Source organism: Genypterus blacodes, unplaced genomic scaffold, assembly GCF_046128005.1.
Source record: "Genypterus blacodes isolate CSIRO-AG114 ecotype Tasmania unplaced genomic scaffold, CSIRO-AGI_Gbla_v1 ptg000260l_1, whole genome shotgun sequence".
Taxonomy (NCBI): domain Eukaryota; kingdom Metazoa; phylum Chordata; class Actinopteri; order Ophidiiformes; family Ophidiidae; genus Genypterus; species Genypterus blacodes.
Window position 1 is genome coordinate 276982 of NW_027467053.1, and position 60948 is coordinate 337929.

The 60948-nt window shown below is 44.7% G+C and overlaps 3 protein-coding genes and 4 pseudogenes across 3 annotated transcripts; all 7 read right to left on the minus strand.

The window, feature by feature from the left end:
- Positions 1-5869: 5869 nt before the first annotated feature.
- Positions 5870-7966, minus strand: LOC143017027 (ankyrin repeat domain-containing protein 46-like; annotated as a pseudogene).
- A 1458-nt stretch (positions 7967-9424) lies between these two features.
- Positions 9425-11912, minus strand: LOC143017020 (transmembrane protein 185-like). The gene is made up of 3 exons (XM_076171630.1): positions 11652-11912; positions 10872-11048; positions 9425-9580 (listed from the first exon to the last, which is right to left on the minus strand). Exons 1-3 carry the CDS (start codon positions 11687-11689, stop codon positions 9430-9432), a joined length of 366 nt encoding a protein of 121 aa, XP_076027745.1. The 5' UTR covers positions 11690-11912; the 3' UTR covers positions 9425-9429.
- Positions 11913-30293: 18381 nt separating this feature from the next.
- On the minus strand, positions 30294-32075 carry LOC143017042 (ankyrin repeat domain-containing protein 46-like; annotated as a pseudogene).
- Positions 32076-35567: 3492 nt separating this feature from the next.
- Positions 35568-37535, minus strand: LOC143017039 (ankyrin repeat domain-containing protein 46-like; annotated as a pseudogene).
- Positions 37536-38976: 1441 nt separating this feature from the next.
- On the minus strand, positions 38977-41441 carry LOC143017018 (transmembrane protein 185-like). The gene is made up of 3 exons (XM_076171629.1): positions 41156-41441; positions 40376-40552; positions 38977-39132 (listed from the first exon to the last, which is right to left on the minus strand). Exons 1-3 carry the CDS (start codon positions 41191-41193, stop codon positions 38982-38984), a joined length of 366 nt encoding a protein of 121 aa, XP_076027744.1. The 5' UTR covers positions 41194-41441; the 3' UTR covers positions 38977-38981.
- A 3678-nt stretch (positions 41442-45119) lies between these two features.
- On the minus strand, positions 45120-46973 carry LOC143017011 (ankyrin repeat domain-containing protein 46-like; annotated as a pseudogene).
- Positions 46974-58563: 11590 nt separating this feature from the next.
- On the minus strand, positions 58564-60490 carry LOC143017030 (ankyrin repeat domain-containing protein 46). Its single transcript, XM_076171640.1, has 3 exons — positions 60172-60490; positions 59723-59881; positions 58564-59062 (listed from the first exon to the last, which is right to left on the minus strand). The coding sequence occupies exons 1-3, from the start codon at positions 60480-60482 to the stop codon at positions 58846-58848; spliced, it is 687 nt and encodes a 228-aa protein (XP_076027755.1). The 5' UTR covers positions 60483-60490; the 3' UTR covers positions 58564-58845.
- Positions 60491-60948: the final 458 nt, after the last annotated feature.

Sequence of the window (60948 nt, forward strand, 5' to 3'; positions counted from 1 at the left end):
GCTTGTACCTGTACTTGCTCATTGACAATAACGTTGAATGTAATCTAATCTAATCTAAAAAAAATAAAGTAATGAATGGTATTAACATGTAGATTAAGTTTACTTTCTGTTATGTTGTTATCGCTGTAACAGCAGGTGGCACCGTGAAAGAGGATGTGGGTGTGAAACAAATCCTATGAGTGTGTCTGCAAAGAATAAACAATTCTGTTGAACGGTTGTGCAACGAGTCATGCCAAGCACAGCGGGAGAGAGGGATTCTTGGCGAGGCCTCATTCCGGATAAAGGCTGCAGGCCCTCCAGCATTTTCTGTCTGCGATGCGAGCCCTCAACTCGCCACAGTATATCTCCTGGCTGCGACTTGCACACCGAGGTAAACTTGTAATGGAACAACTTTTGCCGTTATTTGCACTGTTCACATGGCTCTATTTTACTCGTGTGTCTGCCGAATTCGCGCGGGTGATGTTAGCAGATGGCTTTATCTTCCCGGTGTTTAAGATCTGCCCGCACGGCGCAGAAACCACGCTGGTCCACCGGTCACCGGGTGATGTCCAGACGCTGATGGCTCGACTTCATGACGGGATCTGGGAGCCAGAACACGGGTACAAAGACAAGGTCGCTCCAGGCTCTGCTGTCGTCCTCAACGTCACTACTTTTAACGATAACGGGGTGTACGAGTTGAGGTGCGGGGCTGGCTACATCCTCAGCTTCCACCAGCTGGAGGTCGTGGCGCCTGTGGAAGTGACAGCGTCTGTTGGGCAAAGCGTCAAACTCCCATGTTACCTCGATACTGTGGGTCAAACTTCTGCGGGGTTTATACGATGGAAAAGGAACGACGAGCTTGTGTTTGAGCTTGATCTCAAGTCTGGGGGGCGCGGGTACGGGGCTGGGTTTAACAGGAGCGTGTCTGTGGATGGTGCCGCAGACGGGGACTTGTCTCTGGAGGTGTTTCGGACTAAGCAGGAGGATCAAGGCGTGTTCTTCTGCTATCGTGGGGCGGCGAAGGAGGAACACAGGGTCGGTGCCGTGCGGCTGACGGTCACCGCGAACCCCGAACCGACCAACTGCACCGTTTCGGTCCCGGTAAGTGCCGTCCGCACCGGAACACAACACTTATGCAGTGGGCAGAGGCGTGCGGTTAGGGGAGGCAGAGCCAAACTAATAATAATATAATCAAATAATTATTACTATTTGTTTGGAGGCAGTAGCTCAGTGGCAAGGCATCGAACCCTCAATTGCTCCCCCCTCTGCGAAGGATGGTAGTGTAATGCAATTTAAGTCGCTTTGGATAAAAGCTTCTGCCAAATGATCGTAATATAATGTTTGGGACTCCTAAGTATCAAACGTGCAGTGTTTATACTGCTAACCTGATTTTCTTCTTTTCTTGTCCTCGGTAGCCAACACAGTGCAGCACTGAACAGACACCGAAGAGGGCCATCATCATCATCGTCATCCTCGCCATCATCACCCTCACCCTCACAGCAGTATTAGTTTATCTGTTGTGGCGTCGCAGAGGCGCATCTGGAGCCGAGAGCGAAGGATCTCCTACTACAACCCCCCTCAACAGCATTGAGCAGGGCTCCTCTCGACCTCCTGACCCCCTTTCCAATGGCCACATATATTGAGCCACCTGATGATTGTGTGGGTTTCTCATGCTTTAATCTGATGTCAGGGCGATAAAGAGCCCACATGTTCATTAAGTAAACCAGCAGGGAGCTTTTATACACATTAGCCTTAACATGAGTGTATTTTCTTCTATTTTATAAATATAAATCCATACAAAACAAGAATTTCTCTTTATGGTACTTTCTCTTGTTGCTCTCTGGGCCAGATGATTGCTTGTGTGTTGTTGTATTCAAATCTCATTTATGTCTCTTTGGATACAAAATAAATGCACATTTCTCTATAACTGTGTTGGTCTTTACTTTTTCTCCCCCTTTACCACCGTTTACTCTTCCATCCATCCATCCATCTACACCTCTATGATGTTGAGGGTCACAGGCTCTGCAGGGAGAGGAGATGTAGATCCTAACGTTATACAACACAGAACGAGTGAGGCTCTATTCTAACACAGCCAAAGCAAAGCAGACGGAAGATTAGAATCATACACAGGTGTGATTTTATTTATTTTCCACTTGAAATGAGGATTTACTGCAAATGAGTTACACACAAAATCAACAGGGAATCTACAGTTACAAGGTTTACAGTTGCATTTTAATAGAATGAATATACAACAAAGTAAGTAAGAAGCATTAACCTGCTGCCATAATCCTGCACTTCAATTTCAGCGCCTACATGTGACGTATACAAAGTAAACACAAAGCGGCATGCTTGTGGCAGGAACGTCTCATGAAATGTAACCGCTGTAGTCTGCATGTAGCCGGCGACACTCCGACATTCCTGCACCTCTTCAGCGAATCCCTGTCCAGTTATCGCAGCGCTATAGTTTCCGGTGTGAGATGTTTGTTAGAATAAAAGCGGAGGGGCTGCAGCATCTCAATAAGACGTGTGTGAAGAAAAGAATACTAAACCAGTTAAGTGGTTTGATTCTTCTACGAGGCGGTGACCCTGCTGAACTCCACTCCATTGCCCCACTCAACTCCACTCAACTCCATCCTCCCTCTAGCATCATCTTGCACTCAACTGCAATTTGCACAACTTTCTGTTTGCACTGATCATTTCCATTTCACCTCCGTACTGCACTAAGACTCCTTGCACTATTTATTTACATATTTATTAATTTGTAATTATGGTATATATATTATATAGAATGTATATAGTTTATTCTGTATATAGTCTGTATTCTGTATATATATTTGCACTCAGACTCCTTACACTATTTATTTACATATTTATTAATTTATATTTATAGTTAGTATATATAGTATATATAATGTATATAGTTTATTCTGTATATATTTTGTATATATTCTGTATTATGTATATATAATACTACACTTTTGCACTTTCTGGTTGGATGCTACTGCATTTCATTGGCTTGTACCTGTACTTGCTCATTGACAATAACGTTGAATGTAATCTAATCTAATCTAAAAAAAATAAAGTAATGAATGGTATTAACATGTAGATTAAGTTTACTTTCTGTTATGTTGTTATCGCTGTAACAGCAGGTGGCACCGTGAAAGAGGATGTGGGTGTGAAACAAATCCTATGAGTGTGTCTGCAAAGAATAAACAATTCTGTGGAACGGTTGTGCAACGAGTCATGCCAAGCACAGCGGGAGAGAGGGATTCTTGGCGAGGCCTCATTCCGGATAAAGGCTGCAGGCCCTCCAGCATTTTCTGTCTGCGATGCGAGCCCTCAACTCGCCACAGTATATCTCCTGGCTGCGACTTGCACACCGAGGTAAACTTGTAATGGAACAACTTTTGCCGTTATTTGCACTGTTCACATGGCTCTATTTTACTCGTGTGTCTGCCGAATTCGCGCGGGTGATGTTAGCAGATGGCTTTATCTTCCCGGTGTTTAAGATCTGCCCGCACGGCGCAGAAACCACGCTGGTCCACCGGTCACCGGGTGATGTCCAGACGCTGATGGCTCGACTTCATGACGGGATCTGGGAGCCAGAACACGGGTACAAAGACAAGGTCGCTCCAGGCTCTGCTGTCGTCCTCAACGTCACTACTTTTAACGATAACGGGGTGTACGAGTTGAGGTGCGGGGCTGGCTACATCCTCAGCTTCCACCAGCTGGAGGTCGTGGCGCCTGTGGAAGTGACAGCGTCTGTTGGGCAAAGCGTCAAACTCCCATGTTACCTCGATACTGTGGGTCAAACTTCTGCGGGGTTTATACGATGGAAAAGGAACGACGAGCTTGTGTTTGAGCTTGATCTCAAGTCTGGGGGGCGCGGGTACGGGGCTGGGTTTAACAGGAGCGTGTCTGTGGATGGTGCCGCAGACGGGGACTTGTCTCTGGAGGTGTTTCGGACTAAGCAGGAGGATCAAGGCGTGTTCTTCTGCTATCGTGGGGCGGCGAAGGAGGAACACAGGGTCGCTGCCGTGCGGCTGACGGTCACCGCGAACCCCGAACCGACCAACTGCACCGTTTCGGTCCCGGTAAGTGCCGTCCGCACCGGAACACAACACTTATGCAGTGGGCAGAGGCGTGCGGTTAGGGGAGGCAGAGCCAAACTAATAATAATATAATCAAATAATTATTACTATTTGTTTGGAGGCAGTAGCTCAGTGGCAAGGCATCGAACCCTCAATTGCTCCCCCCTCTGCGAAGGATGGTAGTGTAATGCAATTTAAGTCGCTTTGGATAAAAGCTTCTGCCAAATGATCGTAATATAATGTTTGGGACTCCTAAGTATCAAACGTGCAGTGTTTATACTGCTAACCTGATTTTCTTCTTTTCTTGTCCTCGGTAGCCAACACAGTGCAGCACTGAACAGACACCGAAGAGGGCCATCATCATCATCGTCATCCTCACCATCATCACCCTCACCCTCACAGCAGTACTAGTTTATCTGTTGTGGCGTCGCAGAGGCGCATCTGGATCCGAGAGCGAAGGATCTCCTACTACAACCCCCCTCAACAGCATTGAGCAGGGCTCCTCTCGACCTCCTGACCCCCTTTCCAACGGCCACATATATTGAGCCACCTGATGATTGTGTGGGTTTCTCATGCTTTAATCTGATGTCAGGGCGATAAAGAGCCCACATGTTCATTAAGTAAACCAGCAGGGAGCTTTTATACACATTAGCCTTAACATGAGTGTATTTTCTTCTATTTTATAAATATAAATCCATACAAAACAAGAATTTCTCTTTATGGTACTTTCTCTTGTTGCTCTCTGGGCCAGATGATTGCTTGTGTGTTGTTGTATTCAAATCTCATTTATGTCTCTTTGGATACAAAATAAATGCACATTTCTCTATAACTGTGTTGGTCTTTACTTTTTCTCCCCCTTTACCACCGTTTACTCTTCCATCCATCCATCCATCTACACCTCTATGATGTTGAGGGTCACAGGCTCTGCAGGGAGAGGAGATGTAGATCCTAACGTTATACAACACAGAACGAGTGAGGCTCTATTCTAACACAGGCAAAGCAAAGCAGACGGAAGATTAGAATCATACACAGGTGTGATTTTATTTATTTTCCACTTGAAATGAGGATTTACTGCAAATGAGTTACACACAAAATCAACAGGGAATCTACAGTTACAAGGTTTACAGTTGCATTTTAATAGAATGAATATACAACAAAGTAAGTAAGAAGCATTAACCTGCTGCCATAATCCTGCACTTCAATTTCAGCGCCTACATGTGACGTATACAAAGTAAACACAAAGCGGCATGCTTGTGGCAGGAACGTCTCATGAGATGTAACCGCTGTACTCTGCATGTAGCCGGCGACACTCCGACATTCCTGCACCTCTTCAGTGAATCCCTGTCCAGTTATCGCAGCGCTATAGTTTCCGGTGTGAGATGTTTGTTAGAATAAAAGCGGAGGGGCTGCAGCATCTCAATAAGACGTGTGTGAAGAAAAGAATACTAAACCAGTTAAGTAGTTTGATAAATAATACAGTTAATAGAGTTCAGACAGGGAAAAAAACAAAGATATAAAACATATTGGCAATTTACAACTTGTAACAGAACACATGAGAAAGGAATGAAAGGTGGTGTACAGGGACAGAGACGTGTGAGCGTCTGAGCCAGCGTCACTCTGTGGTTTACATGCTGCTCTCTCAGTCTACCTGCTGTGTTGCATGTGGAGGTGGTGGTGAAATAAAAGATGTACAGTGCCATGATCCAGGTCTGTTCATCGCAGAGAGCATAGTTTGATCTGTGCCCATTCTAAATGCATAAACCTCAGGTAGGTAGGTTAGAGAGACTACATTTCTCTTCCTAATTGCAGTGTAATTGAAATGTTTGGAGTGTAAATGTTCTGGGTCTTTCCTGGCTTCTGACCTTCAGGGCAGGATTATACATAAATAAAAGTTCTTTTTAATTGAAAGTTTTCCACTCAAGAAATTGCGAACTTTTCATCGACTAGACCTGGAAAAGTTCCAGACGGCAAATAATGAAAAATGTGATTTTGTCGGTCAGAGTTTGCTCGTTTGTTCCTCTGCACGGCTCCTCTGCTGCTCTGCTCTGGCCTCCCCGCCCTCCCTCAGTGCACCAACTCCAGCTGGCTGGTGGAGAAAGGCAGGACTCCGCTCACGTAGTAGGCGATGCCCAGGGAGAGGAGGGCGATGACCACCAGCAGCAGCAGGACCCGCCAGAAGCCCAGGTCCTCCACAAACTCCTGCCAGGTGGTCCTGAAGCTGGACAGGACACCCTCGCTGCTCTGCAGGTTGGGGTTTAGCAAAGAGTGGCTCTCCATCGCACTGAGACACAGGCACACAATTAAAGGGGCAATCAGTCAAATATCTACCTGACAAGATAACATGAAATGCTTCTCTGTGTCTCTGAATATATGTGTGTGTGTGTGTGTGTGTGTGTGTGTGTGTGTGTGTGTGCATTCCATTTTTAACAGACACCAGCAAATCCTCTGTAACCATGGTACATTGTACAGAATTGATGAACAGACTGAATGCAGGTGAAGAACTGATGAAATTCCAAGAGTTACAGGGAATGTGAAAGGAAATTGTGACAGTGATGACAGAAAAGGTCAAATATGAAAGGTATAGTATTAGTAAAATAGTAAAGAGTGTTGGATATATCAACACAAAAGACTCTTATTCAGCTGGTTTGGGTGGAGAATCAGCCATGTGGATAAATGTTACTAACGATGTTAAACACAAGAAGCTCTCAGAGGAAAAAAGGTTGGAGACAACTGACAAAGGGGAAAGTCGTAACCAGAGCTGCATTGTTGTACCAGACTGCACACACACACACAAACAAACACTAGAAGCTAGACACTCAGCTATAAGATGCTGCACAGCTCAACTGACCACACTGGGTCGAGTCAAAGCAAAGATTAAAAGCAGAAGTGACACACTGATGCAGTTAAGAAACCCTCATCTTTCAACACACACACATACACACACACACACACACACACAGACAGACAGACACACACACACACACACACACACACACACACACACACACACACACACACACACACACACACACACACACACACACACACACACACACACACACAGCACTGTGGTCATGTGTGCATATATGATAAATGAATCCATTATAATTCATCAGGTTGCTGTGGGGGTCAGGTTAAAGCTCTTGCCTTTCGCTCTAGGCCATCTGCATGGTCTCCAGTTTGGAGTGGGGTCCCCTGTTGAAGCCTTTCACTTCCTGCTCCTCCAGCCCCTCCAGCAGGCGGATGGCATCCTTGATGACGCCGCGTCTCTTTGCCAGCACCAAGGGAGTTGATGCGTTATGATTGCTGTAATGCAGGAAGAGCAGAAGCACCAACAGTTACAGTTAATGCTGGAGAGTCAGAAGTTTAAGATGGGAGCCCCCTCAGCTGCTCTTCTTTCTTCAGACCTTTGTAGCACACCCTGGTACAAATTCAACTCCAACCACAAAATACAACTCCTGTCAGGCATGTGAACCAGTATTCTGGAGTTGAACGAAGACAGGAGTGAGCAATCTTGGTATTTGAGATGAACTGAGCAAATCTCACCCTAGATTCTGTAACGCACATTGAATCATCTGAACAAGTCTCTCTCTTACCAGATATCAATTTTCAGCCCGTTGGACACCAGGAACTGTATAGTATCCACATCTACACAGATGCAGCGCTGTGTTCCCTTGGTAGTCGGTCGCCAACAGATCCGCCCCAAACTTGTGCAGGAGTCGGCATATGTCCACGTTCCCGCGGGCGGCGGCTAGGTGCAGGTGCCGGTTGTCGCGGATGTTGGGGTCACATCCCGTCTCCAGGAGCCTCTTGGCAAAGGGCAGGTCTCCATCAATGCACGACTGCAGCAAAGGCACGCTGGTCTGCGACGAGTCGTTGATGAAGACATAGGACATGTCTGAGTGGGTATCAGAAAATTCCAGCGTACCTGCATTGCGGAGAAAAAGCAGGAGATGTTTCGTTTAATAAAGTATAATAAATACATCTAAATAAAGTTGGATCATTTAAAGGCCCTGTGTTGGAGCAGTGAGGACATGTTTACAGTTTGTCCTACAGAAAGAAAGGGAACAAGAACAAGGAGAAGGAAGATTTTCATACTAAACATGTCACACATAATAACAAATGTGACAGCAGTCAGTGAACGCAGCAGGCTGAGAGAAGGGTTGATGTCACAAGGACATGGACAGTGGTCAACTACGCCCTCTAGTGTCGAATGTCGGAGCCTCTACCAGGGAAGGAATCCGTATTCGTTTAGACTTTTTCAGCAATTTGCAATGCAACCCCATTGCTGAGGTTGTTTGCGATGTAGCAACTACAGCAATGCAATCGACCCCAAACAAACAAACAAACAATTGAAAGCTTCAGGAAAGTTACTTTAGTTTTGTTGCATTCTAGTTTAATCTGTAGTACTTTACTCTTCCTTCCTCCATCCATCCACACCTCTATGATGTCGAGGGTCACAGGCTCTGCAGGGAGAGGAGATGTAGATCCTAATCTACGTTATACAACACAGAACGAGTGAGGCTCTATTCTAACACACTTCCAAGGACTTCCCAGCATGCCTTGAGGTGGTGTTTTTCAGTTTTGTGTGGTGTGTTTCAGTGTTACTAAACATTCTGTTCAAGTGTAAGTAGTATAGTAGTAATGAAGGGTATTCACATTTAGATTTAGTTTACTTTCTGTTGTGTTGTTTATTTGTTGTAATAGTTGGTGGCACTTTGAGGGAGAATGTGTGTGCTGTGAATCAGCTTATGCCTGCTGTATGGCAGGAGTTAAGATAGTGCCCACTAACGGGCGGCCAACCTATGTAGGAAGATATACCAAAGATGAAAGCTAAATCAGCGAGGCGTGTCGCCAGACAATTCTCAGTTATCAGAAACCCATGTACCACCCCATAATCAAACAGGGCACGGTGCTGGCAGCTACTAACCTACAGCCTAGAAATCTTTGTTCATTCGGCTCCAATTTTGAAGCTCTCTACCGAACATGCCACAGACAACGCTGCTACTTGCATTACTCTTATGTCTCTACGCTATCCTGTTAAAACTGTATTTACCCTATGACATCATTGCAATTCCAATCTACTTGTAGTCTACTTCTGGCTCTACGTTTAAAGTTTAACAACAAGTGATAATACAACCTTCCTTCTTTCTCACCATCTCTCTCCTCTTTCCCCTCTTTATATATAAAAAAATATCTCCAATATATCCTACAAATGTTTGCGCAATGTCATGTACAATGTTTGCCTCAATAAAAACAAATTGCAACAACATGTTGCATGTGTGCATATACGGTAAATGAATCCATTATAATTCATCAGGTTGCTATGGGGGTCAGGTTAAAGCTCTTACCTTTCACTCTAGGCCATCTGCATGGTCTCCAGTTTGGAGTGGGGTCCCCTGTTGAAGCCTTTCACTTCCTGCTCCTCCAGCCCCTCCAGCAGGCGGATGGCATCCTTGTTGACGCCGCGTCTCTTTGCCAGCACCAAGGGAGTCGATCCGTTGTGATTGCTGTGATGCAGGAAGAGCAGAAGCACCAGCAGTTACAGTTAATGCTGGAGAGAACTGCACTGTGGACAAGTAAGAGCAAAAACAATCGGCTCTGCTTTTACCTGAGCGCTTCAACTTGGAGCGGTGAAGTTGACTTCAAGTTGAACATCAGTGTATAAATGAGGATCAGTAATAACTAGGGCTGCACCCAACGATTATTTTAACAATTACTCTACAGATTATTTTTTCGATTAGTCGATTGATCTATAGATTATATTTATTACACATATCACAATTATTTTCCCCAAAATAAATGTCTAATTACTATTTCAATATTTTCTTCAATCATCTTCTCTTGAAAACAAGCAAATGTCAAAGGATTGCAATGCATTATTCCACAACTAGCCACCTTTTGACTGATAATCTCCGTTTTACAAACCAACACATTGCTTATTCAATTCAAGTAAGAGTGATCGAGCGCAATCTGCATTCAACAACAAAAATACATGAGATGCACACGTCAGTTTGCGCTGCAATCAGACAGATAAACAGTTATTTTATTACTTTGAAAGGAATTCTGTAATGTAGTTTTGGTTTTATGTTCAGAAAAAGGCTGCTTTAAAGACCAAAACGTAATGTTAATGTCAAATCTAAATTTTGCCATTCAAACATGTTTATTTGTAACTGTTATGCTCAACTGTTTCCATGGAAACATTTCAATGCATATTTACACTTTGCATTTTCATCAAATTTACATCACATAATACAAAGTACACACTAGTGCAGAATAGAACAGCGCAGACCGCGCTTGCAATGTGTAGACAAATACAAGCTCAGAGCAAACAACACTTAGAAGTTGTAGCTGGGGTCTGGGACATTGTGAAAAGTGATTTGAATGAAACTTCTGCAAAACTCTCTGCTCAAAGCAACACCACCTCCTGCCTATAAACATTTGTGTCATGGTCTGATCCAACACATAGTGCACTGTAGATATATACTGTATACATGACTATTACCATACAACATGCTGAACCCATCACCACAAGCCTCAAATGACTGCACATGAGAATTTCATGGTAAAGGGAGTAATAACATTTATGAAAGTGTACTTCAGACCAAATGTGACATAATAGCGTCATAAGTATTTCCATTGACTTCATACTTTTTCTCCATCTGATTAATGAAGTGTTTTTGTGTACATGTTTCAGGTCATATACATTCGTTGTTTACGCCACCCACCCCTACAGTGACCCATATCTTTGACGATCTTTTGTGTGTGTGTGTGTGTGTGTGTGTGTGTGTGTGTGTGTACCTGTACTGAGGGTTGTGCGCCCAGACCCCAGTGCCCACCGAGGCCCCGATGATGACCAGGAGCTTCCACAGCCATATTGGGGCAAACACGGCCCAGTAGCTCCACTGGATGACCCCATCCAGCCTCAAGGACAGCAGCACAGAGAACAGCAGCAGACACGAGTAGATCAGGAACTTACTGCGAACGGAGGAGAATGTTTACTCACAATTGCGTCTTGAAAGTGACAATGGAAACAAACATATGAAGACACACAAGAGTTGGATGACGCCTGTCGGTAAACTATGTGTGTGTGTGTGTGTGCTAACGGACACAAGGTAGTCAAATTGGTCAACTGTTTGTACATTAAGCAACTTTACAAAGTGATTATTAAAGAAGAGGGGCATTTGTTAAGAAGTCAGAACTAAACTGACTACTGCTTCGACGGCTAACTCCGTTTTCAACCTGCCTGCCGATCGGCGCTAACATTAGCGTCTATACCATGGCTGCCCGTAAATATTACCAGCTAAATGTACAAATACCCCACACCGACTACGGAAATGTATCGCTTTATGTTGATGTTAACTCGACTACCGCCAACGTAAACACGACTGGGGCTAGCAAACACCTATGCTAAATCTGCTAGCATCTTTAGCTAGCTTCACCAGCTGACTAGCATTGACGTTCTTGACTTCAAAATGGTTGTTTTCGATAATCTGAGGAACGTAGCACCGCGTAAAACATACTGACTAAACTGAACCCCACACATTTAACACAAAACAAACGTATCCGCGCAAAGCTTACCTGGGGTTGAAGTCCTGAAAGAGGCCTCTCAGATTCATGGCGTAAACCCAGGCTCGTTAGCTGGTTAGCTCTTTAGCGTCTGCATTAGCTCGTCTGCTGAGTCATGTTAGCTACACATCGCGGCTCTATGGCGCTTTTGGGGTCTCTGTGCTCGGTTTACTGCCCCGATAACCCCGTTTGTTTTGGCAGTATGGTCGAGGCAAACCGTACGAGTGATGCTTGGAGCTTGGGGCGGACACTTCCTCATGGATCACACGGGGATGATTGAACAACCAGTCGGGTTGTTATTGGCCTAGTCTGACCTCACTCAGCGGGGACACAAGGGGGAGAAGAACGGAGAGATCAAATGGAAAAGGGAGAGAAAAAGCGAAGAAATTTTGTTTTTCTAACCTTATCCTCCATCACAAAAATTTAACATGTTGGTGTATATCATAGCATATTTGTAAAAAGCCTATTCCATTATTTCTATATACCTTGGCATGACATAGATGTTGATCACACGGTCCCACGTTTGATTCTCACCCTAGCCAGTAATCCGCCGTGATTAGTTTACCTGTTTCAATCTCTGTCTTTATTACCTACCTTAACATTTCTTTAAATATTTAGACACATCTCAATTCAACTCATTCAATACAAATGAAAGTATATACAATCGGCGAGAAAAATACAAGAGCATACCTTTATTAAAAATTAATTTGTGTGTATAATGCAATTGATTAAAGTTCGTTGGATGGAAAAGCTAGAGTATCAGCTCTGTGTAGAAGAAGGGTTAATTTGGTGCCGTGTGTTGGGACTATGGGGGTGGAGTACTTTCAAGCATGCCTTGGGGCGATGTGTTTAAGCTTGCTGTGGTGTGTTTGTGTTACTTAATATTCTGTTGCAAACTTGTCACATAGGGTGCAGAAGAAGAGCCGCTATAAATCTTACGTTCTTCTTTGGCCTAATATATTTTATATGTGTGTGTACACATGCTGATATGAGATATGAAACATATCCAGTTAATAATGTGCAAGCAGCCAAATAAATGGTGAATTGAATTCATATATTGAATTCATATATTGAGATTACTCTATAAATCTGACTTTGAAAGAGTCATTGGCCTCACCAGCCACGAACCACACCGCATGTCACTGTAGCTCTGGTGTGCACATCATGGTCGATGATGTGCACACCTTAAATCTGATGTCAGGGAGCTAAAGAGCCCACATGTTCATTATGTAAACCAGCAGGAAGCTTTTATACACATTAGCCTTAACATGACTGTATTTTCTTCTATTAAAAAAAAATTATGTATACACAACAAGAATTTCTCTTTTTGGCACTTTCTTGTTGCCCGCTGGAACAGATGTTTGCTTGTGTGTTGTTAAATCTCATATTTGAATGCGATATGTCTCTTTGGATAAGAGTGTCTGCTAAATGACTAAAAGTAAATGTAAACATAGCCTTACATCTGCAACTACCAACACTGATACGTGTCTTCAAACACTGTACTTCAAATACACAATAAATGCACTTTTCTATTATATAACTGTTACTTTTTTCATCCTTTACCATCGTTTACTCTTCCTTCCTTCCATCCATCTACCCTATTCTAACACAGGCAAAGCAAAGCAGACGGAAGATTGGAATCATACACAGGTGTGATTTTGTTTATTTTCCACTTGAAATAAGGATTTACTTCAAATGAGTTACACACAAAATCAACAGGGAATCTACAGTTACAAGGTTTACAGTTGCATTTTAATAGAATGAATATACAACAAAGTAAGTAAGAAGCATTAACCTGCTGCCATAATCCTGCACTTCAATTTCAGCGCCTACATGTGACGTATACAAAGTAAACACAAAGCGGCATGCTTGTGGCAGGAACGTCTCATGAGATGTAACCGCTGTACTCTGCATGTAGCCGGCGACACTCTGACATTCCTGCACCTCTTCAGTGAATCCCTGTCCAGTAATCGCAGCGCTATAGTTTCCAGTGTGAGATGTTTGTTAGAATAAAAGCGGAGGGGCTGCAGCATCTCAATAAGACGTGTGTGAAGAAAGAATACTTAACCAGTTAAGTAGTTTGATAAATAATACAGTTAATAGAGATCAGGCAGGGAAAAAACACAAAGATATAAAACATATTGGCAATTTACAACTTGTAACAGAACACATGAGAAAGGAATGAAAGGTGGTGTACAGGGACAGAGACGTGTGAGCGTCTGAGCCAGCGTCACTCTGTGGTTTATTCTATTCTATTCTATCCTATTCTGTATTCTGTATATATAATAGTACACTTTTGCACTTTCTGGTTGGATGCTACTTCATTTCATTGGCTTGTACCTGTACTTGCTCATTGACAATAAAGTTGAATCTAATCTAATCTAAAAAAATAAAGTAATGAATGGTATAAACATGTAGATATAGTTTACTTTCTGTTATGTTGTTATCGCTGTAATAGCTGGCGGCACCGTGAAAGAGAATGCAGGTGTGAAACAAATCATATAGATTATAGATATAGGAGTCGGACTCCGATACTCAGATGCTGACTGGGCTGGAGATCAGGGTGATCGTCGGTCAACAACAGGCAACATCTTTCTTCTGAGTGGAGGAGCTGGCTCAGCAAGAAACAAGCAACAGTCGCACTCAACAGCAGAAGCGGAGTACATCGCACTCAGTCAATCAGCTCAAGAAGGAATCTGAGACAACTACTGAGTGATCTAGGAGTGGAGTCTATGTCCATAGTGATCATGGAAGACAACCAAGGAGCCATCCAAATCGCGAAGAACCCTGTGAATCACTCCAGTGAAAAAGAGTGTGAAAATGTGAAAAAGAGTTCCTGAAAAACAATGTAAAACTATTGTTTTTTTGAAAATTAAGGGGACTTGTAAATCCTATTGTAAAAGTAAGTGGGAGTGTTGTTATACAGTATTTTTACCAATAGATGGCGGTGCTGTTCTACGGTTAGGGGAGGCAGAGCCAAACTAATGATAATATAATATAATCAAATAATATTACTATTTGTTCACTTTGTACAACACATTAGGTCTGGCTGATGCAGGTGGTTGTACTTTCATTTGTATTGACTTTGGCCTAATATGTATCTTATACTGTATGTGTGTGTGTACACATGCTGATATGAGATATGAAACATATCTAGTTAATAATTTGGAAGCAGCCAAATAAATGGTGAATTGAAACTCCTATATTGAATTCATGTATTGAGATTAATCTATGAATCTGACTTTGAAAGAGTCATTGGCCTCACCAGCCACGAACCACACCGCATGTCACTGTAGATCTGCTGTTAGTGTTGTAGTTCTAGTTTGGAGCGCAGCATGAATCTCGTCATCGCTGTGCGGGACTCCTAAGTATCAAACTTGCAGTTCTTTAACTGTTTCCTGATTTTCTTCTTTGCTTGTCCTCTGTATCCAACACAGTGCAGCACTGAACAGACACCGACGTGGGCCATCATCGTCTATGGCTATGTACATATACATATCAGAACAAGGAAGAGCGTTATATTTGTAGAGGCTCTTCCTTCCATGCTAGGAAGGGGGGGTACTTCCTAGCATGCCTTGGGGCGGTGTGTTTAAGTTTTGTGTGATGTGTTACTAAATATTCTGTTCAAGTGTTAGTAGTATAGTACTAATTAATGTTATTCACATTTAGATTTAGTTTACTTTCTGTTATGTTGTTCTTGTTGTAGTAGTTGGTGGCACCGCGGGTGCGAATCATTTGATACCTCTGGTACAGACCAACTGATTGGAAGACTGGACAGACAGAGCATTTAAACCGGATCTAAAACACCGGATTTCCTGCCAGAATTTATCCTCTCTTTGATGAGGAATTCAACCCAACCACGGTCACATGCAGCGACGCTCTACTCCCTTCTTCTTGCCTCCTAAATAAATGTGCGCGCAGCGATCCATTCTCACACAGGTTATTTTCCTGCGGTCGGATCCCTGCCTGTACCGATAATGTCATCCAGTACTCCGCTTTTTGTATTACTCCTATGCTCTTACATTAAGTACGCGTCTGCTGAGTTCGCGCAGGTGATGTTAGGAGATGGCTTTACTTTCCCGGGATTGAAAATCTGCCCGCACGGCACAGAAACCACGCTGGTTCGCCGGTCACGCTGATGGCTCGACTTCATGACAGGATCTGGGAGCCAGAACACGGGTACAAAGACAAGGTCGCTCCAGGCTCTGCTGTCGCCCTCAAGTTCACGACTTTTAACGATAACGGGGTGTACAAGTTGAGGTGCGGAACTGGCTACATCCTCAGCTTCCACCAGCTGGAGGTCGTGGCGCCTGTGGAAGTGACAGCGTTTGTTGAGCAAAGCGTCGGCTCTAAGGGCCGATGCTTCAGTTTTGCATGACACATCATGCGTGTCATCAGCGTATGGCCTATCTCTCGTAGGCCACAGCCCATCAGCCCACACGCTGTGGCCTAACTCCCGTAAGCCACAGCCTATGTTTTGATTTTCGGCCGTCCCACTTCTCCACAACCTATACCGAACTTCCCTTCAAAATGTGGGATACGGCCTAACTCTCGAAGGCCACATCCCATGCGTTTCGATTTTAGGCCCTCCCACTTCTCCACAACCTATACCGAACTACCCTTCAAAATGTGGGATACGGCCTAACTCTCGTAGGCCACATCCCATCCTGTTCGATTTTAGGCCCTCCCACTTCTCCACATCCTATATAAACCTGTGTGCCGCACGCTCACTGTACCTGTACAGGTCTTTGTCTGATGTTCTGTCGCTGCTGACAATGGCATTTAGAAATGTGCTTCTTGTATTGCTCCTATGCTCTTACATTGAGTACGCGTCTGCTGAGTTCGCGCAGGTGATGTTAGGAGATGGTTTTACCTTCCCGGGATTGAAAATCTGCCCGCACGGCACAGAAACCACGCTGGTTCGCCGGTCACGCTGATGGCTCGACTTCATGACAGGATCTGGGAGCCAGAACACGGGTACAAAGACAAGGTCGCTCCAGGCTCTGCTGTCGCCCTCAAGTTCACGACTTTTAACGATAACGGGGTGTACGAGTTGAGGTGCGGAACTGGCTACATCCTCAGCTTCCACCAGCTGGAGGTCGTGGCGCCTGTGGAAGTGACAGCGTTTGTTGAGCAAAGCGTCGGCTCTAAGGGCCGATGCTTCAGTTTTGCATGACACATCATGCGTGTCATCAGCGTGTGGCCTATCTCTCGTAGGCCACAGCCCATCAGCCCACACGCTGTGGCCTAACTCCCGTAAGCCACAGCCTATGTTTTGATTTTCGGCCGTCCCACTTCTCCACAACCTATACCGAACTTCCCTTCAAAATGTGGGATACGGCCTAACTCTCAAAGGCCACATCCCATGCGTTTCGATTTTAGGCCCTCCCACTTCTCCACAACCTATACCGAACTACCCTTCAAAATGTGGGGTACGGCCTAACTCTCGTAGGCCACATCCCATCCTGTTCGATTTTAGGCCCTCCCACTTCTCCACATCCTATATAAACCTGTGTGCCGCACGCTCACTGTACCTGTACAGGTCTTTGTCTGCTGTTCTGTCGCTGCTGACAATGGCATTTAGAAATGTGCTTCTTGTATTGCTCCTATGCTCTTACATTGAGTACGCGTCTGCTGACTCGCACAGGTGATGTTAGGAGATGGTTTTACCTTCCCGGGATTGAAGATCTGCCCGCACGGCGCAGAAACCACGCTGGTTCACCGCTCACCGGGTGATGTCCAGACGCCGATGGCTCGACTTCATGACGGGATCTGGGAGCCAGAACACGGGTACAAAGACAAGGTCGCTCCAGGCTCTGCTGTCGCCCTCAACTTCACGACTTTTAACGATAACGGGGTGTACGAGTTGAGGTGCGGGGCTGGCCACATCCTCAGCTTCCACCAGCTGGAGGTCGTGGCGCCCGTGGAAGTGACAGCGTCTGTTGGGCAAAGCGTCAAACTTCCATGTTACCGTGATACTGTGGGTCAAACTTCTGCGGGGTTTATACGATGGAAAAGGAACGACGAGCTTGTGTTTGAGCTTGATCTCAAGTCTGGGGGGCGCGGGTACGGGGCTGGGTTTAACAGGAGCGTGTCTGTGGATGGTGCCGCACACGGGGACTTGTCTCTGGAGGTGTTTCGGACTAAGCAGGAGGATCAAGGCGTGTTCTTCTGCTATCGTGGGGAGGCGAAGGAGGAACACAGGGTCGCTGCCGTGCGGCTGACGGTTACCGCGAACCCCAAACCGACCAACTTAACCGTTTCGGTCCCGGTAAGTGCCGTCCGCACCGGAACACAACACTTATGCAGTGGGCAGAGGCATGCGGTAACCGGAGGGTTGTCGGTTCGAGTCACTGCCGAGGTGCCCCTGAGCAAGGCACCGAACCCTCAACTGTTCCCCCCTCTGCAGGGATGGTAGTGTAATGCAATTTAAGTCGCTTTGGATAAAAGCTTCTGCCAAATGATCGTAATATAATGTTTGGGACTCCTTAGTATCAAATGTGCAGTGTTTATACTGATAACCTGATTTCTTCTTTTCTTGTCCTCGGTAGCCAACACAGTGCAGCACTGAACAGACACCGACGTGGGCCATCATCATCATCGTCATCCTCGCCATCATCACCCTCACCCTCACAGCAGTATTAGTTTATCTGTGGTGGCGTCGCAGAGGCGCACCTGGAGCCGAGAGCGAAGGATCTCCTACTACAACCCCCCTCAACAGCATTGAGCAGGGCTCCTCTAGACCTCCTGACCCCCTTTCAAACGGCCACATATATTGAGCCACCTGATGATTGTGTGGGTTTCTCATGCTTTAATCTGATGTCAGGGCGATAAAGAGCCCACATGTTCATTAAGTAAACCAGCAGGGAGCTTTTATACACATGAGCCTTAACATGAGTGTATTTTCTTCTATTTTATAAATATAAATCTATACAAAACAAGAATTTCTCTTTATGGCACTTTCTCTTGTTGCTCTCTGGGCCAGATGATTGCTTGTGTGTTGTTGTATTCAAATCTCATTTATGTCTCTTTGGATACAAAATAAATGCACATTTCTCTATAACTGTGTTGGTCTTTACTTCTTCTCCCCCTTTACCACCGTTTACTCTTCCTTCCATCCATCCATCTACAACTCTATGATGTTGAGGGTCACAGGCTCTGCAGGGAGAGGAGATGTAGATCCTAACGTTATACAACACAGAACGAGTGAGGCTCTATTCTAACACAGGCAATGCAAAGCAGACGGAAGATTAGAATCATACACAGGTGTGATTTTATTTATTTTCCACTTGAAATGAGGATTTACTTCAAATGAGTTACACACAAAATCAACAGGGAATCTACAGTTACAAGGTTTACAGTTGCATTTTAATAGAATGAATATACAACAAAGTAAGTAAGAAGCATTAACCTGCTGCCATAATCCTGCACTTCAATTTCAGCGCCTACATGTGACGTATACAAAGTAAACACAAAGCAGCATGCTTGTGGCAGGAACGTCTCATGAAATGTAACCGCTGTACTCTGCATGTAGCCGGCGACACTCCGACATTCCTGCACCTCTTCAGTGAATCCCTGTCCAGTTATCACAGCGCTATAGTTTCCGGTGTGAGATGTTTGTTAGAATAAAAGCGGAGGGGCTGCAGCATCTCAATAAGACGTGTGTGAAGAAAGAATACTAAACCAGTTAAGTAGTTTGATTCTTCTACGAGGCGTTGACCCTGCTGAACTCCACTCCATTGCCCCACTCAACTCCACTCAACTCCATCCTCCCTCTAGCATCATCTAGCACTCAACTGCAATTTGCACAACTTTCTGTTTGCACTGATCATTTCCATTTCACTTCCGTACTGCACTAAGACTCCTTGCACTATTTATTTACATATTTAGTAATTTATAATTATGGTTAGTATATATAGTATATAGAATGTATATAGTTCATTCTGTATATAGTCATTAGCTTGTACCTGTACTTGCTCATTGACAATAAAGTTGAATCTAATCTAATCTAATCTTAAAAAATGAAGTAATGAATGGTATTAACATGTAGATTTAGTTTACTTTCTGTTATGTTGTTATCGCTGTAATAGCTGGTGGCACCGTGAAAGAGGATGTGAGTGTGAAACAAATCATATGAATAACTGTGTAAGACAGGAAATTGAAGTCTACACTGCAGTAGCGACAGGTTCCACCATGATTCATTTGACTGTATGGCTGGGGAAGTACAAGGTGGGGAATTGAGAGATCTATGTGCTCATACACTGCTGGCTACGCAAGGCACCGAACCTTCAATTGCTCCCCCCTCTGCGAAGGGTGTTAATGTAATGTAAGTCGCTTTGGATAAATGCGTCTGCTAAAATGCCATGTAATGTAATGTAATGTAAACCCCTCCCCCCACCTTTGGCATGACTGTATTTTCTTCTACTTTAAAAGTATAAATATACACTCAATAAATATTTCTCCTATTGACACTTTCTCTTGTTGGGCGCTGGACCAGATGTTTACTTGTGTGTTGCTGTATTCAAATCTCAATTATGTCTCTTTGAATGAAAGTGTCTGTTAAATGTTACTTTCCATTCGCATCCGCCAACACTCAACGCTGTACTTTGGAAACACAATGAATGCACATTTCTCTATAACTGTGTTGGTCTTTACTTCTTCTCACCCTTCACCATCGTTTACTCTTCCTTCCTTCCATCCTTCTACACCTCTATGATGTTGAGGGTCACAGGCTCTGCAGGGAGAGGAGATGTAGATCCTAACGTTATACAACACAGGACGAGTGAGGCTCTATTCTAACACAGGCAAAGCAAAGCAGACAGAAGATTAGAATCATACACAGGTGTGATTTTATTTATTTTCTACTTGAACTTGGGAGTTTGCCACGTAGCAACTACAGCAATGCAATCAACCCCAGCCCAACAAACCATCAATTCAAAGCTTCAGGAAAGCTACTTTAATTTTGTTGCATTCTAGTTTAATCTGTTGTACTTTACTCTTCAAACTTCTGCGGGGTTTATACGATGGAAAAGGAACGACGAGCTTGCGTTTGAGCTTGATCTCAAGTCTGGGGGGCGCGGGTACGGGGCTGGGTTTAACAGGAGCGTGTCTGTGGATGGTGCCGCACACGGGGACTTGTCTCTGGAGGTGTTTCGGACTAAGCAGGAGGATCAAGGCGTGTTCTTCTGCTATCGTGGGGAGGCGAGGGAGGAACACAGGGTTCCGTGCGGCTGACGGTCACCGCGAACCCCGAACCGACCAACTGCACCGTTTCGGTCCCTGTAAGTCCCGTCCGCACCGGAACACAACACTTATGCAGTGGGCAGGGGCGTGCGGTTAGGGGAGGCAGAGCCAAATTAATAATTATATAATCAAGAATATTAATCAATAAAATTAATAATTATATAATCAAATAATATTACTATTTCAAAGAGGCCTTTGTTTGGGACTCCTAAGTATCAAACGTGCAGTGTTCATACAGATAACCTGATTTTCTTCTTTTCTTGTTCTCGGTAGCCAACACAGTGCAGCACTGAACAGACACCGACGTGGGCCATCATCATCATCGTCATCCTCACCATCATCACCCTCACAGCAGTATTAGTTTCTCTGTGGTGGCGTCGCAGAGGCGCACCTGGAGCCGAGAGCGAAGGATCTCCTACGACAACCTGCCTCAACGGCATTGAGCAGGGCTCCTCCTCCTCCCCCTTCTCCTCCTCCTCTCCTGACCCCCTTTCAAACGGCCACATATATTGAGCGACCTGATGACTGTGTTGGTGTCTCATGCTTTAATCTGATGTCAGGGAGATAAAGAGCCCACATGCTCATTATGTAAACCAGTAGGGAGCTTTTATACACATGAGCCTTAACATGAGTGTATTTTCTTCTGTTTTCTACATATATCACAGGATATCTCTATATGCCAGAGCTTTGATTTGCACTTTTATGGAATAAATCTGATGTGGAGGTGACATTAACTCTTGTTGCCCTCTGGACCAGATGTTTGCTTGTGTGTTGTTGTATTCAAATCTCATATTTGTATGAGATATGTCCCTTTGGATAAGTGTGTCTGCTAAATGACTAAATGTAAACAGAACCTTACATCTGCAACTACCAACACTGATGCGTGTCTTCAAACACTGTACTTCAGATACACAATAAATGCACTTTTCTATATAATATAACTGTATCTAGTTACTTTTTCTCACCCCATCGAAGATTGGAATCATACACAGGTGTGATTTTGTTTATTACCACTTGGAATAAGGATTTACTTCAAATGAGTTACACACAAAATCAACAGGGAATCTACAGTTACAAGATTTACAGTTGCATTTTAATAGAATGAATATACAACAAAGTAAGTAAGAAGCATTAACCTGCTGCCATAATCCTGCACTTCAATTTCAGCGCCTACATGTGACGTATACAAAGTAAACACAAAGCAGCATGCTTGTGGCAGGAACGTCTCATGAGATGTAACCGCTGTACTCTGCATGTAGCCGGCGACACTCCGACATTCCTGCACCTCTTCAGTGAATCCCTGTCCAGTTATGGCAGCGCTATAGTTTCCGGTGTGAGATGTTCGTTAGAATATAAGCAGAGGGGCTGCAGCATCTCAATAAGACGTGTGTGAAGAAAGAATACTTAACCAGTTAAGTAGTTTGATAAATCATACAGTTAATAGAGATCAGACAGGGAAAAAACACAAAGATATAAAACATATTGGCAATTTACAACTTGTAACAGAACACATGAGAAAGGAATGAAAGGTGGTATACAGGGACAGAGACGTGTGAGCGTCTGAGCCAGCGTCACTCTGTGGTTTACATGCTGCTCTCTCAGTCTACCTGCTGTGTTGCATGTGGAGGTGGTGGTGAAATAAAAGATGTACAGTGCCATGATCCAGGTCTGTTCATCGCAGAGAGCATAGTTTGATCTGTGCCCATTCTAAATGCATAAACCTCAGGTAGGTGCCACCCTCCTTATATAAGGATCAAATCATTAGTCATAGGCTGCTTGCATGTTATTATCTGGGTATGTTGCCAGTATGAAAGGAGACGATGTACACATACATATTAGAACAAGGAAGAGCACAAGCAAGAGTTTAAGTTTTGTGTGGTGTGTTTCAGTGTTACTTAATATTCTGTTCCAGTGTTAGTAGTATAGTAGTGATTAATGTTATTCACATTTAGATTTAGTTTACCTTCAGTTATGTTGTTGTCATTGTTGTACTAGCTGGTGGCACCGTGATTGACAATGTGGGTGCGAAACAAGTGACTCGCTCGGTGACGTGCGGGGCATGCAAGCTGGCAAAATTGTATGCTAGAAATACAGCCACACTTGGACGCATCATGACGTCTTACGACGGGAGACGAGGAAGGTGTAGGGAGTGGCTTCTGCTCTATAAAAACCGGCACACAACTTCTCCACACACATCTTCTTCGAGGAGTGCCGATTGTGCGTCTGTCGGTACTCTCTCGGCGGCTACCTGAGACTTTCTCAGCTAGTGTAAACTATGACAACGCCTACGCTGCTACGTGCGACACTACAACATCTCTTCCTTTCTTACGCTTCTGCTCAGTTCGCGGCGCGTGTGTTATCAGGAGATGGTTTTACCTTCCCGGGCTGGAGAATCGGCCCGTGCACCGATGGTGCGGACACCACGCTGGTCCACCGGTCACCGGGTGATGTCCAGACGCCGATGGCTCGATTTCATGACGGAATTTGGGAGCCAGAGGACGGGTTTAAAGACAAGGTCGCTCCAGGCTCTGCTGTCGCCCTCAACTTCACGACTTTTAACGATAACGGGGTGTACGAGTTGTGGTGCGGGGCTGGCTACATCCTCAGCCGCTTCCAGCTGGAGGTCGTGGCGCCTGTGGAAGTGACAGCGTCTGTTGGACAAAGCGTCAAACTCCCATGTTACCACGATACTGTGGGTCAAACTTCTGCGGGGTTTATACGATGGAAAAGGAACGACGAGCTTGTGTTTGAGCTTGATCTCAAGTCTGGAGATGGTGCGGGTACGGGGCTGGGTTTAACAGGAGCGTGTCTGTGGATGGTGCCGCACACGGGGACTTGTCTCTGGAGGTGTTTCCGTCTAAGCCGGAGGATCAAGACGTGTTCTTCTGCTATCGTGTGGAGGCGAAGAGGGAATACAGGGTCGCTGCCGTGCGGCTGTCGGTCACCGCGAACCCCGAACCGACCAACTGCACCGTTTCGGTCCCTGTAAGTCCCGTCCGCACCGGAACACAACACTTATGCAGTGGGCAGAGGCGTTCGGTTAGGGGAGGCAGAGCCGAACTCATAATAATATAATCAAATAAAATGACTACTGTATTTGGAGGCAGTAGCTCAGTGGGTAGAGCATCCGCTTGGTAACCGGAGGGATGCCGGTTCGAGTCGCTGCCGAGGTGCCTCTGGGCAAGGCACCAAACTATCAATTGCTCCCCCCTCTGCGAAGGGTGGCAGTGTAATGCAAATTAAGTCGCTTTGGATAAAAGCGCCTGCCAAATGATCGGAATATAATGTTTGGGACTCCTAGGTACCAAACGTGCAGTGTTTATACTGATAACCTGATTTTCTTCTTTTCTTGTCCTCGGTAGCCAACACAGTGCAGCACTGAACAGACACCGAAGAGGGCCATCATCATCATCGTCATCCTCACCATCATCACCCTCACCCTCACAGCAGCATTAGTTTATCCGTGGTGGCGTCGCAGAGGCGCACCTGGAGCCGAGAGCGAAAGATCTCCTACTACAACCCCCCTCAACAGCATTGAGCAGGGCTCCTCTAGACCTCCTGACCCCCTTTCAAACGGCCACATATATTGAGCCACCTGATGATTGTGTGGGTTTCTCATGCTTTAATCTGATGTCAGGGAGATAAAGAGCCCACATGTTCATTAAGTAAACCAGCAGGGAGCTTTTATACACATTAGCCTTAACATGAGTGTATTTTATTCTATTTTATAAATATAAATCTATACAAAACAAGAATTTCTCTTTACGGCACTTTCTCTTGTTGCTCTCTGGGCCAGATGATTGCTTGTGTGTTGTTGTATTCAAATCTCATTTATGTCTCTTTGGATACGAAATAAATGCACATTTCTCTATAACTGTGTTGGTCTTTACTTCTTCTTCCCCTTTACCACCGTTTACTCTTCCTTCCATCCATCCATCTACACCTCTATGATGTTGAGGGTCACAGGCTCTGCAGGGAGAGGAGATGTAGATCCTAACGTTATACAACACAGAACGAGTGAGGCTCTATTCTAACACAGGCAAAGCAAAGCAGACAGGAGATTAGAATCATACACAGGTGTGATTTTATTTATTTTCTACTTGAAATTAGAAGTTTGCGACGTAGCAACTACAGCAATGCAATCAACCCCAGCCCAACAAACAAACAATTCAAAGCTACTTTAATTGTGTTGCATTCTAGTTTAATCTGTAGTACTTTACTCTTCCTCCCTCCCCCATCTACACCTCTATGATGTCGTGGGTCACAGGCTCTGCAGGGAGAGGAAATGTAGATCCTATACGTTATACAACACAGAACGAGTGAGACTCTATTCTAACACACTTCCAAGGACCTCCTAGCATGCCCGGGGACGGTGTGGTTAAGTTGTGTGTGGTGTGTTCAGTGTTACTAAATATTCTGTTCATGTGTTAGTAGTAGTAGTAATGAATGGCATTCACATTTAGATTTTGCTTACTTTCTGTTATGTTGTTGTTATTGTGGTTATAGCTGATGGCACCGTGAAAGAGAATGTGTGTGCGAAACAACTGATGCGTGCGGCTCAGCCTATTCATAACATCCCATGTCAATATTACAGTGGTGTAAATGTTCAGCACTGTAGCCACCGTGTGATGTGCATGTAACAGTACTTCCCCATCCCTCCGTTTCCTTTACTTGAGCAAAGCGCTGCCTAAGTGCTCTGTCTGTATACCTCGTAACCGCTATTTTGTCGACTTAACTACACGCTAATTTCCTGCGTTTATAACCTCAGATCTGTGTACACGCCTTCGATAGCAGAGAGGCTGGCGCTAGTATTTGCACCATTGAGTCTTCCACTCTTGTTCCAGTCTGATATTTGCTTAAAATGTCACAGATCACGCTGCACCAAACCTCCATACTGGGAAATTCACTCCGATTAAAAGTTTAAAACGGGTGAGGCAATAACTCTTTTAGATACAGTCAGTATAAGAAGAAAAGAAGAAGAAACACTTGTATTAATCCCCGGGGGGAAATTCTGCTCCTCACTCAGTTATATGCTTTACATTACTGTTGTACACAGACAGTTGAAACACACACACACACATGTAAACATCCCCATGCAGCAATTTTGTGAAGAGATGCTGAGTGAGGGGGGCAGCCCCTTGTAGGCGCCCGGGAGCAATTTGGGGGGTTAGGTGCCTTGCTCAAGGGCACCTCGGCGGTGCCCAGGAGATGCGCCGGCATCCCTCCAGCCACCAGCCCATCGTCCGTTTTTTTTTGTCGTGGTCCTCCTGAGACTTGGACCGGCGACCCTTCGGCTACCACCCAAGTGACTCTGTAGACTGAGCCACTGCCACCCTCCATATATAAGGATCAAGTCATTAGTCATAGGCTGCTTGCATGTTATTATCTGGATATGTTGCCAATATTAAAGGAGACGATGTACACATACTTATTAGAACAAGGAAGAGCACAAGCAAGAGTTTAAGTTTTGTGTTGTGTGTTTCAGTGTTACTAAATATTCTGTTCAAGTGTTAGTAGTATAGTAGTGATTAATGTTATTCACATTTAGATTTAGTTTACCTTCAGTTATGTTGTTGTCATTGTTGTACTAGCTGGTGGCACCGTGAATGACAATGTGGGTGCGAAACAACTGACTCGTGAGGTGAACTTCTATTCACATTGTGGAGTGTTGCTTTCAAGAGTGTAGTCCTATAACTTTGCATGACGCCGGACGGAGCAGTCCGGCTTAAGAAGCCACACCCTGTTCGTTCTCTCCGGTCAGCTGGTAACTGTGCCTAGGAACACTCATCCTCTATTTACATAGCCTCTCTGTCGTTTAACACCAAAAATGTTGATGGTCACGCTTCTCTGTGCGGTAGTATTATACCTCTGCTGTACTCAGGCGTCTGCTCAGTTCGCGGCGCGTGTGATATTGGGAGACGGTTGCACCTTCCCGGGTTGGAAGATCGACTCGTGCCCGGATGGTGCGGAAACCACGCTGGTCCACCGGACACTGCGTGACATCCCGATGCCGATGGCTCGACTTCATGACGGGATTTGGGAGCCAGAGAACGGGTTCAAAGACAAGGTCGCTCCAGGCTCTGCTGTCGCCCTCAAGTTCACGACTTTCAACGATAACGGGGTGTACGAGTTGTGGTGCGGGGCTGGCTACATCCTCAGCCGCTTCCAGCTGGAGGTCGTGGCGCCTGTGGAAGTGACAGCGTCTGTTGGTCAAAGCGTCAAACTCCCATGTTACCTCGATACTGTGGGTCAAACTTCTGCGGGGTTTATACGATGGAAAAGGAACGATGAGCTTGTGTTTGAGCTTGATCTCAAGTCTGGGGGGCGCGGGTACGGGGCTGGGTTTAACAGGAGCGTGTCTGTGGATGGTGCCGCACACGGGGACTTGTCTCTGGAGGTGTTTCGGACTAAGCAGGAGGATCAAGGCGTGTTCTTCTGCTATCGTGAGGAGGCGAGGGAGGAACACAGGGTCGCTGCCGTGCGGCTGACGGTCACCGCGAACCCCGAACCGACCAACTTAACCGTTTCGGTCCCGGTAAGTGCCGTCCGCACCGGAACACAACACTTATGCAGTGGGCAGAGGCGTGCGGTTAGGGGAGGCAGGGCCAAACTAATAATATTATCATCATATAATACTACTTCTTTGTTTGGAGGCAGTAGCTCAGTGGGTAGAGCTTCCGCTTGGTAACTGGAGGGTAGCCGGTTCAAGTCCCTGCCGAGGTGCCCCTGAGCAAGGCTCGGAACCCTCAATTGCTCCCCCCTCTGCGAAGGGTGGTAGTGTAATGCAATTTAAGTCGCTTTGGATAAAAGCTTCTGCCAAATGATCGGAATATAATGTTTGGGACTCCTAAGTATCAAACGTGCAGTGTTTATACTGATAACCTGATTTTCTTCTTTTCTTGTCCTCGGTAGCCAACAAAGTGCAGCACTGAACAGACAGCGACGTGGGCCATCATCATCATCGTCATCCTCACCATCATCACCCTCACCCTCACAGCAGTATTAGTTTATCTGTGGTGGCGTCGCAGAGGCGCACCTGGAGCCGAGAGCGAAGGATCTCCTACTACAACCCCCCTCAACAGCATTGAGCAGGGCTCCTCTAGACCTCCTGACCCCCTTTCAAACGGCCACATATATTGAGCCACCTGATGATTGTGTGGGTTTCTCATGCTTTAGAGTTCAAGAGTTCAAGAGTTTATTGTCATTTGCGCAGACATACACAGGTTGATACTGTACATTGAAATTCTTTGTGACGAGACGTCAGCATCAGCATATAGACACTGAAATTGACTGTTTAAAAATTTAAATTTAGTGCAAAACTGAATGTAGTGCAAAAGGTTTTTTAAGTAAAATGCAGAACTGCAGAAAGCAGACCAGACTGAATAGCAGCAGAATAAAATATATATATATAGACTAAAAATATATGTTAAACAGACTTAAAATATACAATGTACAGACTATCATCTATAAATAAATCTAAGGTGGCATGAGTGCCAATGATAGTGGAGTGCAAAGTCACTGGTTGAGAAGTCCGATGGCCTGGGGGAAGAAACTGTTTTTGAGTCTGGTAGACCAAGCCCGGATGCTCCGGTAGCGTCTACCAGATGGGAGGAGGGAAAAGAGTCCATGTGAGGAGTCCTTGATGATTTTCCGTGCTTTTCTAAGGCATCTTGTGTGATAGATTCCTTTGCAGGGGGGGGGGAGGCTGGAGGCTGCCATACCGAGCAGTTTGGCAGCTGGAGAGGATGCTCTGGATGGTACATCTGTAGAAGTTAGTGAGAGTTTTTGTGGACATGCCGAACTTCTTGAGTCTCCTCAGGAAGTACAGGCGCCTCTGGGCAGTTTTCACTGCCGAGTCAGAATGTCTACTCCCGGTGAGATTGTCGATGATGTGCACACCTTAAATCTGATGTCAGGGAGCTAAAGAGCCCACATGTTCATTATGTAAACCAGCAGGAAGCTTTCATACACATTAGCCTTAACATGACTGTATTTTCTTCTATTTAAAAAAATGTATGTATACACAACAAGAATTTCTCTTTTTGGCACTTTCTTGTTGCCCTCTGGAACAGATGTTTGCTTGTGTGTTGTTCAATTTAAATCTCATATTTGTATGCGATATGTCTCTTTGGATAAGAGTGTCTGCTAAATGACTAAATGTAAATGTAAACATAACCTTACATCTGCAACTACCAACACTGATACGTGTCTTCAAACACTGTACTTCAAATACACAATAAATGCACTTTTCCATTATATAACTGTTACTTTTTTCACCCTTTACCATCGTTTACTCTTCCTTCCTTCCATCCATCTACAACTCTATGATGTTGAGGGTCACAGGCTCTGCAGGGAGAGGAGATGTAGATTCTAACGTTATACAACACAGAACGAGTGAGGCTCTATTCTAACACAGGCAAAGCAAAGCAGACGGAAGATTAGAATCATACACAGGTGTGATTTTGTTTATTTTCCACTTGAAATAAGGATTTACTTCAAATGAGTTACACACAAAATCAACAGGGAATCTACAGTTACAAGATTTACAGTTGCATTTTAATAGAATGAATATACAACAAAGTAAGTAAGAAGCATTAACCTGCTGCCATAATCCTGCACTTCAATTTCAGCGCCTACATGTGACGTATACAAAGTAAACACAAAGCGGCATGCTTGTGGCAGGAACGTCTCATGAGATGTAACCGCTGTACTCTGCATGTAGCCGGCGACACTCCGACATTCCTGCACCTCTTCAGTGAATCCCTGTCCAGTTATCGCAGCGCTATAGTTTCCGGTGTGAGATGTTTGTTTGATAAATAATACAATTAAAAGAGATCAGAGAGGAAAAAAAAACAAAGATATAAAACATATTGGCAATTTACAACTTGTAACAGAACACATGAGAAAGGAATGAAAGGTGGTGTACAGGGACAGAGACGTGTGAGCGTCTGAGCCAGCGTCACTCTGTGGTTTACATGCTGCTCTCTCAGTCTACCTGCTGTGTTGCATGTGGAGGTGGTGGTGAAATAAAAGATGTACAGTGCCATGATCCAGGTCTGTTCATCGCAGAGAGCATAGTTTGATCTGTGCCCATTCTAAATGCATAAACCTCAGGTAGGTAGGTTAGAGAGACTACATTTCTCTTCCTAATTGCAGTGTAATTGAAATGTTTGGAGTGTAAATGTTCTGGGTCTTTCCTGGCTTCTGACCTTCAGGGCAGGATTTTACATAAATAAAAGTTCTTTTTAATTGAAAGTTTTCCACTCAAGAAATTGCAACCTTTTCATCGACTAGACCTGGAAAAGATCCAGGCTGCAAATAATGAAAAATGTGATTTTGTCAGTCAGAGTTTTCTCGTTTGTTCCTCTGCACGGCTCCTCTGCTGCTCTGCTCTGGCCTCCCCGCCCTCCCTCAGTGCACCAACTCCAGCTGGCTGGTGGAGAAAGGCAGGACTCCACTCACGTAGTAGGCGATGCCCAGGGAGAGGAGGGCGATGACCACCAGCAGCAGCAGGACCCGCCAGAAGCCCAGGTCCTCCACAAACTCCTGCCAGGTGGTCCTGAAGCTGGACAGGACACCCTCGCTGCTCTGCAGGTTGGGGTTTAGCAAAGAGAGACACGGGGACACAATTAAAGGGGCAATCAGTCAAATATCTACCTGACAAGATAACATGAAATGCTCCTCTGTATCTCTGATGTGTGTGTGAGTGAGAGTGTGTGTGTGTGTGTGTGTGTGTGTGTGTGTGTGTGTGTGTGTGTGTGTGTGTGTGTGTGTGTGTGTGTGTGTGTGTGTGTGTGTGTGTGTGCGTGTGTGCGTGCGTGTGCGTGTGTGCATGTATTTGTGTTTCTGTACATTCCATTTTTAACAGACACCAGCAAATCCTCTGTAACGTTGGTACATTGTGGCGATTAAGCACACATGCGTCAATATTTACATAAAAAAAGTCTACAACTCCATATTTAAATTGCACTTCCTGAGACAAATCATGGAAGATCTCAGAAAAAGAGTGTTTCCTCAAAAAGAAGATAAAATAAAAGCTTTTCGCCGATCCTTTGCCTTTATTCAAAGGTGAACTGTAGAGACTGTTTTATTTACCACTGACAATGGGGAAAGAAGAAACCACAGCTGCATTATTGTACCAGACTGCACGCACGCACGCACGCACGCACGCACGCACGCACGCACGCACGCACGCACGCACGCACGCACGCACGCACGCACGCACGCACGCACGCACGCACGCACGCTAGACACTCAGCTTTAAGATGCTGCTCAACTGACTACACTGGGTTGAGTCAAGGCAAAGATTAAAGGCAGAAGTGACACACTGATGCAGTTAAGAAACCCTCATCTCTCAACACACACACACACACACACACAGAATCCATTATAATTCATCAGGTTGCTGTGGGGGTCAGGTTAAAGCTCTTACCTTTCGCGCTCGGCCATCTGCATGGTCTCCAGTTTGGAGTGGGGTCCCCTGTTGAAGCCTTTCACTTCCTGCTCCTCCAGCCCCTCCAGCAGGCGGATCTTTGCCAGCGTCTCTCTGCCAGCACCAAGGGAGTCGATCCGTTATGATTGCTGTGATGCAGGAAGAGCAGAAGCACCAACAGTTACAGTTAATGCTGGAGAGTCAGAAGTTTAAGATGGGAGCTCCCTCAGCTGCTCTTCTTTCTTCAGACCTTTGTAGCACACCCTGGTACAAATTCAACTCCAACCACAAAATACAACTCCTGTCAGGCATGTGAACCAGTATTCTGGAGTTGAACAAAGACAGGAGTGAGCAATCTTGGTATTTGAGATGAACTGAGCAAATCTCACCCTAGATTCTGTAACGCACATTGAATCATCTGAACAAGTCTCTCTCTTACCAGATATCAATTTTCAGCCCGTTGGACACCAGGAACTGTATAGTATCCACATGTCCACACAGATGCAGCGCTGTGTTCCCTTGGTAGTTGGTCGCCAACAGATCCGCCCCAAACTTGTGCAGGAGTCGGCATATGTCCACGTTCCCGCCGGCGGCGGCTAGGTGCAGGCCGGTGCGGCCCCGGTTGTCGCGGATGTTGGGGTCACATCCCGTCTCCAGGAGCCTCTTGGCAAAGGGCAGGTCTCCATCAATGCACGACTGCAGCAAAGGCACGCTGGTCTGCGACGAGTCGTTGATGAAGACATAGGACATGTCCGAGTGGGTATCAGAAAATTCCAGCGTACCTGCATTGCAGAGAAAAAGCAGGAGATGTTTAGTTTAATAAAGTATAATAAATACATCTAAATAAAGTTGGATCATTTAAAGGCCCTGTGTTGGAGCAGTGAGGACATGTTGACAGTTTGTCCTACGGAAAGAAAGGGAACAAGAACAAGGAGAAGGAAGATTTTCATACTAAACATGTCACACATAATAACAAATGTGACAGCAGTCAGTGAACGCAGCAGGCTGAGAAAAGGGTTGATGTCACATGGACATGGACAGTGGTCAACTACGCCCTCTAGTGTCGAATGTCGGAGCCTCTACCAGGGAAGGAATCCGTATTCGTTTAGACTTTTTCAGCAATTTGCAATGCAACCCCATTGCTGAGGTTGTTTGCGACGTAGCAACTACAGCAATGCAATCAACCCCAAACAAACAAACAAACAATTCAAAGCTTCAGGAAAGTTACTTTAGTTTTGCATTCTAGATTAATCTGTAGTACTTTACTCTTCCTTCCTCCCTCCATCTACACCTCTATGATGTCGTGGGTCACAGGCTCTGCAGGGAGAGGAGATGTAGATCCTAACGTTATACAACACAGAACGAGTGAGGCTCTATTCTTACACACTTCCAAGGACCTCCTAGCATGCCCGGGGACGGTGTGGTTAAGTTGCGTGTGGTGTGTTCAGTGTTACTAAATATTCTGTCTATGTGTTAGTAGTAGTAGTAATGAATGGCATTCACATTTAGATTTTGCTTACTTTCTGTTATGTTGTTGTTATTGTTGTAATAGCTGATGGCACCGTGAGAGAGAATGTGTGTGCGAAAATAAGTTAAAACAGAAAGTCAAGTGGTAGTGATATCATTTCCAGACACCGTATTTCCCGGAAAGTCTTTGATGTATCCTCAGTAGAGGAAGTGGTGGTGAGGCGGTTAAAGCTGTAACACAACTAGCGGATGCCTCTAAGACCGTAGTCCTGTTGCAAGTAGGGTTGAATGTGCATCTTGGAGTTGTCGCCCGGCGGCCAATTCAGATTTCCACCGCTACTATGAAACATGACAACGCTTACGCTGCTACGAGTGGTACTTCAACATTTCTTCCTTTCTTACGCTTCTGCTCAGATCTCGGCGCGCGTGTTATCAGGAGATGGTTTTACCTTCCCGGGCTGGAGAATCGGCCCTTGCCCGGATGGTGCGGACATCACGCTGGTCCACCGGACACTGCGTGGCATCCCGACGCCGATGGCTCGATTTCATGACGGAATTTGGGAGCCAGAGGACGGATTTAAAGACAAGGTCGCTCCAGGCTCTGCTGTCGCCCTCAAGTTCACGACTTTTAACGATAACGGGGTGTACGAGTTGTGGTGCGGGGCTGGCTACATCCTCAGCCGCTTCCAGCTGGAGGTCGTAGCCCCTGTGGAAGTGACAGCGTCTGTTGGACAAAGCGTCAAACTCCCATGTTACCACGATACTTTGGGTCAAACTTCTGCGGGGTTTATACGATGGAAAAGGAACGACGAGCTTGTGTTTGAGCTTGATCTCAAGTCTGGGGGGCGCGGGTACGGGGCTGGGTTTAACAGGAGCGTGTCTGTGGATGGTGCCGCACACGGGGACTTGTCTCTGGAGGTGTCCGAGACTAAGCCGGAGGATCAAGGCGTGTTCTTCTGCTATCGTGAGGAGGCGAGGGAGGAACACAGGGTCGCTGCCGTGCGGCTGACGGTCACCGCGAACCCCGAACCGACCAACTTAACCGTTTCGGTCCCGGTAAGTGCCGTCCGCACCGGAACACAACACTTATGCAGTGGGCAGGGGCGTGCGGTTAGGGGAGGCAGAGCCGAACTCATAATAATATAATCAAATAATATTACTACTTTGTTTGGGACTCCTAAGTATCAAACGTGCAGTGTTTATACTCATAACCTGATTTTCTTCTTTTCTTGTCCTCGGTAGCCAACACAGTGCAGCACTGAACAGACAGCGACGTGGGCCATCATCATCATCGTCATCCTCACCATCATCACCCTCACCCTCACAGCAGTATTAGTTTATCTGTGGTGGCGTCGCAGAGGCGCACCTGGAGCCGAGAGCGGAGGATCTCCTACTACAACCCCCCTCAACAGCATTGAGCAGGGCTCCTCTAGACCTCCTGACCCCCTTTCAAACGGCCACATATATTGAGCCACCTGATGATTGTGTGGGTTTCTCATGCTTTAATCTGATGTCAGGGTGATAAAGAGCCCACGTGTTCATTATGTAAACCAGCAGCGAGCTTTTATACACATTAGCCTTAACATGAGTGTATTTTCTTCTATTTTATAAATATAAATCTATACAAAACAAGAATTTCTCTTTATGGCACTTTCTCTTGTTGCTCTCTGGGCCAGATGATTGCTTGTGTGTTGTTGTATTCAAATCTCATTTATGTCTCTTTGGATACAAAATAAATGCACATTTCTCTATAACTGTGTTGGTCTTTACTTCTTCTCCCCCTTTACCACCGTTTACTCTTCCATCTATCTACACCTCTATGATGTTGAGGGTCACAGGCTCTGCAGGGAGAGGAGATGTAGATCCTAACGTTATACAACACAGAACGAGTGAGGCTCTATTCTAACACAGGCAAAGCAAAGCAGACGGAAGATTAGAATCATACACAGGTGTGATTTTATTTATTTTCCACTTGAAATGAGGATTTACTGCAAATGAGTTACACACAAAATCAACAGGGAATCTACAGTTACAAGGTTTACAGTTGCATTTTAATAGAATGAATATACAACAAAGTAAGTAAGAAGCATTAACCTGCTGCCATAATCCTGCACTTCAATTTCAGCGCCTACATGTGACGTATACAAAGTAAACACAAAGCGGCATGCTTGTGGCAGGAACGTCTCATGAAATGTAACCGCTGTACTCTGCATGTAGCCGGCGACACTCCGACATTCCTGCACCTCTTCAGTGAATCCCTGTCCAGTTATCGCAGCGCTATAGTTTCCGGTGTGAGATGTGTGTGAAGAAAAGAATACTAAACCAGTTAAGTAGTTTGATAGATAATACAGTTAATAGAGATCAGACATGGGGGAAAAAAACAAAGATATAAAACATATTGGCATATGTTACAGAACACATGAGAAAGGAATGAAAGGTGGTGTACAGGGACAGAGACGTGTGAGCGTCTGAGCCAGCGTCACTCTGTGGTTTACATGCTGCTCTCTCAGTCTACCTGCTGTGTTGCATGTGGAGGTGGTGGTGAAATAAAAGATGTACAGTGCCATGATCCAGGTCTGTTCATCGCAGAGAGCATAGTTTGATCTGTGCCCATTCTAAATGCATAAACCTCAGGTAGGTAGGTTAGAAAAACTACATTTCTCTTCCCAATTGCAGTGTAATTGAATTGTTTGGAGTGTAAATGTTCTGGGTCTTTCCTGGCTTCTGACCTTCAGGGCAGGATTATACATAAATAAAAGTTCTTTTTAATTGAAAGTTTTCCACTCAAGAAATTGCGAACTTTTCATCGACTAGACCTGGAAAAGTTCCAGACGGCAAATAATGAAAAATGTGATTTTGTCGGTCAGAGTTTGCTCGTTTGTTCCTCTGCACGGCTCCTCTGCTGCTCTGCTCTGGCCTCCCCGCCCTCCCTCAGTGCACCAACTCCAGCTGGCTGGTGGAGAAAGGCAGGACTCCGCTCACGTAGTAGGCGATGCCCAGGGAGAGGAGGGCGATGACCACCAGCAGCAGCAGGACCCGCCAGAAGCCCAGGTCCTCCACAAACTCCTGCCAGGTGGTCCTGAAGCTGGACAGGACACCCTCGCTGCTCTGCAGGTTGGGGTTTAGCAAAGAGTGGCTCTCCATCGCACTGAGACACGGGGACACAATTAAAGGGGCAATCAGTCAAATATCTACCTGACAAGATAACATGAAATGCTTCTCTGTGTCTCTGAATATATGTGTGTGTGTGTGTGTGTGTGTGTGTGTGTGTGTGTGTGTGTGCATTCCATTTTTAACAGACACCAGCAAATCCTCTGTAACCATGGTACATTGTACAGAATTGATGAACAGACTGAATGCATGTGAAGAACTGATGAAATTCCAAGAGTTACAGGGAATGTGAAAGGAAATTGTGACAGTGATGACAGAAAAGGTCAAATATGAAAGGTATAGTATTAGTAAAATAGTAAAGAGTGTTGGATATATCAACACAAAAGACTCTTATTCAGCTGGTTTGGGTGGAGAATCAGCCATGTGGATAAATGTTACTAATGATGTTAAACACAAGAAGCTCTCAGAGGAAAGAAGGTTGGAGACAACTGACAAAGGGGAAAGTCGTAACCAGAGCTGCATTGTTGTACCAGACTGCACACACACACACAAACAAACACTAGAAGCTAGACACTCAGCTATAAGATGCTGCACAGCTCAACTGACCACACTGGGTCGAGTCAAAGCAAAGATTAAAGGCAGAAGTGACACACTGATGCAGTTAAGAAACCCTCATCTTTCAACAGACACAGACACAGACACACACACACACACACACACACACACACACACACACACACACACACACACCCCCACCCACCCACCCACCCACCCACCCACACCCACACACACACACACAGCACTGTGGTCATGTGTGCATATATGGTAAATGAATCCATTATAATTCATCAGGTTGCTGTGGGGGTCAGGTTAGAGCTCTTACCTTTCGCTCTAGGCCATCTGCATGGTCTCCAGTTTGGAGTGGGGTCCCCTGTTGAAGCCTTTCACTTCCTGCTCCTCCAGCCCCTCCAGCAGGCGGATGGCATTCTTGTTGACGCCGTGTCTCTTTGCCAGCACCAAGGGAGTCGATCCGTTATGATTGCTGTGATGCAGGAAGAGCAGAAGCACCAACAGTTACAGTTAATGCTGGAGAGTCAGAAGTTTAAGATGGGAGCCCCCTCAGCTGCTTGTCTTTCTTCAGACCTTTGTAGCACAGCCTGGTACAAATTCAACTCCAACCACAAAATACCACTCCTGTCAGGCATGTGAACCAGTATTCTGGAGTTGAACAAAGACAGGAGTGAGCAATCTTGGTATTTGAGATGAACTGAGCAAATCTCACCCTAGATTCTGTAACGCACATTGAATCATCTGAACAAGTCTCTCTCTTACCAGATATCAGTTTTCAGCCCGTTGGACACCAGGAACTGTATAGTATCCACATGTCCACACAGATGCAGCGCTGTGTTCCCTTGGTAGTCGGTCGCCAATAGATCCGCCCCAAACTTGTGCAGGAGTCGGCATATGTTCACGTTCCCGCGGGCGGCGGCTAGGTGCAGGCCGGTGCGGCCCCAGTTGTCGCGGATGTTGGGGTCACATCCCGTCTCCAGGAGCCTCTTGGCAAAGGGCAGGACTCCATCAATGCACGACTGCAGTAAAGGCACCCTGGTCTGCGACGAGTCGTTGATGAAGACATAGGACATGTCTGAGTGGGTATCAGAAAATTCCAGCGTACCTGCATTGCGGAGAAAAAGCAGGAGATGTTTAGTTTAATAAAGTATAATAAATACATCTAAATAAAGTTGTATCATTTAAAGGCCCTGTGTTGGAGCAGTGAGGACATGTTGACAGTTTGTCCTACAGAAAGAAAGGGAACAAGAACAAGGAGAAGGAAGATTTTCATACTAAACATGTCACACATAATAACAAATGTGACAGCAGTCAGTGAACGCAGCAGGCTGAGAGAAGGGTTGATGTCACATGGACATGGACAGTGGTCAACTACGCCCTCTAGTGTCGAATGTCGGAGCCTCTACCAGGGAAGGAATCCGTATTCGTTTAGACTTTTTCAGCAATTTGCAATGCAACCCCATTGCTGAGGTTGTTTGCGATGTAGCAACTACAGCAATGCAATCAACCCCAAACAAACAAACAAACAATTCAAAGCTTCAGGAAAGTGACTTTAGTTATGTTGCATTCTAGTTTAATCTGTAGTACTTTACTCTTCCTTCCGCCATCCATCTACACCTCTATGATGTTGAGGGTCACAGGCTCTGTAGGGAGAGGAGATGTAGATCCTAATCTACGTTATACAACACAGAACGAGTGAGGCTCTATTCTAACACACTTCCGAGGACTTCCCAGCATGCCTTGAGGTGGTGTTTTTCAGTTTTGTGTGGTGTGTTTCAGTGTTACTAAACATTCTGTTCAAGTGTAAGTAGTATAGTAGTAATGAAGGGTATTCACATTTTGTTGTGTTGTTTATTTGTTGTAATAGCTGGTGGCACTTTGAGGGAGAATGTGTGTGCTGTCAATCAGCTTATGCCTGCTGTATGATAGGAGTCAAGATAGTACCCACTAACGGGCGGCCTACCTATGTAGGAAGATATACCAAAGATTAAAGCTAAATCAGCGAGGCGTGTCGCCAGACAATTCTCAGTTATCAGAAACCCATTTACCACCTCATGATCTAACAGGGCACGGTGCTGGCAGCTACTTACCTACAGCCTAGAAATCTTTGTTCATTCGGCTCCAATTCTGAAGCTCTCTACCGAACATGCCACAGACAACGCTGCTACTTGCATTACTCTTATGTCTCTACGCTATCCTGTTAAAACTGTATTTACCCTATGATATCATTGCAATTCCAATCTACTTGTAGTCTACTTCCGGGTCTTCGTTTAAAGTTTAACAACAAGTGATAATACAACCTTCCTTTTTTCTCTTCATCTCTCTTCTCTTTCCCCTCTTTATATATAAAAAAATATCTCCAATATATCCTACAAATGTTTGCGCAATGTCATGTGCAATGTTTGCCTCAATAAAAACAAATTGCAACAACATGTTGCATGTGTGCACATACGGTCAATGAATCCATTATAATTCATCGGGTTGCTATGGGGGTCAAGTTAAAGCTCTTACCTTTCACTCTAGGCCATCTGCATGGTCTCCAGTTTGGAGTGGGGTCCCCTGTTGAAGCCTTTCACTTCCTGCTCCTCCAGCCCCTCCAGCAGGCGGATGGCATCCTTGTTGACGCCGCGTCTCTTTGCCAGCACCAAGGGAGTCGATCCGTTGTGATTGCTGTGATGCAGGAAGAGCAGAAGCACCAACAGTAAACAGCTTGCACTGTGGACAAGTAAGAGCAAAAACAATCGGCTCTGCTTTTACCTGAGCGCTTCAACTTGGAGCGGTGAAGTTGACTTCAAGTTGAACATCAGTGTATAAATGAGGATCAGTAATAACTAGGGCTGCACCCAACGATTATTTTAACAATTAATCTACAGATTATTTTTTCGATTAGTCGATTAATCTATAGATTATATTTATTACACATATCACAATTATTTTCCCCAAAATAAATGTCTAATTAATATTTCAATATTTTCTTCAATCATCTTCTCTTGAAAAACAAGCAAATGTCAAAGGATTTTTACAAACAACACATTGCTTATTCAATTCAAGTAAGAGTGATCGAGCGCAATCTGCATTCAACAACAAAAATACATGAGACGCACACGTCACTTTGCGCTGCAATCAGACAGATAAACAGTTATTTTATTACTTTGAAAGGAATTCTGTAATGTAGTTTTGATTTTATGTTCAGAAAAAGGCTGCTTTAAAGACCAAAACGTAATGTTAATGTCAAATCTAAATTTTGCCATTCAAACATGTTTATTTGTAATTGTTATGCTAAACTGTTACCATGGAAACATTTCAATGCATATTTACACTTTGCATTTTCATCAAATTTACATCACATAATACAAAGTACACACTAGTGCAGAATAGAACAGCGCAGACCGCGCTTGCAATGTGTAGACAAATACAAGCTCAGAGCAAACAACACTTAGAAGTTGTAGCTGGGGTCTGGGACATTGTGAAAAGTTATTTGAATGAAACTTCTGCAAAACTCTCTGCTCAAAGCAACACCACCTCCTGCCTATAAACATTTGTGTCATGGTCTGATCCAACACATAGTGCACTGTAGATATATACTGTATACATGACTATTACCATACAACATGCTGAACCCATCACCACAAGCCTCAAATGACTGCACATGAGAATTTCATGGTAAAGGGAGTAATAACATTTATGAAAGTGTACTTCAGACCAAATGTGACATAATAGCGTCATAAGTATTTCCATTGACTTCATACTTTTTCTCCATCTGATTAATGAAGTGTTTTTGTGTACATGTTTCAGGTCATATACATTCGTTGTTTACGCCACCCACCCCTACAGTGACCCATATCTTTGACGATCTTTTGTGTGTGTGTGTGTGTGTGTGTGTGTGTGTGTGTGTGTGTGTGTGTGTGTGTACCTGTACTGAGGGTTGTGCGCCCAGACCCCAGTGCCCACCGAGGCCCCGATGATGACCAGGAGCTTCCACAGCCATATTGGGGCAAACACGGCCCAGTAGCTCCACTGGATGACCCCATCCAGCCTCAAGGACAGCAGCACAGAGAACAGCAGCAGACACGAGTAGATCAGGAACTTACTGCGAACGGAGGAGAATGTTTACTCACAATTGCGTCTTGAAAGTTACAATGGAAACAAACATATGAAGACACACAAGAGTTGGATGACGCCTGTCGGTAAACTATGTGTGTGTGTGTGTGTGCTAACGGACACAAGGTAGTCAAATTGGTCAACTGTTTGTACATTAAGCAACTTTACAAAGTGATTATTAAAGAAGAGGGGCATTTGTTAAGAAGTCAGAACTAAACTGACTACTGCTTCGACGGCTAACTCCGTTTTCAACCTGCCTGCCGATCGGCGCTAACATTAGCGTCTATACCATGGCTGCCCGTAAATATTACCAGCTAAATGTACAAATACCCCACACCGACTACGGAAATGTATCGCTTTATGTTGATGTTAACTCGACTACCGCCAACGTAAACACGACTGGGGCTAGCAAACACCTATGCTAAATCTGCTAGCATCTTTAGCTAGCTTCACCAGCTGACTAGCATTGACGTTCTTGACTTCAAAATGGTTGTTTTCGATAATCTGAGGAACGTAGCACCGCGTAAAACATACTGACTAAACTGAACCCCACACATTTAACACAAAACAAACGTATCCGCGCAAAGCTTACCTGGGGTTGAAGTCCTGAAAGAGGCCTCTCAGATTCATGGCGTAAACCCAGGCTCGTTAGCTGGTTAGCTCTTTAGCGTCTGCATTAGCTCGTCTGCTGAGTCATGTTAGCTACACATCGCGGCTCTATGGCGCTTTTGGGGTCTCTGTGCTCGGTTTACTGCCCCGATAACCCCGTTTGTTTTGGCAGTATGGTCGAGGCAAACCGTACGAGTGATGCTTGGAGCTTGGGGCGGACACTTCCTCATGGATCACACGGGGATGATTGGACAACCAGTCGGGTTGTTATTGGCCTAGTCTGACCTCACTCAGCGGGGACACAAGGGGGAGAAGAACGGAGAGATCAAATGGAAAAGGGAGAGAAAAAGCGAAGAAATTTTGTTTTTCTAACCTTATCCTCCATCACAAAAATTTAACATGTTGGTGTATATCATAGCATATTTGTAAAAAGCCTATTCCTCTATTTCTATATACCTTGGCATGACATAGATGTTGATCACACGGTCACACGTTTGATTCTCACCCTAGCCAGTAATCCGCCGTGATTAGTTTACCTGTTTCAATCTCTGTCTTTATTACCTACCTTAACATTTCTTTAAATATTTAGACACATCTCAATTCAACTCATTCAATACAAATGAAAGTATATACGATCGGCGAGAAAAATACAAGAGCATACCTTTATTAAAAATGAATTTGTGTGTATAATGCAATTGATTAAAGTTCGTTGGATGGAAAAGCTAGAGTATCAGCTCTGTGTAGAAGAAGGGTTAATTTGGTGCCGTGTGTTGGGACTATGGGGGGTGGAGTACTTTCAAGCATGCCTTGGGGCGGTGTGTTTAAGCTTGGTGTGGTGTGTTTGTGTTACTAAATATTCTGTTGCAAACTTGTCACATAGGGTGCAGAAGAAGAGCCGCTATAAATCTTACGTTCTTCTTTGGCCTAATATATCTTATATGTGTGTGTACACATGCTGATATGAGATATGAAACATATCCAGTTAATAATGTGCAAGCAGCCAAATAAATGGTGAATTGAATTCATATATTGAATTCATATATTGAGATTACTCTATAAATCTGACTTTGAAAGAGTCATTGGCCTCACCAGCCACGGACCACAACGCATGTCACTGTAGCTCTGGTGCGCACATCATGGTCGATGATGTGCACACCTTAAATCTGATGTCAGGGAGCTAAAGAGCCCACATGTTCATTATGTAAACCAGCAGGAAGCTTTTATACACATTAGCCTTAACATGACTGTATTTTCTTCTATTAAAAAAAAATTATGTATACACAACAAGAATTTCTCTTTTTGGCACTTTCTTGTTGCCCTCTGGAACAGATGTTTGCTTGTGTGTTGTTAAATCTCATATTTGAATGCGATATGTCTCTTTGGATAAGAGTGTCAGCTAAATGACTAAAAGTAAATGTAAACATAGCCTTACATCTGCAACTACCAACACTGATACGTGTCTTCAAACACTGTACTTCAAATACACAATAAATGCACTTTTCTATTATATAACTGTTACTTTTTTCATCCTTTACCATCGTTTACTCTTCCTTCCTTCCATCCATCTACCCTATTCTAACACAGGCAAAGCAAAGCAGACGGAAGATTGGAATCATACACAGGTGTGATTTTTTTTATTTTCCACTTGAAATAAGGATTTACTTCAAATGAGTTACACACAAAATCAACAGGGAATCTACAGTTACAAGGTTTACAGTTGCATTTTAATAGAATGAATATACAACAAAGTAAGTAAGAAGCATTAACCTGCTGCCATAATCCTGCACTTCAATTTCAGCGCCTACATGTGACGTATCCAAAGTAAACACAAAGCGGCATGCTTGTGGCAGGAACGTCTCATGAAATGTAACCGCTGTAGTCTGCATGTAGCCGGCGACACTCCGACATTCCTGCACCTCTTCAGCGAAACCCTGTCCAGTTATCGCAGCGCTATAGTTTCCGGTGTGAGATGTTTGTTAGAATAAAAGCGGAGGGGCTGCAGCATCTCAATAAGACGTGTGTGAAGAAAAGAATACTAAACCAGTTAAGTAGTTTGATTCTTCTACGAGGCGTTGACCCTGCTGAACTCCACTCCATTGCCCCACTCAACTCCACTCAACTCCATCCTCCCTCTAGCATCATCTAGCACTCAACTGCAATTTGCACAACTTTCTGTTTGCACTGATCATTTCCATTTCATTTCCGTACTGCACTAAGACTCTTTGCACTATTTATTTATATATTTATTAATTTATAATTATGGTTAGTATATATAGTATATAGAATGTATATAGTTTATTCTGTATAAAGTCTGTATATATTCTGTATTCTGTATATATAATAGTACACTTTTGCACTTTCTGGTTGGATGCTACTGCATTTCATTAGCTTGTACCTGTACTTGCTCATTGACAATAAAGTTGAATCTAATCTAATCTAATCTTAAAAAATGAAGTAATGAATGGTATTAACATGTAGATTTAGTTTACTTTCTGTTATGTTGTTATCGCTTTAATAGCTGGTGGCACCGTGAAAGAGGATGTGGGTGTGAAACAAATCATATGAATAACTGTGTAAGACAATGGGTCACAGTCAAGAACAGCAGTAGTGACAGGTTCCACCATGATTCATTTGATTACATGGCTGGGAAATTACAAGGTGGGGGATTGAGAGATGTATGTGCTCATGCACTGCTGGCTCTGCAACGCACCAAACCCTGAATTGCTCTCCTCGCGAAGGGTTCTAATGTAATGTAAGTCGTTTGGATAAAAGCATCTACCAAAATGCTTGAATGTAGTGTATTGTAACCCCCCCCCCCCCCCTTTGGCATGACTGTATTTTCTTCTACTTTAAAAGTATAAATATACACTCAATAAAAAATTCTCCTATTGACACTTTCTCTTGTTGGGCGCTGGACCAGATGTTTACTTGTGTGTTGCTGTATCCAAATCTCAATTATGTCTATTTGGATGAAAGTGTCTGTTAAATGTTACTTTCCATTTGCATCCGCCAACACTCAACGCTGTACTTTGGAAACACAATAAATGCACATTTCTCTATAACTGTGTTGGTCTTTACTTCTTCTCCCCCTTAACCATCGTTTACTCTTCCTTCCTTCCATCCATCTACAACTCTATGATGTTGAGGGTCACAGGCTCTGCAGGGAGAGGAGATGTAGATCCTAACGTATACAACACAGAACCAGTGAGACTCTATTCTAACACACTTCCAAGGACCTCCTAGCATGCCCGGGGACGGTGTGGTTAAGTTTTGAGTGGTGTGTTTCAGTGTTACTAAATATTCTGTTCATGTGTTAGTAGTAGTAGTAATGAATGGCATTCACATTTAGATTTTGCTTACTTTCTGTTATGTTGTTGTTATTGTTGTAATAGCTGATGGCACCGTGAAAGAGAATGTGTGTGCGAAACAACTGATTCATGCGGCTCGGCTACTGACCTTGCTGGATGGGAATTAAGGTAGAAGCACATACCCCCAGACGAACATGCCCTGTGACACGTGCATGCAGCAGTACTTAACCTCACCCCCTTGCCTTTATTTAAGTGGACAACTTCACAAGGGCACTGTCTCCTTACTTCTCTTCATTTGTCTCCAGACATATCCACGCACATGTTGTTCTGTATGATTCTACAACATGTTTTCTTAATCATGCGCCTGCTCAGCTTGCGGAGCGTGTGTGATTAGTAGATGGTTCTATCTCCCGGGTTGGAAGATCGACCGGTGCTCTGATAGTATGTGAGCCAGCGTCACTGTGGTTTACATGCTGCTCTCTCAGTCTATCGCTGTGTTGCATGTGGAGGTGGTGGTAGATAAAAGATGTACAGTGCCATGATCCAGGTCTGTTCATCGCAGAGAGCATAGTTTGATCTGTGCCCATTCTAAATGCATAAACCTCAGGTAGGTAGGTTAGAAAAACTACATTTCTCTTCCTAATTGCAGTGTAATTGAAATGTTTGGAGTGTAAATGTTCTGGGTCTTTCCTGGCTTCTGACCTTCAGGGCAGGATTATACATAAATAAAAGTTATTTTTAATTGAAAGTTTTCCACTCAAGAAATTGCGACCTTTTCATCGACTAGACCTGGAAAAGTTCCAGACTGCAAATAATGAAAAATGTGATTTTGTCTGTCAGAGTTTGCTCGTTTGTTCCTCTGCACGGCTCCTCTGCTGCTCTGCTCTGGCCTCCCCGCCCTCCCTCAGTGCACCAACTCCAGCTGGCTGGTGGAGAAAGGCAGGACTCCGCTCACGTAGTAGGCGATGCCCAGGGAGAGGAGGGCGATGACCACCAGCAGCAGCAGGACCCGCCAGAAGCCCAGGTCCTCCACAAACTCCTGCCAGGTGGTCCTGAAGCTGGACAGGACACCCTCGCTGCTCTGCAGGTTGGGGTTTAGCAAAGAGTGGCTCTCCATCGCACTGAGACACGGGGACACAATTATAGGGGCAATCAGTCAAATATCTACCTGACAAGATAACATGAAATGCGTGCGTGTGTGCATGTATGTGTGTTTCTGTACATTCCATTTTTAACAGACACCAGCAAATCCTCTGTAACGTTGGTACATTGTGGCGTTTAACCACACCTGCGTCAATATTTACATACAAAAAGTCTACAACTCCATATTAAAATTGCACTTCCTGAGACAAATCATGGAAGATCTCAGAAAAAGAGTGTTTCCTCAAAAAGAAGATAAAATAAAAGCTTTTCGCTGATCCTTTGCCTTTATTCAAAGGTGAACTGTAGAGACTGTTTTATTTACCACTGACAATGGGGAAAGAAGAAACCACAGCTGCATTATTGTACCAGACTGCACGCACGCACGCACGCACGCACGCACGCACGCACGCACGCACGCACGCACGCACGCACGCACGCACGCACGCACGCACGCACGCACGCACGCACGCACGCACGCACGCTAGACACTCAGCTTTAAGATGCTGCTCAACTGACCACACTGGGTTGAGTCAAGGCAAAGATTAAAGGCAGAAGTGACCGATGATGCAGTTAAGAAACCTTCATCTCTCATCACACACACACACACACACACACACACACACACACACACACACACACACACACACACACACACACACACACACACACACACACAAACCCACACAGAATCCATTATAATTCATCAGGTTGCTGTGGGGGTCAGGTTAAAGCTCTAACCTTTCGCTCTCGGCCATCTGCATGGTCTCCAGTTTGGAGTGGGGTCCCCTGTTGAAGCCTTTCACTTCCTGCTCCTCCAGCCCCTCCAGCAGGCGGATCTTTGCCAGCGTCTCTCTGCCAGCACCAAGGGAGTCGATCTGTTATGATTGCTGTGATGCAGGAAGAGCAGAAGCACCAACAGTTACAGTTAATGCTGGAGAGTCAGAAGTTTAAGATGGGAGCCCCCTCAGCTGCTCTTCTTTCTTCAGACCTTTGTAGCACATCCTGGTACAAATTCAACTCCAACCACAAAATACAACTCCTGTCAGGCGTGTGAACCAGTATTCTGGAGTTGAACGAAGACAGGAGTGAGCAATCTTGGTATTTGAGATGAACTGAGCAAATCTCACCCTAGATTCTGTAACGCACATTGAATCATCTGAACAAGTCTCTGTCTTACCAGATATCAATTTTCAGCCCGTTGGACACCAGGAACTGTATAGTATCCACATGTCCACACAGATGCAGCGCTGTGTTCCCTTGGTAGTCGGTCGCCAACAGATCTGCCCCAAACTTGTGCAGGAGCAAAGGCACGCTGGTCTGCGACGAGTCGTTGATGAAGACATAGGACATGTCTGAGTGGGTATCAGAAAATTCCAGCGTACCTGCATTGCGGAGAAAAAGCAGGAGATGTTTCGTTTAATAAAGTATAATAAATACATCTAAATAAAGTTGGATCGTTTAAAGGCCCTGTGTTGGAGCAGTGAGGACATGTTGACAGTTTGTCCTACAGAAAGAAAGGGAACAAGAACAAGGAGAAGGAAGATTGTCATACTAAACATGTCACACATAATAACAAATGTGACAGCAGTCAGTGAACGCAGCAGGCTGAGAGAAGGGTTGATGTCACATGGACATGGACAGTGGTCAACTACGCCCTCTAGTGTCGAATGTCGGAGCCTCTACCAGGGAAGGAATCCGTGTTGGTTTAGAATTTCTCAGCAATTTGCAATGCATGCAATGTATAGCAGTGATTAATATTATTCACATTTAGATTAAGTCTACCTTCAGTTATGTTGTTGTCTTTTTTGTACTAGCTGGTGGCACCGTGAATGACAATGTGGGTGCGAAACAACTGACTCGTGCGGTGAACCGGTATGAGTTATAGTTACAATGGGAATATACGCTTCTTGTCTGGCGTGCCAGCAGCTTCATGTAGGACTCTACATGGTCGCTTTCTTCTAACTAAGTGAGTGAAAACTCTTCCTACCATGCTTTTCTGCATAGTCTCTCTCGGCACGTCATAGTGAAAGTCGACTCAATCATACACCCTCCTTAAAGCATCTGCATAGCTTCTCTCGGCACGTCATAGTGAAATTCGACTCAATCATACACCCTCCTCACAGAATACTCGAAAACGAGAACTGCAACTGAGACTCACCGAACATGATGTTTACGCTGCTCTGTGTCATAGTACTCTACCTCTGCTGTACTCAGGCGTCTGCTCAATTCTCGGCGCTTGTGATATTGGGAGATGGTTGCACCTTCCCGGGTTGGAAGATCGACTCGTGCCCGGATGGTGCAGTAACCACGCTGGTCCACCGGTCAATGCGTGCCATACCGACACCGATGGCTCGACTTCATGACGGGATTTGGGAGCCAGAGAACGGGTTCAAAGACAAGGTCGCTCCAGGCTCTGCTGTGGCCCTCAAGTTCACGACTTTTAACGATAACGGGGTGTACGAGTTGTGGTGCGGGGCTGGCTACATCCTCAGCCGCTTCCAGCTGGAGGTCGTGGCGCCTGTGGAAGTGACAGCGTCTGTTGGACAAAGCGTCAAACTCCCATGTTACCACGATACTGTGGGTCAAACTTCTGCGGGGTTTATACGATGGAAAAGGAACGACGAGCTTGTGTTTGAGCTTGATCTCAAGTCTGGGGGGCGCGGGTACGGGGCTGGGTTTAACAGGAGCGTGTCTGTGGATGGTGCCGCACACGGGGACTTGTCTCTGGAGGTGTTTCGGACTAAGCCGGAGGATCAAGACGTGTTCTTCTGCTATCGTGTGGAGGCGAAGAGGGAATACAGGGTCGCTGCCGTGCGGCTGTCGGTCACCGCGAACCCAAAACCGACCAACTGCACCGTTTCGGTCCCGGTAAGTGCCGTCCGCACCGGAACACAACAATTATGCAGTGGGCAGAGGCGTGCGGTTAGGGGAGGCAGAGCCGAACTCATAATAATATAATCAAATAAAATGAGTACTGTATTTGGAGGCAGTAGCTCAGTGGGTAGAGCATCCGCTTGGTAACCGGAGGGATGCCGGTTCGAGTCGCTGCCGAGGTGCCTCTGGGCAAGGCACCAAACCATCAATTGCTCCCCCCTCTGCGAAGGGTGGCAGTGTAATGCAATTTAAGTCGCTTTGGATAAAAGCGCCTGCCAAATGATCGGAATATAATGTTTGGGACTCCTAGGTACCAAACGTGCAGTGTTTATACTCATAACCTGATTTTCTTCTTTTCTTGTCCTCGGTAGCCAACAAAGTGCAGCACTGAACAGACAGCGACGTGGGCCATCATCATCATCGTCATCCTCACCATCATCACCCTCACCCTCACAGCAGTATTAGTTTATCTGTGGTGGCGTCGCAGAGGCGCACCTGGAGCCGAGAGCGAAAGATCTCCTACTACAACCCCCCTCAACAGCATTGAGCCGGGCTCCTCTAGACCTCCTGACCCCCTTTCAAACGGCCACATATATTGAGCCACCTGATGATTGTGTGGGTTTCTCATGCTTTAGAGTTCAAGAGTTCAAGAGTTTATTGTCATTTGCGCAGAAAAACACAGGTTGATACTGTACATTGAAATTCTTTGTGACGAGACGTCAGCATCAGCATATAGACACTGAAATTTACTGTGTAAAAATTTAAATTTAGTGCAAAACTGAATGTAGTGCAAAAGGTTTTTTAAGTAAAATGCAGAACTGCAGAAAGCAGACCAGACTGAATAGCAGCAGAATAAAATATATATATATAGACTAAAAATATATGTTAAACAGACTTAAAATATACAATGTACAGACTATCATCTATAAATAAATCTAAGGTGGCATGAGTGCCAATGATAGTGGAGTGCAAAGTCACTGGTTGAGAAGTCCGATGGCCTGGGGGAAGAAACTGTTTTTGAGTCTGGTAGACCAAGCCCGGATGCTCCGGTAGCGTCTACCAGATGAGAGGAGGGAAAAGAGTCCATGTGAGGAGTCCTTGATGATTTTCCGTGCTTTTCTAAGGCATCTTGTGTGATAGATTCCTTGCAGGGGGGGAGGCTGGAGGCTGCCATACCAAGCAGTTTGGCAGCTGGAGAGGATGCTCTGGATGGTACATCTGTAGAAGTTAGTGAGAGTTTTTGTGGACATGCCGAACTTCTTGAGTCTCCTCAGGAAGTACAGGCGCCTCTGGGCAGTTTTCACTGCCGAGTCAGAATGTCTACTCCAGGTGAGATTGTCGATGATGTGCACACCTTAAATCTGATGTCAGGGCGATAAAGAGCCCACATGTTCATTATGTAAACCAGCAGGAAGCTTTTATACACATTAGCCTAAACATGACTGTATTTTCTTCTATTTAAAAAAATGTATGTATACACAACAAGAATTTCTCTTTTTGGCACTTTCTTGTTGCCCTCTGGAACAGATGTTTGCTTGTGTGTTGTTTTATTTAAATCTCATATTTGTATGCGATATGTCTCTTTGGATAAGAATGTCTGCTAAATGACTAAATGTAAATGTAAACATAACCTTACATCTGCAACTACCAACACTGATACGTGTCTTCAAACAGTGTACTTCAAATACACAATAAATGCACTTTTCCATTATATAACTGTTACTTTTTTCACCCTTTACCATCGTTTACTCTTCCTTCCTTCCATCCATCTACAACTCTATGATGTTGAGGGTCACAGGCTCTGCAGGGAGAGGAGATGTAGATCCTAACGTTATACAACACAGAACGAGTGAGGCTCTATTCTAACACAGGCAAAGCAAAGCAGACGGAAGATTAGAATCATACACAGGTGTGATTTTATTTATTTTCCACTTGAAATGAGGATTTACTTCAAATGAGTTACACACAAAATCAACAGGGAATCTACAGTTACAAGGTTTACAGTTGCATTTTAATAGAATGAATATACAACAAAGTAAGTAACCTGCTGCCATAATCCTGCACTTCAATTTCAGCGCCTACATGTGACGTATACAAAGTAAACACAAAGCGGCATGCTTGTGGCAGGAACGTCTCATGAAATGTAACCGCTGTACTCTGCATGTAGCCGGCGACACTCCGACATTCCTGCACCTCTTCAGTGAATCCCTGTCCAGTTATCGCAGGGCTATAGTTTCCGGTGTGAGATGTTTGTTAGAATAAAAGCGGAGGGGCTGCAGCATCTCAATAAGACGTGTGTGAAGAAAGAATACTAAACCAGTTAAGTAGTTTGATAAATAATACAGTTAATAGAGATCAGGCAGGGGAAAAAACAAAGATATAAAACATATTGGCAATTTACAACTTGTAACAGAACACATGAGAGGAATGAAAGGTGGTGTACAGGGACAGAGACGTGTGAGCGTCTGAGCCAGCGTCACTCTGTGGTTTACATGCTGCTCTCTCAGTCTACCTGCTGTGTTGCATGTGGAGGTGGTGGTGAAATAAAAGATGTACAGTGCCATGATCCAGGTCTGTTCATCGCAGAGAGCATAGTTTGATCTGTGCCCATTCTAAATGCATAAACCTCAGGTAGGTAGGTTAGAGAGACTACATTTCTCTCCCTAATTGCAGTGTAATTGAAATGTTTGGAGTGTAAATGTTCTGGGTCTTTCCTGGCTTCTGACCTTCAGGGCAGGATTATACATAAATAAAAGTTCTTTTTAATTGAAAGTTTTCCACTCAAGAAATTGCGAACTTTTCATCGACCTGGAAAAGTTCCAGACTGCAAATAATGAAAAATGTGATTTTGTCGGTCAGACTTTGCTCGTTTGTTCTTCTGCACGGCTCCTCTGCTGCTCTGCTCTGGCCTCCCCGCCCTCCCTCAGTGCACCAACTCCAGCTGGCTGGAGGAGAAAGGCAGGACTCCGCTCACGTAGTAGGCGATGCCCAGGGAGAGTAGGGCGATGACCACCAGCAGCAGCAGGACCCGCCAGAAGCCCAGGTCCTCCACAAACTCCTGCCAGGTGGTCCTGAAGCTGGACAGGACACCCTCGCTGCTCTGCAGGTTGGGGTTTAGCAAAGAGTGGCTCTCCATCGCACTGAGACACAGGAACACAATTAAAGGGGCAATCAGTCAAATATCTACCTGACAAGATAACATGAAATGCTTCTCTGTGTCTCTGAATATATGTGTGTGTGTGTGTGTGTGTGTGTGTGTGTGTGTGCATTCCATTTTTAACAGACACCAGCAAATCCTCTGTAACCATGGTACATTGTACAGAATTGATGAACAGACTGAATGCATGTGAAGAACTGATGAAATTCCAAGAGTTACAGGGAATGTGAAAGGAAATTGTGACAGTGATGACAGAAAAGGTCAAATATGAAAGGTATAGTATTAGTAAAATAGTAAAGAGTGTTGGATACATCAACACAAAAGACTCTTATTCAGCTGGTTTGGGTGGAGAATCAGCCATGTGGATAAATGTTACTAACGATGTTAAACACAAGAAGCTCTCAGAGGAAAAAAGGTTGGAGACAACTGACAAAGGGGAAAGTCGTAACCAGAGCTGCATTGTTGTACCAGACTGCACACACACACACAAACAAACACTAGAAGCTAGACACTCAGCTATAAGATGCTGCACAGCTCAACTGACCACACTGGGTCGAGTCAAAGCAAAGATTAAAAGCAGAAGTGATGAGTGAGAACTCATCTTTCAACACACACGCAAACGCACACACACACACACACACACACACACACACACACACACACACACACACACACACACACACACACACACACACACACACACACACAGCACTGTGGTCATGTGTGCATATATGGTAAATGAATCCATTATAATTCATCAGGTTGCTGTGGCTCTTGGCAAAGGGCAGGTCTCCATCAATGCACGACTGCAGCAAAGGCACGCTGGTCTGCGATGAGTCGTTGATGAAGACATTGGACATGTCTAAGTGGGTATCAGAAAATTCCAGCGTACCTGCATTGCGGAGAAAAAGCAGGAGATGTTTCGTTTAATAAAGTATAATAAATACATCTAAATAAGTTGGATAATTTAAAGGCCCTGTGTTGGAGCAGTGAGGACATGTTTACAGTTTGTCCTACAGAAAGAAAGGGAACAAGAACAAGGAGAAGGAAGATTTTCATACTAAACATGTCACACATAATAACAAATGTGACAGCAGTCAGTGAACTCAGCAGGCTGAGAGAAGGGTTGATGTCACATGGACATGGACAGTGGTCAACTACGCCCTCTGGTGTCGAATGTCGGAGCCTCTACCAGGGAAGGAATCCGTATTCGTTTAGACTTTTTCAGCAATTTGCAATGCAACCCCATTGCTGAGGTTGATTGCGACGTAGCAACTACAGCAATGCAATCAACCCCAAACAAACAAACAAACAATTCAAAGCTTCAGGAAAGTTACTTTAGTTTTGTTGCATTCTAGTTTAATCTGTAGTACTTTACTCTTCCTTCCTCCATCCATCTACACCTCTATGATGTTGAGGGTCACAGGCTCTGCAGGGAGAGGAGATGTAGATCCTAATCTACGTTATACAACACAGAACGAGTGAGGCTCCATTCTAACACACTTCCAAGGACTTCCCAGCATGCCTTTGGGCGGTGTTTTTCAGTTTTGTGTGGTGTGTTTCAGTGTTACTAAATATTCTGTTCAAGTGTTAGTGGTAATGAATGTTATTCACATTTAGATTAAGTTTACTTTATGTTGTGTTGTTGTTATTGTTGTAATAGCTGATGGCACTTTGAGAGAGAATGTGGGTGCTGTGACTCAGGTTATGCCTGCCACATGGCATGTCCATAATGAAGAAGGTGAACTGCAACTAAGTGGTTACTCATCACAGTGCGTGATCCTGTCGCCAATGAAGGCACTAATGGAGTGATCTGCAATCTTACATTGAGCATATGTATGGGAGACCGGGAAGAGTCAACCTGTCAATATAAATATAACTATGACATAGATGATCTTTCAAAGGGGCAAAGGTTATCCCGGGAAAGATTTTTAATGATCATGTGTCTTGTTGCGCCCAGAACAAAATATATCAGAGAGGTTGATAACCAAAGTATAAGATAGGAACTGTGTACCTCCACCAGTGTGCATCCAAGCATCTAAGATTATCCCTATCTAAATACGCATACACAGAGTTCACACAGGTAATGTTAAGAGATGGCTTTACCTTCCCGGAGTTAAAGATGTAAGAACAGGATATCTATATATGCCAGAGCTTTGATTTGCACTTTGATGGAATATATCTGATGTGGAGGTGACATCAACAGGATACAAATTGTATATACGCACGCATGCACGCACGCACACACACACTGTGCTGCCTTTAATGTTAGTTAAAGTTATAACATTAAAGACGTTTATTTAGAGCGCATTGGTTTAGATTAATGGCGTCCTCTGCTGATAAGGAGCGGTAAAGCTCTTGGTTTCTCACAGTCAATCAACGTCACCTGAGCACAGGTCTAATCAACCAGAACAATCAAAAGCACCTGAGTGGTGCAATTTCTCAGTGAGCTCAGACTGACACCAGGAGGAGTCGTGCATATTACAAGCTGAACGCTATCTTGATACGCTTCTGCCTTGGGGACTATTTGTCTGAGTAAACTGATGAGTGTTTATGTTTATGCTCTAAAGTGTTTTTTCTTTGTAACGTTTCAGTTTTACAAATAGCAAACTATCGACAGTAAAAGATTCAAGAAAAGTAAGCCTTGTATCCATTATTGAAGAGTACCTTTGGTTATGTTAGCTGGCTGTCTTGCTGCATCAAAGAGAACACCCCCTGCACGGGCAGTACACACACACACACACACACACACACTTCTCTTTTTGGCACTTTCTCTTGTTGCTCTCTGGACCAGATGTTTTCTTATGTTTTGTTGTATTAAAATCTCATATGTGTATGAGATATGTCTCTTTGAATAAGAGTGTCTGCTCAATGTAAATGTAAACCTAACCTTACATCTGCAACTATACCAACACTGATACGTGTCTTCAAACACTGTACTTCAGATACACAATAAATGCACTTTTCTATTATATAACTGTGTCTAGTTACTTTTTCTCACACTTTACCATCGTTTACTCTTCCTTCCTTCCATCCATCTACAACTCTATGATGTTGAGGGTCACAGGCTCTGCAGGGAGAGGAGATGTAGATCCTAACGTTATACAACACAGAACGAGTGAGGCTCTATTCTAACACAGGCAAAGCAAAGCAGGCGGAAGATGAGAATCATGGCTATGTACATATACATGTTAGAACAAGGAAGAGCGTTATATTTATGGGGCCTCTTTCTCTGCACCCTCCGTGTGTCTCAAGTTTGCCATCGCAATCCCTCAATTCATACTCATTCATTATAAATGAAAGTATATACAATCCACGCCAAAAACACAGGAGCACATTACATTACATTACATTACGATCATTTAGCAGACGCTTTTATCCAAAGCGACTTACAATAAGTGTGTTCAACAAAGGTAGATAAAAGAACTTCAGGTCACACATCTGTCATCATCACACATCTTTTCTAAAAATTAATTTGTGTGTCTAAAGCAATTGATTGAAGTTCATTGGGTGGACACGGTCACTGCTTTTCACTGTTCTGGCACCTCAGTGATGGAATGATCTCCTGACTGATGTCAGGACAGCGGAGTCGCTGCCCATCTTTCGCCGCAGGCTGAAGACCCATCTCTTCAACAAACACTACCCGGAACCGCCCTCTTAGGACATCACCTATCTTGTCCTAGCTCTTCTGATGCACTTATTTGTTTTCTAACTTGTCATTTCTAATTTGTCCTTTTTTCTCATACATCTTGGTACCTAACTTATTGCACTTCTACTCTAGCTCTAGTTATGCTCTTAGCTGTTGATTTTGGAAGGAAATGCACTCACGATTTCTTGTGACCTGAAGTTCTTTTATCTACCTTTGTTGAACACACTTATTGGAAGTCGCTTTGGATAAAAGCGTCTGCTAAATGACTGTAATGTAATGTATCAGCTCTGTGTAGATGAAGGGTTAATTTGGTGCTGTGTGTTGGGACTATGGGGGGGAGTACTTCCTAGCATGCCTTTGGTCGGTGTGTTTAAGTTTTGTGTTTCAGTGTTACTAAATATTCTGTTCAAGTGTAGTAAAGTAGTAATTAATGTTATTCACATTAAGATTAAGTTTACTTCAATGTTGCCATTATTGTTGTGAAAGCTGGTGGCACTGTGAAAGAGAATGTGGGTGCGAAACACTTGTGGAATAGAACTACCGCCCGACCTCCAGTAAGATCGAGTTCATCAACCGCAATCATTGACATGGTAAAGAGAAGTGAAACTATGGCACAGGAAAACAGCAGAAGTACACATGACTTTCATGTCATCAGAGGTAAGAAATACTGGAAGTCAGTCGCTAGAGCTAACCGCGATCTGACCAAGCATTCATCTACTAACGGGAAATGTGAATGAGTAACTGAAGGATAGATGATAATTCGTCCATCCGCATATTGAAGCGAAGGAAGAACTGGTTTCTGCACCGCCGTGTCTTCCCCTCGATACACAGACTGAGTTTGACAAAAAATGGCTGAATTTACCCCGCTAATATGGCTCTACTTTACCTACGCGTCTGCTGAGTTCGCGCAGGTGATGTTAGGAGATGGCTTTATCTTCCCGGTGTTTAAGATATGCCCGCACGGCGCAGTAACGACGCTGGTTCACCGGTCACCGGGTGATGTTCAGACGCTGATGGCTCGACTTCATGACGGGATCTGGGAGCCAGAACACGGGTACAAAGACAAGGTCGCTCCAGGCTCTGCTGTCGCCCTCAAGGTCACGACTTTTAACGATAACGGGGTGTACGAGTTGTGGTGCGGGGCTGGCTACATCCTCAGCCGCTTCCAGCTGGAGGTCGTGGCGCCTGTGGAAGTGACAGCGTCTGTTGGTCAAAGCGTCAAACTCCCATGTTACCTCGATACTGTGGGTCAAACTTCTGCGGGGTTTATACGATGGAAAAGGAACGACGAGCATGTGTTTGAGCTTGATCTCAAGTCTGGGGGGCGCGGGTACGGGGCTGGGTTTAACAGGAGCGTGTCTGTGGATGGTGCCGCACACGGGGACTTGTCTCTGGAGGTGTTTCGGACCAAGCCAGAGGATCAAGGCGTGTTCTTCTGCTATCGTGAGGAGGAGAAGAAGGAACACAGGGTCGCTGCCGTGCGGCTGACGGTCACCGCGAACCCCGAACCGACCAACTGCACCGTTTCGGTCCCTGTAAGTCCCGTCCGCACCGGAACACAACACTTATGCAGCGGCAGAGGCGTGCGGTTAGGGGAGGCAGAGCCAAACTAATAATAATATAATCAAATAATTATTGCTATTTGTTTGGAGGCAGTAGCTCAGTGGCAAGGCATCGAACCCTCAATTGCTCCCCCCTCTGCGAAGGATGGTAGTGTAATGCAATTTAAGTCGCTTTGGATAAAAGCTTCTGCCAAATGATCGTAATATAATGTTTGGGACTCCTAAGTATCAAACGTGCAGTGTTTATACTGATAACCTGATTTTCTTCTTTTCTTGTCCTCGGTAGCCAACACAGTGCAGCACTGAACAGACACCGAAGAGGGCCATCATCATCATCGTCATCCTCACCATCATCACCCTCACCCTCACAGCAGTATTAGTTTATCTGTTGTGGCGTCGCAGAGGCGCACCTGGATCCGAGAGCGAAGGATCTCCTACGACAACCCCCCTCAACAGCATTGAGCAGGGCTCCTCTAGACCTCCTGACCCCCTTTCAAACGGCCACATATATTGAGCCACCTGATGATTGTGTGGGTTTCTCATGCTTTAATCTGATGTCAGGGAGATAAAGAGCCCACGTGTTCATTATGTAAACCAGCAGGGAGCTTTTATACACATTAGCCTTAACATGAGTGTATTTTCTTCTATTTTATAAATATAAATCTAAACAAAACAAGAATTTCTCTTTATGGCACTTTCTCTTGTTGCTCTCTGGGCCAGATGATTGCTTGTGTGTTGTTGTATTCAAATCTCATTGATGTCTCTTTGGATACAAAATAAATGCACATTTCTCTATAACTGTGTTGGTCTTTACTTCTTCTCCCCCTTTACCACCGTTTACTCTTCCTTCCTTCCATCCATCTACACCTCTATGATGTTGAGGGTCACAGGCTCTGCAGGGAGAGGAGATGTAGATCCTAACGTTATACAACACAGAACGAGTGAGGCTCTATTCTAACACAGCCAAAGCAAAGCAGACGGAAGATTAGAATCATACACAGGTGTGATTTTGTTTATTTTCCACTTGAAATGAGGATTGACTACAAATGAGTTACACACAAAATCAACAGGGAATCTACAGTTACAAGGTTTACAGTTGCATTTTAATAGAATGAATATACAACAAAGTAAGTAAGAAGCATTAACCTGCTGCCATAATCCTGCACTTCAATTTCAGCGCCTAGATGTGACGTATACAAAGTAAACACAAAGCGGCATGATTGTGGCAGGAACGTCTCATGATGTAACCGCTGTACTCTGCATGTAGCCGGCGACACTCCGACATTCCTGCACCTCTTCAGTGAATCCCTGTCCAGTTATCACAGCGCTATAGTTTCTGGTGTGAGATGTGTGTGAAGAAAGAATACTAAACCAGTTAAGTAGTTTGATAGATAATACAGTTAATAGAGATCAGACATGGGGAAAAAAAACAAAGATATAAAACATATTGGCATATGTAACAGAACACATGAGAAAGGAATGAAAGGTGGTGTACAGGGACAGAGACGTGTGAGCGTCTGAGCCAGCGTCACTCTGTGGTTTACATGCTGCTCTCTCAGTCTACCTGCTGTGTTGCATGTGGAGGTGGTGGTGAAATAAAAGATGTACAGTGCCATGATCCAGGTCTGTTCATCGCAGAGAGCATAGTTTGATCTGTGCCCATTCTAAATGCATAAACCTCAGGTAGGTAGGTTAGAAAAACTACATTTCTCTTCCCAATTGCAGTGTAATTGAAATGTTTGGAGTGTAAATGTTCTGGGTCTTTCCTGGCTTCTGACCTTCAGGGCAGGATTATACATAAATAAAAGTTATTCTTCATTGAAAGTTTTCCACTCAAGAAATTGCGACCTTTTCATCGACTAGACCTGGAAAAGTTCCAGACGGCAAATAATGAAAAATGTGATTTTGGCGGTCAGACTTTGCTTGTTTGTTCCTCTGCACGGCTCCTCTGCTGCTCTGCTCTGGCCTCCCCGCCCTCCCTCAGTGCACCAACTCCAGCTGGCTGGTGGAGAAAGGCAGGACTCCGCTCACGTAGTAGGCGATGCCCAGGGAGAGGAGGGCGATGACCACCAGCAGCAGCAGGACCCGCCAGAAGCCCAGGTCCTCCACAAACTCCTGCCAGGTGGTCCTGAAGCTGGACAGGACACCCTCGCTGCTCTGCAGGTTGGGGTTTAGCAAAGAGTGGCTCTCCATCGCACTGAGACACAGGCACACAATTAAAGGGGCAATCAGTCAAATATCTACCTGACAAGATAACATGAAATGCTTCTCTGTGTCTCTGAATATATGTGTGTGTGTGTGTGTGTGTACATTCCATTTTTAACAGACACCAGCAAATCCTCTGTAACCATGGTACATTGTACAGAATTGATGAACAGACTGAATGCAGGTGAAGAACTGATGAAATTCCAAGAGTTACAGGGAATGTGAAAGGAAATTGTGACAGTGATGACAGAAAAGGTCAAATATGAAAGGTATAGTATTAGTAAAATAGTAAAGAGTGTTGGATATATCAACACAAAAGACTCTTATTCAGCTGGTTTGGGTGGAGAATCAGCCATGTGGATAAATGTTACTAACGATGTTAAACACAAGAAGCTATCAGAGGAAAAAAGGTTGGAGACAACTGACAAAGGGGAAAGTCGTAACCAGAGCTGCATTGTTGTACCAGACTGCACACACACACACACACACACACACACACACACACACACACACACACACACACACACACACACACACACACACACACACACACACACACACACACACACACACACACACACGTGTGCATATATGGTAAATGAATCCATTGTAATTCATCAGGTTGCTGTGGGGGTCAGGTTAAAGCTCTTACCTTTCGCTCTCGGCCATCTGCATGGTCTCCAGTTTGGAGTGGGGTCCCCTGTTGAAGCCTTTCACTTCCTGCTCCTCCAGCCCCTCCAGCAGGCGGATGGCATCCTTGTTGACGCCGCGTCTCTTTGCCAGCACCAAGGGAGTCGATGCGTTATGATTGCTGTGATGCAGGAAGAGCAGAAGCACCAACAGTTACAGTTATTGCTGGAGAGTCAGAAGTTTAAGATGGGAGCCCCCTCAGCTGCTTTTCTTTCTTCAGATCTTTGTAGCACACCCTGGTACAAATTCAACTCCAACCACAAAATACAACTCCTGTCAGGCATGTGAACCAGTATTCTGGAGTTGAACGAAGACAGGAGTGAGCAATGTTGGTATTTGAGATGAACTGAGCAAATCTCACCCTAGATTCTGTAACGCACATTGAATCATCTGAACAAGTCTCTCTCTTACCAGATATCAATTTTCAGCCCGTTGGACACCAGGAACTGTATAGTATCCACATGTCCACACAGATGCAGCGCTGTGTTCCCTTGGTAGTCGGTCGCCAACAGATCCGCCCCAAACTTGTGCAGGAGTCGGCATATGTCCACGTTCCCGCGGGCGGCGGCTAGGTGCAGGCCGGTGCGGCCCCGGTTGTCGCGGATGTTGGGGTCACATCCCGTCTCCAGGAGCCTCTTGGCAAAGGGCAGGTCTCCATCAATGCACGACTGCAGCAAAGGCACGCTGGTCTGCGACGAGTCGTTGATGAAGACATAGGACATGTCCGAGTGGGTATCAGAAAATTCCAGCGTTCCTGCATTGCGGAGAAAAAGCAGGAGATGTTTAGTTTAATAAAGTATAATAAATACATCTAAATAAAGTTGGATCACTTAAAGGCCCTGTGTTGGAGCAGTGAGGACATGTTGACAGTTTGTCCTACAGAAAGAAAGGGAACAAGAACAAGGAGAAGGAAGATTTTCATACTAAACATGTCACACATAATAATAAATGTGACAGCAGTCAGTGAACGCAGCAGGCTGAGAGAAGGGTTGATGTCACATGGACATGGACAGTGGTCAACTACGCCCTCTAGTGTCGAATGTCGGAGCCTCTACCAGGGAAGGAATCCGTATTCGTTTAGACTTTTTCAGCAATTTGCAATGCAACCCCATTGCTGAGGTTGTTTGCGACGTAGCAACTACAGCAATGCAATCAACCCCAAACAAACAAACAAACAATTCAAAGCTT

Bases quoted from the DNA above. Each gene is read 5' to 3' on its own strand.
- LOC143017020 (XM_076171630.1), bottom strand. From the start codon at position 11,689: ATGAATCTGAGAGGCCTCTTTCAGGACTTCAACCCCAG. The intron at 11,049-11,651 runs GTAAGCTTTGCG...CTCCGTTCGCAG, and splicing joins TTTCAGGACTTCAACCCCAG to TAAGTTCCTGATCTACTCGT. The intron at 9,581-10,871 runs GTACACACACAC...CCTGCATCACAG, and splicing joins GCGCACAACCCTCAGTACAG to CAATCACAACGGATCGACTC.
- LOC143017018 (XM_076171629.1), bottom strand. From the start codon at position 41,193: ATGAATCTGAGAGGCCTCTTTCAGGACTTCAACCCCAG. The intron at 40,553-41,155 runs GTAAGCTTTGCG...CTCCGTTCGCAG, and splicing joins TTTCAGGACTTCAACCCCAG to TAAGTTCCTGATCTACTCGT. The intron at 39,133-40,375 runs GTACACACACAC...CCTGCATCACAG, and splicing joins GCGCACAACCCTCAGTACAG to CAATCACAACGGATCGACTC.
- LOC143017030 (XM_076171640.1), bottom strand. From the start codon at position 60,482: ATGTCCTATGTCTTCATCAACGACTCGTCGCAGACCAGCGTGCCTTTG. The intron at 59,882-60,171 runs GTAAGAGAGAGA...CCTGCATCACAG, and splicing joins GGGCTGAAAATTGATATCTG to CAATCATAACGCATCGACTC. The intron at 59,063-59,722 runs GTAAGAGCTTTA...CCTGTGTCTCAG, and splicing joins CAGATGGCCGAGAGCGAAAG to TGCGATGGAGAGCCACTCTT.